This window comes from Molothrus aeneus, chromosome 1, assembly GCF_037042795.1.
Source record: "Molothrus aeneus isolate 106 chromosome 1, BPBGC_Maene_1.0, whole genome shotgun sequence".
Taxonomy (NCBI): domain Eukaryota; kingdom Metazoa; phylum Chordata; class Aves; order Passeriformes; family Icteridae; genus Molothrus; species Molothrus aeneus.
In genome coordinates, this window is record NC_089646.1 from 106,313,913 (window position 1) to 106,370,414 (window position 56,502).

The window sequence follows — 56,502 nt, forward strand, 5'->3', positions numbered from 1 at the left end:
ACTGCCCTCAGTAAAACAAAGACAAAAGGCATGGCAGAGATTTTTGCTTCACAACCTGGAGCCAGTCCTGGATTTCAATTCGCCTCTATTTGATTTGATTTTATCAGAAGTAGTTCTTATGCTGACAAAAAGAAATGAAAAATGTATAAAGACTTGAGTAAATATAAGATATATTGATCAGGAAGTATTAATTCCAATACAATACTACTTTTGCACAGCAAAAAAAAAAAATAGAAAAGTATCTTTGGTTTTAAGGTTCTTTGTGGTTGTTTGGTTGGGTTTTTTGCCCGCAATTTTTTCAATTATATTGCTTCCACAGAGTCAGGCTGTCATACATTGTTGGGGCAATGAATAAAAGCCAACTAGAGTTTCAGGTTCTGTACTTTCAGAGGTAAATCTATATCAGGCTGAGGAACATTTAGTAAAAAGCTTTTTCACAGAATATTTTGAGTTGGAAGGAACCCTCAAGGATCATCAAGTCCAGTTGATGATTTTAACATGAGAAAAGAAGTTGTTATGTTTCAATTGATGAAGAATTTTTATTATTAAAGAAATTGGTGTTATGGGGTTTTTTAATTGTTAGGAGTAGTAGTTCCAAGACTTGCATCATCATCAGTGTTGCCATTTCACAATAACTTGCATGAATTATTTGCCTGTTTTGGCTGTAGCATTTCAGGTGTGCCCCCAAAACTAGCAATTCCCATGTTAGAATAAAATACACAGCAGAGGCTTTCCCTGTAACATTTTATTCTATAGTCATTTTGCTAATCAAATACCATGCTCAGTACACTGAGAGCACATGGCTAAAAAGCACACACTCTTTAACAGTGTTAGAGTTCTTCTGAATCCCAAATTAATTAGAGAAGGAGGGCAGATTTCCACTCTACACTAAACCACATTGGTATTGTTAGCATCAAATCTCTCTCTTGTCCATATAAGTATCAAGGGCAAAGGATTCTCATCCAGTTAATTTGGATTAGATTTAATAGGATCATGTTATCTGAGGTGGATGACACCAAGGTCTGTGAGTTTCCATTTATTGTAACTACAGCTAGATTATTGGCAGCTGAAAGACAGAAAGCCTAACACTGAGAACTGAGAGCAAATAAAATGAACTAGATCACAGGGCACTGTAGAAGGAAATACACATTCATTGTAGAAAAAAAAAGCTGGTATATATATAAAAAAGGAAAACATACTGCCTTTTCACTGCTTATAAATTACTGTAACTTAAGCTTCTAATAACAAAAGCTTCCAACTAAAACTTTTAGCATTCTTTCTGTACTTGAGCTAAGGTTTTGTGCTTTTGTTTCTGTGGAGCTTTCATTTAAAACACAGAGCCATTGACTTTTCACACTGTCGCCAGCAAGATGAATTGTGCAAGCTAACTTTCTGTGGTTTTGTAACCACTTCTTTGAGTCACCTGTGAGCCAATTCATTTTAGCTTTCCATCCTCTTTGCCTCTTTATAAGTTCTCCATGGATATTTTTCATATACTTTTTTTTATTATTATTATTATTATTTGGGGTATTTTCTCCCTTCTCCTTCCTTTCTGCCCTTCATAAAATAGCCTTGAAAATGCAGTCATAGTGAAAACACTTATAAATGTGTTATGGTTTTGTAATGGACTCTTCCCATGCTTTTTGCCTATTACCATTCTCTTTGTGGTTTCCTCATTTAAAAAAACCAAAAACCTTCTGCATCTTTCTCTAATGATGTAAGGAAGTTTAGGACACAACCTTCTGTAAATCTGTCTGCATTTTCTAAAAATACATTAAATGGACATCCCTGGCAAAAGGGATGTTAAAGGGGATGGTGCTATAATACAATATTATAGCTTCACTGGAGACATTATGGCTGCAAGGCAGAAACATAAACATCCTTTGTGCAGGCTGGCCCAGACATCTTAAAATTGCAAGAGGCTGATCATTGCCTGAACTGCAATGAAGCATCCTCTGAGTATAAAGAATTGCAAGCAAAATAACCAATGAGGTTTTATGTTCTGTCAGTTTAGGGGATCCTCTGTAGCAATAAAACCAAACTGTGACCTGTTGGTCATGTTGTACTGTGTATCCTGCTTTGCAGCTGACAGCATAAGATCTTTTTTAAACACACTCCTACCATTACTTTACACTTCAGCCAGTTACTATGTTTCCTACAGGTTGTTCCAAATGTGAAGCACATGTGAAATGTTCCATGAGAAACAGTTTCTTTGTTAAGGTGTCATTCACTCGTTGAGAAAGATGGAACACTGCTGCATTGTGACACACAATAAAAAGAAAGCTAGTTGGCATCATGGCCTTTTGTCTCTGTTCAGTTATATTTAAATTGGGACAAGAGATTTCTCCATTGTGTGGGAGCCTGTGTCTAAGAGTTCTGTCACAGGATGACTATGCACTGGTAAGAATGAATAATTACATTTATAGTTGTGTCAGTAATTTATAAAATAATATGTATCATGGTTTAGGAATGGTGCTTCACAGTTCAGTGCACCTACTGAGACTCTCCCAAACCACACTGACACTTGCCCACTCCTCCTTTCCCCTGCCCCTTCCTGGTCCAGCAGAGGAAACTGAGAATTAGGGCACAAAAGGTGAAGATCACAGGTTGAGAAAAGAACAATTTACTGGAAACAACAGATAAGTAAATGAACAGTAATAGCAACAATATGAATAATGACAGTATTATTCAAATAATTCAAAGAGAGGGTGATTCATGTACAAAGATACTCACCAGAGACCCCTAAGACAATGAGCCATGGCAGACAATGCTGCCATGGTTTTTTTAACCAGAAGCCCTGTCCTCTCCCACAGAAGCCAGAGTCCCTTACCCCTGCTCCTGGAAATGACCTGAGGTGGTATGGAATAACTTCCTGCCATGCCCCTTGAGCCATGCTCCCTCAGCTACTGCTAAAAATTAACTTTGTCCTAGCCAAAACTGAGACAATATGGAAAAGAACTATTAGAGTTTCAATCCAGAAAGAATTGTTCAGATCATTTTTTGATGCCTGAAGACATAATAAAAAAAAAACATTTTAAAGGATAGAGAAATAAATGATTTTGTGGCCAGCCAGCTCTTGCTGACACAGTTTTAATTAACAAGGTTAATTATTAGTATAATAAGCCAAAATCTATCAGCATGAGCTGTTACTTAATAGAGGAGTTGTATAGTTGGGCAACAGCACCTACCATAAATCTTAATTCTGGATCCTGATTTCTTTCTGATCAGAATTGCTGTCCTAATACTACAAACCTAGAGAACCAGTAATATGCCCAGGCACTGACTCCTGCAGTGAGGTCAAGGGCTTCAGCTAATAAAATTTACCTGAGAACAAGGTGTGAGATCAGTAATAAAGTCCTAACTTTCCCTTTTCTGCACACATTTAAATCAAAGGTAATGACATGTCCCCAGGGCCATTAACCTAAGCAGTAAAGAAGCTAAAAACATTCTGAGCAATTCTCCAGGGAAACACATAGGCATAATCCAAAGTTCAGGGGCTTAGTGGAAAGATTGAACCAGTTCACAGGACTTTGGTTCATACACCTTATTAAAACATGCAGTAAATCTTACCTACTGGTCATAAAAAAATGTATTCTAAAATATTGCCTAGGTTTATAGAGAATTGTTACTGCAGATTAAATCTGTTTGTTATGTAATAAAGGGCAGGACATGGTCTCCATAAAACCTAAGATAATCCATCTAATGCAAATATACATAAATGGAAACTTTACACAAACGCAAAGGGTATTTGCATCAGCAAGAAGAGTGGCAGCAAGGACACCAGGCAGATAAACCATGCTCCCTGAGGAGTGTCAGTGGTGAAGGCAGTGCTGGGAGGTCTCAGAATGCCTGCTGTGAGCCATTCAACCTGGATGCCAAAGACCCCACTGTGGCTCAGCTGTTTCCTATGCTGCTCAAAATCAAAAGTAGCTGCAGTCATCCTACTATGCCTTTACCAGGCCAAAAGGAAAGAAAACTCCTCCAGCAATTTCATTATTCCTGCATGCATAAGAATAGTACCAAATTTTGGACTGATCATTGTATTTAGTGAGACTCTTGTAACTTGATATTGGCATGGTAAAGGAAGGTAATGTTCCCAAAGCAGAGCCACTTAAGAGGACATTTGATCCCTGAATCTATGTATATTGCATTTATCATAAAAGATGAAACGAATCAACATGACAAATATGCTCAGCACAAATTTAATTTGAAACAGACACCACGAAACCACTACTGGTCATTACTGTTATTTAATTAAAATGGAATGAAAAGGTTAAATTTTTCAAAGAGACACTGCATGCCATCAAACAGAATAAAGGCCAGGTGCCTGAGCAGAATAAATCAACATTACTCTATTGTTCCTGGATTTAAGCAGATAGAAGAAGAGGGTCTAGTTGTGTTTGTGTAGCTTTGTGTGTTCTAAATGTTGGGGACACAACTCAGAGACCTTGTAAAAAGGACTTTGCTGCAAAGAGTTAAAACTAGGAATGTTACAGCTCTCTTTCTCTGAAAAAATAGGGGTTTTTTATCAGTGCAAAAAAAAAGCTTAAAAACAAGATACAAGCCTAGAGGATGGATAGAAAGATCTTATAGTTGAAGAAGAAAAGTAATGCAGGAAAAAGCAAGCCTTGCTCAGAGAGTACTAACCCCTGCCAAGGGAAGTGTCTACAGCAGAGAAGCTGTTAGAAACTGTTGTTAATTTGACTGGACAATTTTATTGTGGTTTAGTGTGGACAATTTATGTGGTTACAACAAGGAACACAGGCCCTGACCCCTTGAACCCCAGACTCAATACTGCCCTTCTGGGCTGCTCCTGTGCGGCATCCAGGGTGTCCCAACCTCTTCTCAGCCCAGGGGAGGGCTGTGGGGCTGAGTGGCTGCCTGCACCCCTTCCCTAGGGCTGAGGGGAGAGGTTTTTCTCAGGCTTCCTCTCTTTCCTGACCAGATGCTCAGTCTGTGAGCTTACAAATCTCTGTCTGCGATGGGGAGCTCAGGAAAATGGTCAGCCAGGCCAAGTATATGCCAGGAGGGAAAACATCACGAAGCTGCCACTCCTGGCCCTTTTTATTTTGCTCTCTGACCCTTTTTCTTTTGTTTGTTGTACTCAGTATAATGGAAGGGAACATCTGGAGGATAGTAACAGCAACCAAATTTGCATGCATATAGCAGATAATTAAGCACGTGTCTATCTGCAGCTGCAAACAGCAATTAGTCTTAAGATAGCTTTGCACACCCCTTCCTGCCTATTCTTCTGTTCCCTCAGAGGGCCCTCTCACGTGTGCATCTCTGAGAGGCACTGAGTGCTGGCCTCCTTTTTATTTGTGAAGACAGTCGTGCAGCTGAGCTTAAACCCTTCAATGTAACTTTGAATAGGATGAACTTCCTCTGATCTATCAATTTCCAGTAGAAACGGCTTTCTGCATAAGACATGATGCGGTGACCCAAATCAAAACATCCGTGCTTACATCCCAGCGTTGCTGAGACTATAAGCAGATTTCATTCCTAGTTTCTCCTCTTAGATCTGAGGAAACTGAGCTCTAGAGAGTCACTTCTGACTGCTGATGTTTTGTGTGGTTGACTCTTGCCTCTCTGCAGTTGCCCAAGGCAAATACTGCTTCCCTGCTTGCTGCAGCTAGGAAGAAGTTTACATTTGCCCTATAGCCTCCACCCCAGGGCCATGAAGGGCATTTTATAACATCTTATCCTACCAAGTAAATACATTTATCCTATGCCTGTCTTTTCAGTTATAGATTCCCCTGGCAATGAAACCAGAGATAGCATTTTGTTGCCTCGAACAGGTGTCCTCATTTCTCCTGTGATAGAGTCAAATTTTCTAGACAGGTAAAATAGAAGCTGCTGAGTGCTGCAACTAGGAGACACACTTCAGAGTAATTTACAGAGCAATTTTCTAATTTTTTGAAAACCAAAGGCTGCATTGCAAATTCCTAAATTTCAGGCTCTGGTATCATATCTTTTAATTTATCTATATGCTAAAATGGAGTGTAGTAATAGTGTGGGCTTCAGCTGGGACAGGCTGAAGTTGAAGAAAGGGCTGGAGTGTGATCAAAGAGACCCCTGTGCCTCAAGCAGGGATTAGATTCAATGGAATGGCTTCACAATCTGGACAACAGTGATTATTCCATGTGGCTCTTTGCATTTGCTCATTGTATGACCCAGCTGCCTGATCAAGGCTTTTGTTGAGGTAAGAGCCTATGTCATTCTCTCTGCTGGGGAATTCCTGTGCATGTTTGAATTCTTGGGTATAATATGCCATGTTTCCATTGGATTTACTTCTGTGTAAATAAAATGTAGGCATTCCCAGCTATAACAAATTTGCAAAAATTGCAGAAAGTGTTTGCATCAAGTAGTAATTTGAAAACAAAACTGCAGTTTCAGAAACATATTAAGGCATAGAGATCTGTTGGAAAACAAAATTTTGCTTCTATATGGAGAACATGAATCTCCCGTGTTTCAGTGGGCAACACCAATGAGGTTTTTTGTGAATGCCCTCTAACAGCAATGAACAAAACAACCTTGGTTAGCACCATAAAGCACTATAACACTGTCATATGCATCTGCATTTCATGCATAGCTGTGCTTACAGGAGCACATTCCACCACCAAATCCAGACAAAAATGTTAAGGCTTTTACAATAAGGATAGGTGAACTCATTATTTTTCATTTGGGAACCCACAGAAAGTTACAAAATACATGGACCTATTTGATTTTAAGCAAATGGAATGGCTTGACAGACTTGGGTGCATACAAAATTAGCCAGTAGCACTGGTAGTATCCACTTGACTTGAGTAAGACCCATAGCATTTGTGGAGCAGTGTGGTTACTCATCTCACAGCTTCAGGTGGACAAAAATTGGTTGTATACTCTAGGCTATCTTTCTGTAATCAGTGGAGGAGGGTTAGTCATCCTCAAACAAAATTTGAGGATACCATCTCAAACATATGCTGTAAATGCACATGGCAGCAGCCAACCTAGCTCTGGGCTCCAAGCAAGAAACCCCTGAGGATGGATGCAGCACTTTATTATACTTTAGTCCTTAGGAATACTCAGCCCACCTTATGACCCAACTATAAAAACATCATTGTGTGGTATTGTCAGCAGGCCACAGAGAAGAAAAGAACAAGCCACAGGAAATTATCTCCTGCTTCCAATTACAGGGAAAATTTGACATTATAAATGCTTTTGTCACTCATCCTTTTCAATACTGAGTCACCCAGACATAGCATCGTTATCTTCTGGCATCTCCATATGATGAACTACTTTTTTCTGTGCTTTGTATGATTTGAAGCTTGAGAATCTAAGAAGAAAACGTAGGTTGAACCCAAATGAAAGGCACATAAAGTAAAGAGATGTGAGATAGAAGGCGTATTTATATGTGCTTGTATACGTACAACCCCTCTAAAAATAGGTGAGTGCAAGAGTGCAAAATGAAAGGAGTGAGTGCAAAATGAAAGGAATGGAAAGGAAACCAGAGGAATGCTTGCTGGATGAATTGCAGTAGAAAATAGCATTTGAGAAAAAAATGCTAATGAAGTGAAAAATGGGGAAGTGTACTGAAAAAATAGAAGATTGTTTCTCCTTTTGCTGTGCCTGGTAAATGAGCTCTGAAGAAATGGCCTGCAGTAAAAGCACAGCTTTTCACACTGTATTATCCTGGTTATTGCCATGCATTGCTCATAATGGCTAAAATTCTGCAACTCAGTTTAAGGTACTTGCCTTGTACGTAGCCCTCAGCCTCATGAAATGTGTTTGTAGAACAATTAACTGTGAGTCAGTACGGGATAAGTCACCCAATGTATGGTTTTAAAAGGCACTGTGCTTTCAGAAAGGCAGGAGTGCTTTCAGAATCCAAATACACTTCTAAAAAGAGGAGGGTTATTAAATTTGATATTAAAATGTTACTTTAATAAAAATCTTGTTGCAAGTTAAGATTTGTAAATTACTCCTGTGGTTACCATTACACACACTCAGAATCTTGACTTTGATGTCTCCCTTTATCTGCAATGCAGTTTTGCTTGCAGAGCTGCCACTTCCTGTAGTGGGAACAGATTCTGGTAGTCACTACTTCGAGGAATCTATAATTGTCAAGAGTCTTTCCCAACTCACATACCTTGATTAACAAGTGCCCAAATAGGAACATATTATAAATTAATTTGTAAAGAATATGTATATCAAATAAATGGCCCGAATTTCCAGAAGTAAGTGGAAGAATGGAAAACCTAATGGTAAGCAAAAAGAGAAATCACTTCATATTGTAGTGAATAGGAACTCAGCTGCATGCTGCTTATTTCATTAAGTACCAGGAGGTAACACATGCATTCCTGGGTTGCTCATTTCATTACAGAACTGTCAGCACAAAGTCTAGTTGGTCAAGCAACAGCTCACAGTCTCTTAAATTCTCTTTAAATGTTGGCTACAAAAAATAATCTCACCAAATGACAAGAGACTTTACAGTGTAAAACTGTAAAGCAGACTTTTTACGTCTTCACATCAAAATGTGAAGAATCCTCCATTCATATAAACTGGCATCTCATTCACTTAAATTAATGTTCATGACTATAGAACAACCACAATTAAGGCAAAGACTAGAATGAAGATTATTTAAGCATGTGGCTTTATTTAGCTGTTGTGTCCAGATAATGCTGTAACCTGAATGTATCTAAATAAACATACTGCCTGAGTACACCCTTAAAAGAAGATGAGTCCTTCACTTCAGGTTTATACAAATAGACACTATGGCTTTTCTTGCAAATTAAATTCTCTAAATTAAATGGTACAGCTAGTTATTTTCTTGAGTGAGCAGCAAAAGCTGTCAGACCAAAACACATTTCGCAGATGAAAAGCTAGTATCCAGAAATAAAAACTTTGATATCTGAGGTAGCATCTGTCTCTCAATATGGTTTCTAGGTTTTTTTCTGACTTTTGATATATGCTGCAGATCATACTGTTTCTTTTAAAAGCCAATTGCCACCTCTATGTGTGCAAGCCTCAGAGAAGAGTTTTGTAAAGAACAGAGCAGTGTGCTCCAGAAGACATGATTAAACTCCCAAAACATAAGGAAGTGAAATAATTTGGGACAAAGGCATCAGTAGCTAAGTAGGTGTAAATGCAAGGGAAGGGGCTCACCATCTTTATAGGTATGTACACTGCTGACAGAGCTGCTCCAATGAACATGTCCTGCTTGGTCTATTCCAGTGACAGATAGTCAAAATGCTTTGGTGTGAGGCCGTTGTAGGTCACCAAACATCTTGATGTAGCATAGCCACTAATGTTGATGCATGAAATTATTGGGTATTACAATCCCATCAACAGATATGAGAACCAATGCATGGACAATTTAAGCAGCTTGCTGAAAGGCACTGGTGAAGCAAATTCCTTCGTATGTGACTGACATATGGCTGTCAGGAGACAGTGGTTTCTTAGACCATGAAGTAGTACTCCCATCTAAAAATGTACAGAAGATGTGAAAACAGGCCAAAAGGGACATCTGCACAAGAATTCGTTGTTTGCAGTTTTTACTAATGCCAGGAGTGGGAGATTCACAACTCTGCCACGGCTGCTTCATAACCTCCTGCTGAGTTCTCGTCTGCCTTCATGGGTTGTACCAACCATCAGCCCACCAGGCCTTTGTTTCTCATGCCCTCCTTTCTGTTTACCTCAACTACTGGGCATTGCAGTTGTGATGATCTTTCAAAGCAAGGAGAGTAAAGCTAGGTCTTAGTCTCCTCTAAATGATTACCTGGACAATCTGGCTACATAAACTTGTGTTTCACGTTAGGAAGAAACCTGTCACCAGAGGGGTCTGCTGACATTTTTGTCACTAGAATTTTAAACAAGAGATTCCCCACTCTAGGAACAAAAAGAGGGGAAAGAAATGTAGATTTCAAAACTGAAACACAAAAGTGATGCCTAACATCCAAAATAAAGCCTCTGCAGCTCAATTCTGCAGAATGGCCTTTCCATTTCTGTGGCAAAGGACTACAGAAAGAAGAAAGTGAAAATTGTTGAAATGCTAACTATAGAACACATATAAAGCCAAATGTCCCAAATGGAAGTAGAAAAGTACAAAATGTTGCTGACAAGTGTTCTTTAAATAGTCTCACTTCAAATCACATTAGGCATCAAGCTGCTTGACACCTGTGAGAAAATATTTACTGCTAAAATTGTGAAAGAAAAATATGCCTTAGAAACATGTTATCTTTATTATGTTCCAAACAATTCAAAATATGTTTTACAAGAGGTTTTGATTACTGTAAGTGACAAGGACTGGGGAGAGCAGTAACACAAAGGGTGTTTATTGAGGCTGATATCTTTGCCACAGGTTATCCATGGCCTTGCTGATTACTTGCTTCTCACCACAAGCTTGAAAGTACAAAGGAACTTCCTCACTATCTGGATAAATGATTTGTTGACAATATAGCTAGATATATGTGCATGTATATAGAGGAACAAATAGAAAAAAATCCTTCACAAATGCAATTGGTCTGTAAAGTGGCTTCATGCAGAAATAAACAATGCAGGAAAACTGCAGGGCCCCTCCAAAGTAGATCAGCAAAAATGATTAGAGGTTTTAAATGTATGACCTGCTTGTGAAAGGTCAAAGCTGCTATTTGTTGTAAAAATTGAAAGACTAACTGGGCCTCAATCAAGAGCCCATAATGTAGAAACAAGGGACAAATAATGTTTATATGCACCAGTTTGGGCAAGACATCCTATCTCACCTTCCATACACAAAACCATTAAGCTCACCTGTTTTAATTTGCCACTAACCCCTTGCTTCTATAAGAAAGGTTCATATAATTGTTTTCTTTGTACATTGGAGCAAGAACATGAGGGAAATAATCTACAGGCTCTCCGTACTCAAAGTATTTCAACGACATTCAGAAAAAGATTTTTCTTTACCATTTAAATGAATTTGTTCTGACTCTCCGGAAAGGACTGGGCTAGAACTGGTGGATTTCTGGTGATCCCTTTGGCCTTTGAATTTCCTGCTGTGTGGCAATACAGAGCAGGTATTTTTATAACCAAATGTAGATCTGAACTCTGTAGGAAGTCATTCCTCTGAAAGTAAAACATTTTGAATTGGCTCTTAAAAATTCAAGTGGCATGATTATTTTGAGTGGAAGTCTTTCCAATTAATTTTTATAAAACAGGACAGCATGTGTCTGCTGCCTGAACAGAGCAGCTGTTAGTATTTAATACTTGTGTATTCCTTTGTTTTCTCCGGAACTGTGTGCATATGTTTGGCCATTAGCACATTCTGGGATAAAAAATTCCAACACTAAAAAGCTCTGTTATTTAGCATTCTTTATATAGCAAAAATTATACACCTTTATATGCTTCAGTAAAAATAACTCTGTGTGACTGAACATCAGTTTATCCCAACATATGACTGATTATACATTGGGTCCAGAGCACCAATGTGTGGATAAAAATAAACATTATCCAATACAACAAATATGAAAAAAAAAATTGCCCTTACTTGCCCTGTCTCATCTTTCATTCTCCTTTTTGAACTTCCAAGAACTTTACCTGCTCTGACCCAGCCATCTCTGTCATTGCTCCGTGCAGAAGTGACACAGCACAGTCTGTGTTACAGACTAAATGAGAGCAGTCACAAATCATTGCTCAAGAGACCAGGACTAAAGGATCAGTCACCTTCTATCTGATAGCTCACCCTACACAAAAGGCTTCTTGAAAAAAAAAAAAAAGGCAGAGACAACAGAAAGCTTGTGAGAGGAAGGAGTAGTTGATTCTGAAGTAAGGTCCACTGCAAAAAAATATTGGTTATTCTTATTATTACAGTAATTAGTTATTGCAGAGTTACAGTTATTACAGTAACTCTCTTTAATTAAAAAAAAAGGGTCAAAGGACTAATTTTCAGTATTCCTGGAGTACTTTGGATGAAGAGACTCATTGAGCCTGTTCTGTTTCAGCAGGGTATGTATGCATATTCCTTGTCTATTGACAGAACAGACAAATCGTTTCATGTGTGTGTCCTCAGGCAGGGTTTAGCCCTCAGAAGGACAGTGCATGTTAATCAGGAAATGTCAAGAGCCAGCTCTGAAGATTAGCTTGGCTTTGTAGTATTGCTTAGTTGCTGTGCTGTATGGAAAATGCATGATGATAACCGATGCAGAGCTCACCACTCATAAATATTTAAGTGACCAGACACAATAGACAGGCATCTTTATTGTTCAAGATCAGAGGTACAGTGTGAGGCACAAAGCACAAGAGTAAGTGACTTTAGCCACTTTAAAAGTACATTTCCTTAGAAATGTACTTGTGAACTTATTTTTTTTTTCTTCCTATATTCAGAAAGGGAAGATCCTCCCATTTATACATTCACTAGCCATTACTGGCAGTCACTGACACAGATAAGCCCCCTCTGATGGTTTGGAGAAGATGACTGTACTCTGGATTGCAACACCCCTTCATAGCCAACAATGGGACTGCATCTGATATTGCACTAGAACAGCAAATCCTCAAAAAGGAGCTCAAAATTACAGAAGCAGATTCTCCAGGTTTGTGTCTGAGATTCAAAAAGTGTGGGAGATGTCTTTATGACTTTAGTAATTATTTCCAGCATGTTACATTCATACACAGTCACATTTTCTGAAAAAAAAAAAAAAGTTAATTCCATCCTGAAGGATTTTTCTTTTCTCTACTGAAATGAGCAGTGATTCAAACTTAAATGCTGACTGTCAAGTATTCTAAATCAACTGCTGAAATTTCATCACCATCTTAAAAACTGCAAATTGTACAGGCTTATTGAGGTATTCCAGGACAGAGGTAGAGTTTTGGAACAATATAGGTAAAGGGAAACCCAGCAAAATCAGATTTAGGGCACTCTGAGACAGAAACAAGGGGTTAGGTTGCTGCATCCAGACACAGTGGAGAAGAGCCCTGAAATACGTGGGACCTAAATTACAGACTATGAAAATTATATTAAAGAAAATATGTATATAGGCCTGCCCTTGGTTTTAACTCTTTTCTCTTTGGGCTTTGGATAAATCAATATGTGTTTCTGTAATAATTTTTTTCCTGCTACTTTAACTTCTGCTATCCTCTGTTGTTTATGAGTACGGCTAAATTCCAGTTAGACTGTGGAGGAAAAACATCAATAGTTTTTACTCAGGGACCAGTGTGTGATGACTAACCAGACTTCTCCCTGTCAGAAGCTCAAAGACAGGGCAGAAACTTGGAAAGCTTGTCAAAGGGAAGAGCAGTTGAGTATTCAAAGGTACAGGCTATCCTGAACTACAACAGCAGTGTTGTGCAAAGGGGTTGTAACACCACCACAGTTATGTAGGGGTTATGAATATTGTAACCACTTCCATTATCTAGCAGCTTCTGGGAAGCTAGAGTAAAGGTCTTGGAAATTTCAGGCCAGTTAATTTATTGAAAGTACAATTCTTGCTCACCAGTAACTTCACTGTCCTTGAATAATTACAAATCAGTTGCCTCAACCTTTTTTCATGAGAGGTAACCGGCCACAGCAGCACAGTTATTCAGCACTGCCCTGCAGGGAGCTCTGAGGTGAGGGGAAAGCTAGCCACCGACTGACCCCTCTGCTGAAATTGTTGATGATGACTGCCCTATTTTGCTGATGATAGCATGCTACCAGGAATTTAAAAAACAAACAAACACAAAAAACCTCAAGAAAGATGCTTAGAGCATTGTTAGACTGCAAAGTCAATGTAAGCTTTGATTGGCACATACAAATCATCCATGTAGTCCTGTTCACTGTGGTTTTCTTGCTCCCTTGGCCATTTTTAGCAGGATGAATCAGTCATATCGCATCCTCCATGTGAATCAAACTAATTGTAACCCATCACAAGACCTCATCTGCTGTTACATAGCAGGGAGACCTACAGCTCTGCTGACTTCCAATCCAATTCCACAGGAAAACAAAGTTACAGTGCAGATCACAACAACATGGGCACTATAAAACTGCTGCTGCTCAGCTGATGAAGTCAAATTGCACGTGTCAACTTCTTCATTAAGGAAAGTGTGTTCCACATGTTACTTGTCTACTTGAACAGCTAAAGGGCAGTTTCATTCTGACGTTTGTTTTTTTTTTCCTGTACACTTATAACTGTGTTTCTGTTGATTCAGCTATTCACATCTTGAGTTTGAAAATTAATAGCTAGCCACTGGGTGGTTATAAAAGCATTTGTTAGGGAAGAGAAATTATCAGTGCCAGCCCTCAGCAAGGTGTGGAGCAACTGGGTACTAGAAAGAAGATCTCAGAAGAATTCTAGCTTCTTGTGCATGGGACCCAAACCTGCAGGAAGCACACAGCCCTGCCATGCTATTACTCAAACAGAGGGGCAAGGAAATAAGAGTGTAGCATTGGAGAAATGGAGTAGGTGTTGCAAAAAGGACTTGGCTCTTTGCTGCTCCTCAGAAATAGTATGTGGAGGTAGGAGTTAGCCTATGACAAGTTTTCAGGGAATCCACAAGAAGATTCATTGCCTCTTGATTGATTACATCTGACAAAGGGGAAGGATATAATAAACTGCTCCACCATGAACCCCTGCGCATGAATCCTGCTTGGCAGATAATATTGCAGGAGTAATTGTTTTCATTTGGAATGCAGTGTCTTGAAACACTGCAACCTGTGAGAATAAGGAATAAGGGCAATGCAAGTGCAACCTGAAATTTCCTTTTATTGAGGCTGCTTGCATTTCTGGAGTCCAAATTTCACAAATAACCTGCAAACACACTGGAGAGCACGCTGTTCCCTAGTCATGCTGTGCTGACTTTTTAGCCCTTTAGGATTTCTAGGCTGTGCAGATCATGCTGTTTTGGAGCTGTGCACTGTAACTAAAGATGTGTCCTCTTTAAACACCCCCTGAATGTCCAGCCCTGCTGGACAGAGAGGAGTGTTTAACAGAGAGGCTGACAATCAGCCAAAGGATGCGATTCACACCTGACAGATTGCAGAAGCCTCCTGGCATTAGGCAATCCACACCTTCCAAGAACTGTTATTTCAAGAAGTTATTGGTACAAAGTATTTCCCGAGGGGGTGGTAGCAATTCCGACAAGGCATGTACGGAAATATGGCAACTTGATTCACAGGAAGACAGACGTTTTTCTTGACAGGGAAAAGGGGTTGCTAAAAGTAGTGTTTGGTACCATTCTTTTGTATGCTACCAAGGGGAGGTGGGCGAAGGCTGAGTCCTAAATTTTTCTCAAGAGCAGCTGTAGCACTCTTCTAGCCGTCAGGAAGCAAGACCAGGTTGTTGGTATTAGCCTTCTATGCACCTAAATTTAAGCACAGCAAAGAAAGCCTCTTCTTGAAAAGAAGGATGGAAACAACATGGGTGTATTTTCAGTGTCCAGGTACCTGGCCATTCTGGGTTGGAATGGATATATTTACACAAGTGTACTTTCTCACCCATCCTGTGCTTGGAAATGCCTGCCAGACTAGCTTGTATCTGAACCAAACTCACAAATGCTGATTTTTGCTGTCAGCATGACACGTAAGTTCACATTGCTAATCATGAAGGTATGTGTCAAGAGACAGGAAGCAAATTCCTAGAAACCTTTGTTTCCCAGACTTGCACTGGGGAGGTCACAAAGTCACCATTGTATGAAAGAGAAACGTTTACTCTCTGTTCTAGTGACTGCAGTCACTGAATAAAACCACTAATAAAATAAAAGAAAAAAGAAAAATCAATTCTCTGGAAATGGAAAGCCACGTTATTTGTCAGAGGAGGACTTTGGACTTCTTCACACTCTAGGGCTGGCTGCAGCCCCAGCTGCTACAACCCATCCATTAAAAACCACAGTGGATTTTGCAAGAAGCCACAGGACTGTGGAGGGCAGGAGGATGGGTAGCAGCCATCTTGGCCTGTGTGGCGCCTGATAGCAAAGCAAGGTGAGGTGTGAGGATGGGGAGGGAAGGGTGGCACAGGGAGGCAGGGGCAGCAGTGCCCTGGCAGCCAGGAGGGCCAGCCACGTCCTGGGGGCATCGGGCACAGCATTGCCAGCCAGGCAAGGGAGGGGATTGTCCTGCTCTGCTCTGCATTGGGGCAGCCTCACCTTGAGTGTTGGGGGCCGTTTTGGGTGCCACAATGTAAGAAAGACATTAAGCTATTAGAGAGTGTTGGAAGGAGGGCAATGAAGATGGTGAAGGGTCTGAAGGAGAAACCATATGAAGAGCAGCTGAAATCACTTCGCTTGTTTAGCCTGGAGGAGACTCAGGGGTGGCCTCATTGCAGTCTTGTACATCCTCGTGAAGGGAAGCAGAGGGGCAGATAATGAATGATCTCTTTCTCTGTGGTGACCAGTGACAGGACTCGAGGGAATGAACCTGTATCAGGGGAGGTTTAGGTTGGATATTATAATGAAAAATTCTTCACTGAAAGAGTGATTGGGCACTGGAACCCTCTGCCCAGGGAGGTGAGGGAGTCACCGCCGTCCTTGGATTTGTTTAAAAAAAGACTGGACACAGCGCTATAGTTTAATTTATGAGGTGTTGGATCATAGGTTGGACTTGATGATCTCAAAGGTCTTTTCCAGCCTAGTTCATTCTGTGATTTTGTGAAAAGGTTCTTCACCCAGAATGTGTGTTTGAGTACTGGAACAGGCTCTCCAAGGAAGCGGTCACAGCACCAAGCCTGCCACAGTTCAAGAAGCCTTTGGACAATGCCCTCAAGCGCATAGTGAGATTTCTGGGATGGCTATGCAGGGATAGGAGATGAACTCGAAGACCCCCGTGGATCCCTCCCAAACCAAGACAGCCTGTGATTCCGCGGAATGCGGCTGAACGCTCCGCGGGCAGGGCCGTCAGCCCAGCCCCGCCACAGGAGGAGCCCCACGGCGGCCGCTGCGCCCCCGGCCCCTCACGCGGCGCCGGTCCCGCGCCTGCGCGGCCTCGTGGCGGCGCCTGCGCGCTGGGGCGCGGGGCAGACGCCGCCGCTTTCGGCGCGGTTGCGGATGCGGAGCGGCTGCGGCAGCGGCACCCTGAGTTCGCGCCTCCGCGAGCACCGGGCGCTCCCGGCTCGTCCCGCAGGCACGCCTTGGCGGCACCGGGCTGCTCGGGAAGGGGTGGGCGGGTAGGCACTTGGGTACGTAGGTAGGTACGTAGGTAGTAAGGTAGGGGAGAGTCGGCTGGGTCCCGCTGCCTCCTCATCGTCATGGCCGGCTCGGAGCAGCGGGAGGACGGGGAAGCGCCGTTGCCCATCGAGGATTCGGAGCTGGCGCTGGCCGGCATTAACATGCTGCTGAACAACGGCTTCCGCGAGTCCGACCAGCTCTTCAAGAAATACAGGTCAGTCCCGGCCGCCCCTCCGCCGCCCGCTCGCCGGGCCCCTTGCCGCGGCGCGGCCCCTCCGCCCCCGCGGGCGGGCGGTGAGCGGGCGGCGGGGCCGGGGGGCGCGCAGGGGGCCCTGGAGCGGGCAGCCTCGCCCTGCCCGGCCCCTCAGAGCGGGAAGGGTCGGTGCTGCTGGTCACTGCCTCGGTCAGCGCTCTCATGGGGAAGGGACACGCGTGTTTCACAGAATCACAGAGTGGGTCAGGTTGGAAGGGGCCGCAGTGGGTCCAACCACCCAGCTCAAACAGGGTCATCTTAGAGCACATGTCACAAGATTGTCCTCAGATCGTTCTTGAATATCTCCAATGAGAGAGACTCGACAAGCTCTCAGAGCAGTCTGTTCCCATGCAGGGTCACCCACCCACACAGTAAAAAAGCTCCGCTTCATGTTCAGGTGGAACTTCCTGTGCATCAGTTTCTGCCCATTGCCTCATGTCCTACTGCTTAGAACCACCGAGGAGAGCCTGGCTCTATCCTCTTAACACCTTCCCTTTGGATGGGTCAATTTTATACACATTGACGAGGTCCTCTCCAAGTCATCTCTTCTCAAGGCTGAAGAGGCACAACTCCCTCAGGCTGTCCTCCTAAGGGAGGTGTTCCAGTCCCCCAGTCATCCTCGTTGCCCTCTGCTGGACCCGCTTTAGGAGCTCCATAGCTCCGTTGTACTCAGAGAGCTGGAACAGGGCACTTGAGATGTGCCTTGACTTTACCAGGGCTGAGTAGAGGGGTAGGATCACATCCCTCAATCTCTGGCACTGCTCTCCCTAATGCATCCCAGAGTTCTGTTGGCCTTCTTGGCCAAAGGGGCTCGGGGATGATGTGGGGGGTGTATGGTCGTTGGAGGGGTGGAGAAGGGCTGAGCAGGGGAACCTCGGTAGTGCTGTCTGCATTTGGTTGTCGTGTATGTGTAAACACTCACGTGTGGCTGGAGATGTGTCCTGGGGGGTTTTTGCTCCGATGCTCGTGTGTGGTCTGACGTGGTCTTCAGCACACAAAATAGATAGCAACAAAAGGTCTGTGAGTGCTGCTGTGATTCTCTTCGGGCTGTAAGATTATGTTCATAATCCCCACATACATCATGTCTACGTTTCTGCATTAAGTAGGCATCTGGCAGGAGCGGCATTAGTGCAGCTGTGTAAGTCAGGCTTAAAGAAAAGGTTGCCCCTACCTGTCCTTGCTCCTTTTCTTAGGACTAATGTCTTCCACTCGAGCTTGAGCTGCTGTAATTGTGCATACGTTCTAAATAATTAATATGCACTATGCTGTTGTCTGTATGATTAAAAAAGACTTTGGTTGACTTAAAATAGAACTTCATAGTGATGATGTACTTATGTATTTAAATCTTGTTTACAGAAAGGATGGTTGGAAGTGGAGTGCAGGGATTGAGACACAGTAAGAACATTTTGCTTAAAAACAGCAACAACGGAATAACACTTTGTGTACCTGCAACAGGTTAATATTAAATGTGTCATTTTTGTCTCCAGTATATACTACTATGTTACACAAAATGCTGTTGTGTAGGACTAACTGGAATATTGCAGGTGACAAGCAAGGTCCAATTCTGCATTCCTCACATGCGTAGGCATGAAGTCCACCTCTTGAGCCCGCACTGCCAAGAACACCACTAAACCCTGTCTGTAATTGCCATGTCTATGTCATGCGAAGTTGCACCCTATGAGTTACTTCTTGAGTATTTTTCTTTTGAAGCCCTCAGTTGTTCTGTGTATCTAAGGAACCTGTTGGTTTTGGTTGCCTGCTTTTGTGTTGTGTAATTTTTTTAAGGTGCCAGTTAAGGAACACTCAGTGTGGTTTCCTCTCCTACTTTCGCTTCTGCTCTGCCATTGCTTTCTCTCAGTAGTCTGAATCTGGAAGTAGTCTGGGGATTCTAGGTATGTGATGCTTCTTACACTTTAAAGGAGTTCTAGGGAGTAAGATTCCTGTTCTCAAAATGCAGTTTAATCCTCCCTTGACAGGGTGAATAATGATTTCTTCTGCAAACTTCTCTTGGTTATCTAGAAGGTTTTATTACTAAAGATATCTTAAATGCAGAAACCTGCCAATCTTTTTTGCCAGCTGCAGGCTTTTCTTTGTTTGATTTTATCAAGAAATGCCTTTTGAGTTCAGTGTACTTTCTGATTGTGGCTTTTAAACACTCCCTGCAAGGAGTAGATATGAATCCCTTCGTAAGATTAATAGTTCATGGTTCATAAATTGATAATTGCTCTCTTGGGCTGAAGATTTTTAGAGTAATTTAAAAACTTTGTCCTTCATCCCAAAATTTGTAGCAGCTTTCCTCTTGCTGTGAACTAATAAACCCTTACTGAATTGCAGATTAACTGTATGAAAATTTGGATTTCATACAGGGGAGAAGATGCAGCAAGTTAAGCTCAACTTCCTATAAACCTGAATTCTGGAGACATTTGCAGTGAGGACCACTTGTTTTTCCCAAGAGTTTTTGGTTCTGTGCTTGTCTTGAATGTGTTCTTTTTGCAAGGACTTAATCAGTGCTATATATGTTTGCTTGCACGCATTCTTAATGAATATGTTTTTGGAATTAGGTGTCTGCTTGGAATGATGCAATAGAACCCATTCTGATGGGGCTGGTAAGCCAAACGAGGAGCGTTTGGAAGCTCTCCATAATGTAATATCAGTGTTTGTAATTAGTGGTACTAGATGTCAAACATGTCTGATGGCATGCAGCTTTTTAAACTAGATATGGGTGTGTGTTGTCTGTATTTCAGGTGACCTTTCTTGTAGAAAGTGTTAATTCTAAACTACTGCCTATGCAGGTAGTTTAGCTCCTTTCAGAAGTTACTAATGAATTGTAGAAGTGAAGAATGGAGGTACTCAGCAAAACTTCCATTTCAGTAGCCACATCACTTAAGCTACCTAAAACCGTTTCTTAGAAACTGCTGGTTTTGATTCTGCTTTTTTTTACTTAAATTTTAAATTAATTTGCCACCTGAAAGGTCTTGTGAAGAATTCAAATTAATGCCTTTGTCTTTATGGGACAATAGGCAACCTTGTCTCTAAAACAGGCAGTATGTATTTTTCTTTGCTCTTCTGCATTTTTGCATCTTCCAGAAAGTATTGAGTATTGAACCGGAGTGTCCTTTTTCCTCTTGTAGCTTTGAGGATTTCTAAGCATATAAGAAAGAAACTGTCAAAAGAAAGCCGTCTGCTGAGCCTAAAGTCAGTTACATTTGAAAGCTGATCATAACGCAGTCCTTGAGTAAACCGGGCTTGGAATTGCAGCTGTGTTTCATATGCATATCCACACCAGTAAAGTCTTGCCTATTAAAAGTGGTGGTACTTTGAAGTTATGTGCTGCAGAATCATGATTTCTGTGTTGGACTTGGGAGAGTGGTGTTTTGTCTTCCAGTGGTTACAGCTCATGTACACATCTATAGAGGATCTGAAGAAGACGAATATTCAGTTGTGTGCCAGATACAACATGTAGTTGGAGCTGCATTGACTATCACACTAAAGCACTTAATGATTTGTCAGGTGTTGTTTGGGAGTATTGTTGTTTTAAATTATACTTGAGGGAAGATAGTAGGGTTTGAAAAATCATCTACATGTAGCATGTATATCTGCATATGCTTTTTCACGAGTTTATTTTTTTTCTAAGTCCAGATCCTTTACCTGCTGGTGGTGATGACGTTCTGATCATGAATCAAATACCAGTGGATGTGGTATTTTTGTAGATCTTTACTAGACAGCACCACTGTCCTTAGTGCTTGTAGCCATACTAGGTTCCTTCAGTGCTAACTCATATTTGAAACTGTCAGATATCCATCTTTGTATTCAGCTTGAACAGTGCTGACTCTGGCCTAGTTCTCATCAGTTTAAACTTTTGAGTGTCTATGGAAACTGTAAGAGGTATGGAGGTTAACCAAGGACATAGACAATGAAGATGGAGCCCTCAAGCATCAGGATAGTACTGGTTTGCTGAACCACCCTGATGCTAGAAGGAATGCTGAGCTGGAATATTCTTTTTCCCCTTGTAGCTTTGTGGATTTCTAGACATATAAGAAGGAAAGAAACTGTCAAAAGAACTTATTTTTTTGCTGATTCTTCACTTCTTAAGAGCATTTGCAATTCAAAAATTATTAAAAAACTTCCTCCAGCTAAGAGAAGACTGTGTTAAATAAAGCCAGGAGTTTTTTCACTGAATGTTGACTCACAATGTAAATTGTCAAATCATAGAGTATCCTGAGTTAGAAGGGACTCATCAGGATCAATGAGTTGAACTCCAGGCCCTGCAGAGGACGACTCCAAGAATTACCCTATGTGCCTGTGATCATTGTCCAAAAAGAATTTTTGAACTCTGTCAGGCTTGGTGCTGTGACCCTTTCCCTGAGGAGCCTGTTTCAGTGCTCGAGCACCCTCTGGGTGAAAAACCTTTTCCTATACCTAACCTAAACCTCCCCTGATGCAGCTTTGTGCCATTCCCTTGAGGCCTGTTGCTGGTCTTGAGGGAGAAGAGATCAGTGTCTGCCCCTCCTCTTCCCCTCAAGTTGTAGGCTGCAGTGAGGTCTTCTCTCTGTCTACTCCAGTCTGCAGAAGCCAAGTGACCTCAGCCACTCTGATAGGACTTCCCCTCAATGCCCTTCACCGCCACCTTTGTGGCCCCCCTTTGGATGCTCTCTGATGGCCTTGTGCCTTACTTACACTGTGGCACCTAAAACTGCACAGAACCTGAGCTGAGGCTGCCCCAGGGCAGAGCAGGCAATTACTTTCTTTGACTGGATGACAACTCTGTGCCTGATACACCCCAGGACACATGGTTGGCCCTCCTGGCTGCCAGGGCATAAATCATAAGATCAGGGCTATTATCTCACGAGAAATCCAACAATCTTCTGTCTCCTACCCAAGAGAAATTTGACTCTGTGTGAATGATTTTAACATCTGAGAAGGCTGGAAAAATTTCCTAATGGAAAGATAAATGGTACAAAATGACAAGTAAAATGTATACAGTAAGGTCATATCCACAGCAAAAATTGAAGATTATATAGAGAAATGTGATTATAAGACAAAATGTGTAAAGGTTTAAAGAATGGGGCTAGTATAGAAAGACATCATGTTCAGCCTGCCAGGGTAAAGCAGAATGTGGAGAACTGGAAGCTGGTGCAAATGGGGAAAAGCTTACTATGGCTGCTTAAAAAACCTGAAATTAATTTAAAGGTAATGTGCTACATCATGTATATTTACAGACACACAAACTTAGTCATGGACCAGAAGTCCATTATGAATAGGCATTTGAACCTCATATTACCAACTTAAAATGTTCTGTGGCCCAAAATACTTTTGACCCAAATGCAAGTTGAGGCAAGGTGACATTAAACCAACATTGATCAGTAGGTGGATTATGACCCATGTATGGGCTGTCTAACCACTGCTGAAATTCTTGCTTATATACCTCAGCAAAGGAACCCTAAGAGCAAAACTGAAGTGATTTAGTAGATGCTGCAGCAGCTTCTCTAAAGATAAGGGCAGCAGAGCAGGAGCTGACGTCACTTGGTTGGGCAAAGGATGATAGCATCTGGATTGGCAGTGTGAGAATAAATCGTGAGTGCCCTGCTAGCAACCCTGTGTGCTTTTGTTTGTTGCAGCCATGGGCAGAGGAGCAGCTGCTAGATGGATGTATAGAAAAGGGAGTTATTTGTAAGGGAAGTGATTTTTAATAGCAGTATTCTAAATGTGTACCCCAGTGAGACAAGATTTCATTGCTCAGTGCCAGGCAGAGTAATAGTAATAACGATGCACATCAAACCAGCATCAGTTTTCTGGCTATTTGGATAGATTAGAAATATTTTAAGTATTCTGCAGTTTAAATATTCAAGGAGCTGGGTATGAAGAAATGATCACTTTGTGGACTTCTTGACAGAGACAGGTGGTGTTGCCAGAGAAAATGGTAGAATATGAAGCAGTATCTGGTTGCTAGAAGTCCAAGGGAAGATGACAGAAAACTAAACTAAAATCTGGGTTTATAACTCAGAGGTTAGAAGTCAGGTTTGGAGATGGCAGAAGAGGTGTGATAGTAAGCAGATCTTCCTAAATTAATTCTGTGAAAAATGCAAATGCTTTAAAGACTTTTTACTCATGTTAGTGCACCCACTCATTGATCTGCTGCTTCTGGGAAAATATTTCAGGCTGTTGTGATAGGATAGATACGTTTTTGTTTTAATCTACTTCAGGATTTTCAAGGTATTAAAGAAGTTACATGATGTCAGTTAAGCTGCTGTAGTTGGTCATGGAAAGTGATTTTGGTCAGGTTGGAAAAAAAAGGTTTTGCTTAAGTCCCCAATTCTGACAGATTTAGAGAGTGCAAGTGGAGAGTTAGTACAAATCTGCTGATATAACTAGCTTGTCTGTCACCTTTGTAACTGGTTTTCAAATTAAACATACAATTGAAAATTCTTCTCCTAATCTTCAGTGTTTTGATGTTGTGTATCTAAAGTTCACAACCTGAAGTTAGAGCAAAACAATCTCCCATTAATTTGCAGGAGGACAAAACAAATCGGATAAAAACTGGATAGAGCAGGGCCACAGAATTATTTTTATATTCCTGAATTTATCTTCTGGTTGTATATTCCTAGTAAAAATAGAAATGTATGCTGAGGGTTCATTTAACAAAAGAAATTTGGGATGATTATGAAATGTAAACTAAACCTAGATCTGATATTTGCAGTTCTCAATGTGATATAATACTGTAATGCTTCCATAACACTTTTATTACCATGGTATTTCATTTACCAGTATTGGATGAGAGGTGTACATACATGTCTCTATCATGTTTGTAGTCTCACAAACAATTTCTAGAACACATTTTAAAATAATCTGTGATGGAATAATGACCAAAGGATTTGTATGTTGTTGCAGTAAATTCCTTACCTTTCTATTTACATATTTTATGCCTTGTTTTAAAATATTCAGTCCCTGCTTCTATATTTATCTGTGAACTTAGATGAATTATGCCATTTCGCTTTATTCTTTTACTTTGTGGACAGAATTAATTAGTTTTGTTTCAACCTGAGCATCACTCTCAGCATGATGGCTGGAATTCTTGATGGACTGTGGTTAAAGTAGCTATGACTAGAAAAACAGTGAGGAAGTGTTGGCAAATTAATTACATTGCTCTAAATTTAAACCTGTAGTAGTTTTAGAAGCTGATGTGAAGAAGTGAAATACTGTCTTGGAAATAGCTGTAGGGAAAAAAAAAGAAAATATTGAGAAGTAATTGATTTTTTTGTTTGTTTGTTTTTATGTGCTTCAGTTCAGATGTATTTTTTAATCATGAAACTGGGCTGTATTATGTCAGCTTTATTAAACCAAAGCTTAAAACCCCTGAATGTTATCATCATGTGTGCAAATGGGGCATAGTGGACACCTTTCTTCTGAAAGTGAGTTAATACCTTAAATATATGCTATGAAATGAGGCAAATCAGTCAGGGTTTTTTGGGAGAAGCCATGTCTTGTGTAACGCTAGTTTATATGTCTGGAAGAAAGTTCTACTTCAGTGCTCTTAAGTTTTTGATTTAAGTTTAGTTACACATGCCAACTTTATTGGACTTTTCACTGTGGTATCTTGCAGTAATGGTGTTAATAACATATTTTCTTATAAAAAAGATATTTTCTGAGTCCTAGTTTCCCAGGTGAAGTGCAAACTGTGTTTTACAAAATATGTCTGGAGACTGATTTTTTTTTCCTTTCATCTTTGAGCTAATTAAAAGTCTTGAGATTTTTCTTTACTTAAAGGAGGCTTTTGCTTTCAAAGTCATGAGGACAACTTGGGTAGTGCAGTGTCCCAGTGTTAATTTGTATTCGGTTCCATAGCTCCTGTGAGCATTGATGCAGCCCTTGGTTTGCTGTTAATATCTTCTCAAGTGCTACCTCATTTTTTTGTTTCTTAACATCTTTAGAGTTGTCTGTCAAATAGGATGAAGCTTCATGTCTGAAGCTGAAGGTCACTTACAAGGAGCTTGAGCTTTCTGTGGGATTGTGTTTTTCCCAGAAACCTACTGTCATCATTAGTCACACCTCAGTTTTTACTGGGACAGTACTGTGCCATTTGAAACTTTTCCTAGCTGTCAACGAAAAGATGACCTTAACCTGTTGAAGAGTTTATCAGTCAACATAATACTTACAAAGACTGAGCACATAACATGGTTATTATTTAAAATTGTATTTTAAGCACTGAAATTACCTTACTAAATGATCTCCCATAAAGCTGCAGTTATAATTTCTACCCAGTGACTATGTAGGAATGTGCTAGTAGTGTTCCTGATTTTCCTTAGTGATGACACAAACTCTGTGTGGGGGACTCCTACAGTAAAGCTTTGATATTTTGATTGCCAAACTTAATGGTCTCAACAGAACCATCTCCAGACACAGGATAATATTATGCATCATGTTTCCTTGCTTCAGGGTCCTTTTGTGCTGCAGCCCATATGTGCTGTAATGGCAATGCTTTTTATAGATTGAGTAAGTGAAAGTTAAAAAGAACTGATCTGTGACATTTACCTCATGTATTATAGCTACTGATAATTTCAGAATGGAATAATAAAGTGGCTCTTGATTTTTTTGTTGTTTCATCTTTGATCATGGGGGTTGAATTGGGAACAGAAGTAGCAGTGAGTGTCAAGAGTGCAAGTGTGGAAGCAGTTTTGAAAGGTCAGATGAAAAAGGTAAGTATGTACTTGGGGAAGAAACTCAGCTGTACTCAGACAAATATACATTGGAATACTTGGGCAAATTTTCATTGCTTCAGTATATTTTGCACTCTTTAAAGAACAGCTGGCTCTCAACTATAGTTAACTGTCTCAGTTTTTAACATTGATGTTTTTTAACCCCCCAGAACTGCTTGTGTTCTGTGTAAGTGGGTCTGAGGAAACACAAAAACGAAACGTTTGCTTTATTTCTGAGCTTCTTTGAAATGTGATGTAAAAGCAGCTTTGTACTTACAGACATAAAAACGATCTGTGTGGTGTTGTGCTGATCTCTTCTGCAGTTTTAGATCAGTTGGGTGTTGATAATGCAGGTGTGACCTTGGAATGTGTGGTGAAGGTTGTGCTGGGAGTATGGTGGTAAGACTGGCTGCTGGACGGTCCCACATACCTCATGGGTTGAGAAGGGGATTATGAGGGAGCCATGTGCCCTCTGGAGCAGGGGTTCATGCTGGAAGTGCCAGCTGCAGCAAGTGCAGTTTGTGTGGCTGATTGCTGCTGCCCTGTGGAACACAGCTGCTGGGAGAACACAGTCCAGGTACTGAGAAGCAGAGACATTTGCTGGCAGCTGTTCTTTGTTGCCTGCTATCAAAGGGGGAAGTACTCAACCTATTTTTACTTTGGAAAAAAGAATGGGAAAATGTGACAAGTTGTATTGGTCTTACATTTAGGTGTATATACAGAATTGAGCAGTGTGTATAAAAAGGGAAGGTTTTTCCTGTTACAACATGCTTTGCTTGTCTTCCCTGTTTTTCTTTCTCATTATTCTTGTTCATGGTCTTGCTTTTAGATATTTATGCTAAATCAAAAGTGAGAAAAGGTGTGTGTGGAGGAAACATTGCTTCTTTTAAAAAAACAAAACACCAAACAGCCAAACTACTCTTGTATTGTATAATACAGGTTCGCTACTGGAAATTTGTGTTTTAGCAATGCAATTCTTTCTCTGTGTTTTTCAAATATCTCTCCTATTTTAAAACTCTGCTTTAATATAATGCTTGTAGAATAAAGTTGAACACAAATTGGGTGCTTTACTGTAGCAGTATATGTTTCTTTAGCCCAAATTATACTTCTTAGATCCTGGAAGTCTGTTTTTATATAACCTGGCAGCCCACCACTGAACAATGTGAATCACTGAATCACTGGTGTACCACTGAGGTCCTGATGTTTTATTTTTTTTTTTTTAAGTGCCTTCTGTGTGGCATTACTGTAGCCTCATGAAATGTGTCTGATGTATCACCATGGTTTTGGTTGCCTGAATTTTTTGATCTAGCTGTGATTTCACCCTTGGGAAAAGCCCTGTGAACAGTATAGGTTGAAACATCTTACAGCTGATTCACACAGGGTAGAAAGATATGGATTCTGAGCTTGAAACAAAACAGCTACAAAACTATAAGCCTTTTAAGAACCTTGTATTACAACAACTTCATTATGTAGTAGACACATTTTTTTAGTGGATAGGTTGACTTAAATTCATAGAAACAGTTGGAAATGGGACTCTCTTAATAGAACCAGTTACCATTGGTTTTCTAGGACAAAATCGTAGTGGTGAATTACAAGAAGAGAGTAGAATTGGCAGATTTTTAATGTTTTGTAGCTTTTTCTTTTGACCTGAACTGAATGTATTTTGATGGCAGTGGTTTCTCTTAAAATATGTAATTAAAATATGCTGCATTGTAATACCGAAAAGTTATTTTTGTAAGATATATTCAGTATAGTAAGATATATGAAGCTTTTGGTTTTCTGTTTCCATTATGTTTTGCAGATATCTTTGTTACTTGATACAAAATACCCATCAAGACTTACTTACAAACGTGCAAGCTAAACCTAAGGAATTCAATATGGGTCTTTATTACAGGAAATATGTACAAATATAGTAACTATTTTTTGTTTTGTTTACAGAAACCATAGCCCATTAATGAGTTTTGGAGCCAGTTTTGTCAGTTTTTTGGTGAGTAGATGAGAGCAGAGAATATACATCTCATGGCTGTATGTGCATACATGTGTTCCTAATACTCTAATTTTTTTTCTTTTTCTGAGACTATTTTTTTCCAAATTTATAGGTTAAACATAGCTGGAGAATGAGGCATTATGCTATGTAAAGCATGTTTACCCGTGTGGTTTAAATAGAAAGTAAAGGTTCTGCTATTCAGCTTAAATGTATTAAATATTTATGTGTTCCATTAACAGAGCCATAATAAAAAGTTCTCTTAAGTGAGCAGTGGAGTTATTTATTTATTTGATTAAAATAAAACTCATGAATGCCTGTTTTTCTGGTAACTTTTGCTATTGAAGATTTCTCCATCTGTACTTCTGGGTGAAAGTTGTTAATTCAATCCATTCACGTTGCTTCCATTTTGGATAGATGAGAACTGAGAAGATAGATTTACTAAAAAGTGAACAAATTAGGTTTGTTAAATGTTCATAGTGAACATTTGTTTGTTAAATGTTCATAGTGAACAAATTAGGTTTGTTAAATGCTTTTTTTTATATTACTTACAAGGAATTATAATGCCATGTATAAAAACTGAGCAGGTGTATTAGAAAGTGTTTGGATCTTGTTTTTTAGACTGTCTTTATTCTGACTTTGCTGCTTCATCTTAGATCTCACCAGAAATTATCTATGGTAATACTATTTTGAAAAATTTACAGAATTTACTATAATATGCCAGAAATACATGATGTGTGAATGAAATAAATATTAATTCTCTCTAGTATGCAATATGGAAAAATACACTGGTTAGGAAACCTCCTGGGGCATATGCTTCCTTTTAAGTTGGTGTGGAGGAGAGGGGAAAGAGAGAATCTCTCAGGCTTGCTTATCTGAATTGATGTGCTGAACCAGTGCAGCATCAGAGGATCTTGAAAGTATCTTGCTTAGCTGCTGTTCTAAATATAGCAATAGCACTTGGTGTGCCTGTGTCATTCAGAGCTTTTGTTTAATAAGCTCCAAGAAAAGACGTTACTTGTCCTGAAATTTTTTTCAGCTGTTTCAGCAGTAGTTGCAGTCAGATGTGGTTTCTTTTTCTTCTTGCCTGTGGAGGGACTGTGGCTATTATTTTGAAGAATTTAATAGCTGCTTGTTGTTACTGACTTTGAAGGCCTGTTTTTTATGTGAATGAATAAAAACAGATACTTGCAGAGATGCAAACCATGCCTTACATAACAAAAATTAAAAATGAATGTATAGGAGTTTTTCTTCTCCTTAAAGTAATCTGATGGTGCATTCAGTTTGACTGTATATAAAGGTCTAAGATGAAGGTTTTCCCTTAGTTTGTTCTGAGTTCATTGTCTTGAAATCTTGGTAAAGATCTAAACTTTCTAGTGTGATGTTTATGTGCTAAGAAGTGTTTGCACTGATGTATGTATATTACGACTTCAGGTTAAAAAGTTTTATTGTCCGGTTTTTATGAAAATTTTTACTATCCTACAGCTTTTGTAGAAATAAAAGTATTTGTGGTTTTTATCATTCAAATGTGCTTGTTTTTTAATAGAATGCCATGATGACATTTGAAGAGGAGAAAATGCAACTGGCATGTGATGACTTAAAGGCTACAGAGAAACTTTGTGAAAGTGAAGAAGCTGGAGTTATAGAAACAATCAAGAATAAAATTAAAAAGAATGTAAGAACATAATTTGTGTATTAAATAATTTTTTCTGGAAACTTCCTTTCTGTCCTATTTGTATATTGAAAAGATGATTTTAGTTATGTGAAGAGCCATTGAGATTATTAATAAATTTGGAAATTCAGTCAAATATTTTACTTGTATTTCCTATTTGTTCTAAAATACTTAGTCTCAGGTGAGTGAAGTGTCTTCTAAAGTGTTAGGTTTTGCTGATGCTAGTAATTGTTTCCTGCACATGCAAATTTGTAACCTACTAAAATTATTTCAGGAAGCTGGTAGTCTGTCTAATTCAGGCTAACTTTAATTCATCCATGCTCTCGTAATGTTCAAAAGTTGTGATGTTGAGGCTGCAGATTGCTGTGAGCCAGGCATATTCCTAGGGAATTTTCCTTCCTTTTTTAGATTTTTCATTCTAAATAATAAAGAAAGAATAAAGCATGGAGATTCAGAACAAGTTAAAGTAGTTGTATAGAAGCATCCAGTGAGCAGGCTGCCAAGTGTGACACAGCAGAAAAAAAAGCCATTTCTCTTCAGTGTTTAGTTTGCTAGGTGAAAAGTGTTTAACCTGTCATACTTAACTCTCTCCTCTTAAGAGGCGCTGTATTTACCCTGCCACTTGTCATACACCCTTTTCTGTGCTCTTCCTGTCTAATATCTCTTAATTGCATGTCTTATGCATTTAGTAATAATTAAATAAAATTTAAATCTGTTATGCCAATTTGTAGAACCTTGGAGAAAATAAGTGGTAGTGTATGTGTAAAATTTCTCTGTTAAGTAGGATTTTGCTTGATAATCTGTCTGAGAAGTTTTAGTGTAGTTTTGAACTTCAAAATGCTGAGTTATTTTAGTAGCAATACTACCACTTGCAGTTAATTTTGGATTTTTTAAATTTCTCAGATTTAAACAAGTATTGTGTATTATCTTCATTAATATTTTACTGTGCTTTGTGTTTGTATGTTCCAAACAGGTTGATGGACGAAAATCTACTCTATCCATGATAGATCGTCTTCAAAGACAAATAATTGTAGCAGACTGTCAAGTCTACTTGGCTGTGCTCTCGTTTGTAAAACAAGAGTTATCAGGTGTGCTGTGGCTTTCATATTTAGATATATTTTAGCATGTCTTTTTTATAAAACTTGATGATAAAATAACCATATGGCTTTCAGTAAAAATAATTGTTTTATAAGCACAGTTCCATTTGAAACATTCCAAGACTGGTACACTTACAGAGGTATTCCACCTTTGTGTAGGTAGTGGTGAAAAATGAGATGGATTGCTGCAAATTAGGGCTTTTTTTCTTTTTTCATACCAATAAATATATTCAATTGGTTCTCCTTAGACAAGTTTGCTTGTTATCATAGAGGTGTTGGAGAAGTTGGGATGGAGATGGGTACATCTGTGTGCTTTGTGGCCTGCAAGATAAAAGGGGCTATTAAATCCAGGCCACTGGGAAAATCCTGATGTTCCATATGTATTCTGTTCATGACAATTCAGGGAGGTGACAAAGTGCCAATGAAAGCAATTTTAAATGAATGTGCTGAACATGGAACTGCTGAATCAGTTCTTACTCTCTGGTCACCAGAGTGCATCCTTGCATGCCATAGAGGGTAGTCGTGTCGTGTTGGATACAAACCCTTCCTTTCAACTGCAGAACTGTTTCTGATGTTTTCTTACATTCCTGCATCTCTTGCACAATCTTAAAACATGCTTCTATCTGTAAGTTTATAGAAACTTTGGTCAAGGTCATATAGTAAGTGGAAGCATATCTCAGGTTTCTACCAAATCAATGAAGACCAAGAGATGGCAGACAGACCAAACTCTGCTGATCACCTGCGAGGAAATGGCGAAATAACATTCAGATTATTTAAAATAGCACTTTAAATTTTCAGTCAAGGATATAATGCATTCTGTGATGTGCAGACTTGTTTTATTCGAAGCTATGGCATCAAGAATATGTTTGGTTCTTGTCAGCAGAAATTCAGGAGATATTTCTGTCTACTTTACGTGTTGTGCTGCAGAAGAGTTTTCTTGCTATTTTTGATGCAGTTCTGGGTTTTTGTTTGTGGTGGTTATTTTTTCCCTAGCTCTTGAAACTTTTTTTCCATTGTTTCAGTATGTATTCTGCAGCTGCATAACTGGGTTGGATGCTGTAACTGAAGGTGGTGTCTGTTCCCTTTCTCTCTTGTCTGCAGCTCAGAGAACTGAAGTGGGTAGTAGAGAATTGCAGAACATGCTGTATATTTGGGTTATTCTACTGAGCAAAAAATACACCTGTAGTCTTTAGCTAAAATTCCAAGCAGCTAAATGCTACCTCAGTGACTGCTGATTACTGACATTGCTGAGCTATTTTATCCATTATTTTGTGTTTTAAAGTATATTATCTTTCTGTTTATGTATATACATTTTTTGTTTTTATCATATTTCTGCACAGAAATAGCAACCAGATTATTGAAATGAATGTAATTTCATGGAAAAACCCCAGGAGATAAATATTTCTGGTCAGTGGATGAGAGAAAAATTCCTTCTGTTTTTCTTCCTGGAACAGTTTGACAAGTAGCATATGATGCCACGCAAGTTGGTTTCTCACATGCTTCACACATTTTATATTTTCTTTTCCACCCTCGTGGATGTATTAGAAATAGTTTCATCATAAAGTTGTTGGCAGACCAAATGACATTAGCTTCTCCTGGCAATACTGAACTACCTTCTCTTAGTATTTACCATGGCTGTCATGGGTCTGACTACTTTCAGGTTGGGAAATCAACTCAGTGATTTGGCTGGATTTAACTTTTATATCTAAAAAGTCAGAAATTCCTTGTTTTAATTTGTTAGATTATTTTATATTGGTATATCAATATAATATAAATTATGGTTATGCTGTGTTAGGGAACTGTTAATGACAGCACACCAATGGAAGCAAAGTGTAAAACTGTACTTTTTTTTCCACCATACCACATCTTTTCCATTTCATGCTTGCATTGGAATACAGTGATTAGCTCTGGGCAGAATCATTATATGTAGGATAGGTAAAATGTGGGTTTTTCTTATTACCTGTGTGCTACTCTGCTGTGCATAGTTGTGTGAGCATTCATCTTGTGGTGAACCACATAACTTTTAAGGCACTCTGTGCAGCCAAAAAGTGACCTAATTGCTTAAAATTGGAGTCATGTTTGTCTTGTAATGCAACTGAATCAAGATTGGGGGGTTCATTTTTTATTCTAATGCTTTAATACTCATCTCAAGAGAGAGGATTCATTGTTTTTTTAAATACTTCCAAGTTCATGTTGACAGAACCCTTCTGTCATAACTGAGAATTCAAATTTTACAGTCTTTTTCAGTACAGTTTTTTAAGACTATCAAACTAACTTCATGCCCTCTTTGTATAGCAAGAATCCAAAAAGAGGCAGTCTAGTCTGTGATGTTACTTTCTCTAGAAATGTTGGGCTTTTTTTGTGATTTGGGAGGGGTTTTGTCAAAGGCATCAAAGGCTTTTATAGGGTTGTTTGGTATTAATAGCATCTTGCTTTACTTTGACACACCCCACCTGTTATGGTCTAATTCTGGCATTAGTTATAACACTGATCTTTGCAAATCTGGCTATATTTGTTTAGAACACTGCTGCTTAAAACATGTTTTTGTTATATTTTTAGTTAGTCTTTGTCACTGCAGTTCCTCACTCTCAGGGCCCTGTCACAGCCAAAATGCTGGTGTCTGTTTTTACAGCTGATGTGTGCAAGGATATTCCCCATTCGTTTCATGTTTAACAATTAGCATTATTAGAGGGTGTGCTTATAACAAAGATGATTGCTGTGTAAAGCAATCTTCCTCTTTTGATGTCAGGCCTTTCTTTACCCTGCTGTAAAGATCACAGGCTGAGAATGCTGTCATTCTCAAACAAGAATGCTCAAGACCAGATTTCTAGGGAAATTCAGATATCCACATTGCTTTTGAAATTGAGGAAGTTAGGCAACTGAACTATACTTTAAAACCATGTAATTTTTGTGTGGGTTTTCTTTTCGTTAATTGTAGGGCACTGTGTTCATGCAAAGGGCACGGAAGGGACGATATTGAAAATCTTACTGTCTAACCCAAAGGAAAAGGCTTTTCTTTGTATTTTCCCATCAACTGTGTTTTAACACAATTTGGGCTTAAGAGAGGTGGTGTAATCTCTTCTGAGTTGTGCTTCTCTCTGTTTGCTAGGCAGCTGTTTCATCTGCACCCTGCAGTGGAGCAAAATCCAGCATGAAGTTCTTTGATTGCTTTCTTTCTCTCTGACAGCTGTATTGCCGCGTCGCTGACCGGAGCTGCCTCTGTGTTGTGTGCTGCTGTAAAGTCTGTGGTTGTACACACTGAACTTCATAATGCCCACTGTGCAAGACCTCTCTGAGGGAGCAGTAGCTATTACAAAATCCTGTATACACTAAGTTGTTGCAAATAGAGAGAGCGTCTTGGGCTTGGAAAATAGAATTTATTTCTTAGGATGTTCCACTTCTGAAATATGTCCTGAAAGTATTTCTTTCTTTCTTTCTTTCTTTCTTCCTTGGTTTTTTTTTTTTTTTTTTTTTAGCATACATAAAAGGTGGGTGGATACTCCGAAAAGCCTGGAAAATTTACAATAAGTGCTATACGGACATTAATACACTTCAGGAAATATATCAGAAGAAAACAACTCAGGAATCCTTGACTTCTGATGCTGCAAATGATAATCATATTGCTGCAGAAGGTGTAACGGAGGATTCGCTAAACAGACTGAAAGGTGCTGTTAGCTTTGGATATGGACTTTTTCATCTTTGCATATCCATGGTGCCCCCAAACCTGCTCAAAATCATCAACCTGCTGGGTTTTCCTGGAGACCGCCTACAGGGGCTTTCCTCACTGATGTATGCAAGTGAAAGTAAGGACATGAAGGCCCCTTTAGCTACGTGAGTAGCTATATTGAAATGCTTTGGTAGATAACTTAGTACTAAAAGTAAGTAACTGGGAAAAAGTCAAAACCAAAAAGTCATGTTGCTTTAAAGGAAACAACAGCAGGTAAAATAAACTGGTAGTTTGTTGTTTAACATACCATGGTTTAGTAAATTCATCACTCACTAATGTATGAGATCTCTGCTGTTAATTATTTACATGTATTTGGGGTTTGGGTCAGTATTTTGCCGTATTCTTCAGTACCTGCAGTTCTAATGTCCTGTAATTTAAATGCCAGCAGAGTAAACAAAAGCTCCTCCTGAAGGCTCTGTGAATTTATCTCAGTTACATTCTCTGCTGTGGAGAGCATACTACTTAGTATGAGTCACTGGTCTCATTTAGCCATTTTTCCTTACTACTAACACAAAACATTTTCAGTTGTTTTAATTTTTTTTTTTTGTTTCAGTAAAATGAGATGTTCATTATAGTATTTTTAAGGGAGTGTTTTTTGTGTATTCTTTTTCCCAAGACTTCATACTATGCTCACGTCTTTTCAAGAGCTGAAGGATTGGCCAGACCTAATTTAAACTGCCCTCATAAATGGCTTTGTTATTCCATTATCTAAAAATTAATGCTTTTATTACTGGACTACTGCAGGTACCATCAGGTGTCAATTTTGAAACATGACAGTAGAGCTGAAGTCTCTTCTACTTCAGGAGAAAAATTGGGATTCTGTTTGTTTCAGAAAGCTTAGGATTAAATATTCCTGTTGATCTTTCTCCTTTCTGGAGGAGAAAAATGATATATTTGGGGAATGTTTCCTCCTTCAGATAGTCAGAAATCTTTGTGCTCTGCCTTTGTTTCCAGGAGTGATGTAGGTCATGTAAATATCTACCCTTCTGAACACAGGATGTATTTCTTTTTCACATTGATTTCAGGAGTATCTGCTGATGTGTGTTCAGGGTTTTTTGTTGATTTTTGTCAGGGCTTTTTTGGTTGTTTGGTTTTGGGGTTGTTTGCTTTGGGATTTTTTTGTTTGGCTTTTTTGTTTCCCTCTCTAGTAAAGAATTAGTTTTCAAAGTATTAATGTGGGTTTTTCTTTTTTAAAATCTACAGAGATCTAAAGGCTCAACTGCTTTCATGCTATGAGCTCAGTTGTTTCTTTGCCTTTGTGTAATGTGCTCTGAATTGTATGTTCAGGTGCAGTTTAGGAGTACATTGATGTATGGCAGTAGTATTGTGTTTAAAGCATAAAGCCAGATTTTATAATACAAGATTCATATCTATCTTTGTCTTCCAGAATAATTTAAAAGTTTGTCTGTGTAGAATGTTATCCTTAAATTTCTGTTTACAAGCTGTAATCCTTTTTACTCTTACATTTCTTTTAGATTAGCTCTGTTGTGGTACCACACAGTTGTTCGTCCCTTTTTTGCCCTTGATGGAAGCGATAACAAGGCAGGATTGAAGGAGGCAAAAGAAATTCTTGCCAAAAAAGAATCTGCATATCCAAATTCTTCTCTGTTCATGTTCTTCAAGGGAAGGATACAGCGATTAGAGGTATTGCACATTTTCATCCTTTAGACTGATTTTTCCTCCTGATTGTTCCTTACGTTTTTCTGATGTGAATGAACTGTGCAAGCTTCAGCAGATTGTGACTAAAGATGCAGGTACATGGGAAGATAAGAAAGATTGGATTAAGTTCTTCCTAGTTTCAAGTTCACATGCAGACCTTGCTCTCCCACTGCATCTATCTGAATTAAGGACATTTTGAAATTATTTTTCAGCTACTTGATACTTCTGCAACTCTGTGCTAAAGGAAGTGCATTTGGCCACTCAGATTTCTTGAGCTATTTCAGTTTTGCTTGTCAAGCTAAAATTGAGTATTATCTGCTGAGTACATAGTATTTATCTTCCTCTCTGTTTTATGCATTGTTCATATACAGCTAATTCTCTGCAGTAGTTTCCCTTAAATAACTACTTTGCTTTTCAGAGGTCACACCAGGATGTTTTCTGTTACTAAGGGTGAACTTTGACCTGAGCAGAAATGTATTCACTGAAAATGTGTTTGTGAATGCTATTGCAAAGCATTATTCAAATACTGCAGCAGCCTTGTGGATTTTGGCTGAATTATTCTCTAAGAATCTGTTTGAGGTACTACTCAACTCCTAGCCACTGCTTTTATCAGATCAGAATATTTTCTGACCAATTACATGAACCAGAAAACCTAACACAAAAGCAGAAGCCCAGAATGTTCAAACCCTTCATGTCAACATTATAATTACAAGAGCTAATTGAGATGTTGATATTGGTGTTCATTCTTTGCTAGATTTTCAGCTAAGTCTTTCAGATGTACTCAGTATTTCCAGAGAGGTAGTAACAGAGCAGAGGAACAGGCTTCAGTGCCCTTTCAGATTTGCAGGCATATTCCTACATGGGATTTGAATGTTGTTTTTCTTTTTTTTTTTTTTTTTTTTTTTTTGCTGTCTTTTTGAAAGCAGTGGTGCATTTTGGGAACTATATTCTCACAGGCAAGTTGTCGCTCTTGGGAAAGTATTGCTGTTGCCTGAGAGACCTTAGTGGGTTTTATTCATTTATATGCCTATTCCATTCTTATGGTAAAAATCAAATTTTTTGGGGATAACTACACAATGAATGCAGGTTATAACTTTGCATTTTAATGTAATGAGGAATAAAATTCAGATAATTCTTCTGACTTTCAGGGCAAATTACAGCAAAAGTCTAAACATAAGTTGTTAATAAATTGAGTGTATGTGTAAAGAAAGAGGATGTATTTGGGATAAGTGTCAGTTTTGTGTGGTCAGTCCCTTTCTGGAGAACTGTAATATTTCAAATGAGAGTTGTTAAAATGTAATCTTACTGCATTATTTAATGCAGTCTATGATACTGCACTGCATTAATGCACTGTATAATACACTCCAGATACTGTATGGGGATGGTGAAGTTTATCCCCAAGTGAGTGGAGACAGCGTGGCCATGTTAAATAAGTTAGTTAACTCAGGCAGGCAGAATGCAGTGCATTATGCTATGTAGCCATGCCCTTAGTCAGCAGAAAGCTTTTTCATTGCTGACAGGAATTAAAATGTCCCTTTGCTATTCATGTGTGTGTTTTCATGAGTGCTTTTCCATTCAGCAGCCTCTTCCCCCTTCCCCCATCATTTCTTTGGTCCAAGTCGTGCTCAGTCACAGAGGTTTTGCTGTGTCCGAATGTTCCAGTTTAAGTTTCTTGGGCTCTTCTGGATTTTAGTAGGACTTTTCCAGCTTAATTTGCTTAGATGCTGTTGGCATAATCGCGAAGGAAGGAATGTGACTGGTGGCAATGGTATGGGGAGCTGCACTGGGTTCTGCACAACACATTTGTGCTTATATGTGTGCTGAATCTGGTCTTACAAGCATCCACAGCATATTAGTGTGTTCAGCAGGGTCAGTGACTGTGTCCTCTGTCTGGGGGCACTGGTGAGGCCTCACCTCAAGTACTGTCCAGTCCTGGGCCCCTCAATTCAAGGCAGATATTGAAGTTGTTGGTGTGTCCAAAGAAGGGCAGCACAAGTAGTGAAGGGTCTGGAGCAAGTCTTTGGGGGGAGCTGGGAGCTGGGATTGTTTAGTCTGGAGTAGGGGAGGCTCAGGGGTGACCTTATCACTCTCTACCGCTGCCTGAAAGGAGGGTGTAGCCAGCTGGGGATTTATCCCTTTTCCCAGGCAGTGAGCAATAGGATGAAGGGACATGGCCTCAAGTGAGCTAGGAGAGGTTCAAGTGGGAGATCAGGAGTAATTTATTCACAGAAGGGGTTGTTTAGCATTGGAACAAACTGTGCAGAGAGGTGGTGGGATCACTGTCCGAAGGTATTCAAGAAATGACTGGATGTGGTTTTTAGTGCTGTGGTTTAGTTGACAAGGTGGTGATTGGTCAAAGGTTGGGCTGATCTTGGAGGTCTCTTTAAACCTAAACAATTCTGTGATTCTGAACCAGAAGTGCACAGAAACTCTGACATTACAGGCTAATATGCTGAGTTGTAATTTCCTCCTCATTTCTAAGGTGGGTGAGGAGAGCTCCTGCAAAGCCTAGGAAATTGTTTGGCCTTCCTTGAAACTGTTAGTGCAGTTAGGTTTAAATTCTTTCCAGTGGGCATGGGATATTATTCCAGGTGGCTTACCAGAATTGTATTTTAACCTATATGCACTTAAAAGTATACCTTGAACTGAAGCTTATATATAGAATCCTTCTTTTACATCTTTTAACAGTTCTGTGACACAGTATTATAGTACGGATGAATAAAAGGCCCCTTCTGATGTTACTCAGAAGACCTTGTGTGTTTCATTTGTGGTTGTAGGGTTTATATTTAGGGCCTGCTAGTACTCAGTCCATCAAATGTTTTTCTTGTGATCCTGCATACATTTTTTGTAGCCTTCAGCTGATGGTATATTCAGCTTCCATTAGGAAGCCTTCATACTGTATGTATGTGTCTTTTCTTTTCTATGGAAAAAAGCAGTAAGGAGCACAGTTCAGCCCATGGACCCTTGGAGACAGGGAAACTGTTCAAAAGGCAGGAGCAGTAATTCAGGACTGGACAGTGAGACACAAATCTGACAAAGGAGAAAATTGCCAAGGAAGGCAGTCAAGGAGAAAGCACTGTCTCTGTGAAACCTTCGTGTCTATAAAAGACAAATGAACAGCATGGGACTGAATAATGCTTTGTGCCCCAAAAAGCAGGAATGGATATTAGTCAGTAAAACCCTTAGCGGACTTCAGTTTTTGAAGAAGTAGCCTTACAGGTGTGATAAATGTGGAGCAGATTATCTATCAGCTTTTTTTTCCCAGATTCACATTTTCAAGAGAAAAGTCTGAAAGCATTTGGAGACTTTTGAATTGGGCAAGTTAAGGGAAAGGAAAGGAAGATCCTGGAAAGACTGGAATGAAAGTGCACCAGAAAGTTAAAGGTTGCATTCCTAGGTTGATCAAATGTCTTTTTTCTTTCCAAGGAGTAGGTTAAGAGACTGTGTATTAAAAATAGTATTTTTACTGACTTTTGCATAATTTACTAAGGCTACTTTTATGGACATTTCTGTGCTTGATTTGTGATTATGTGGCACATATTCCAGCCTCAAAATATATGTAATATATAAACAACAGGAAATCTCTGGCTGCAAAACTGCAAAGAAACCCCTCAGGTTCTGAGGCTTGATTCACATTTTCCATTGGGGTAGGTGCAGGTAAATAGTCTGAAGGAAAAAGTACCAAATACTCCACGTGACAGGCAGAGCACCAGTGGTACTTTCAGGTGTGCTGAAGAAGTTTGGTTGATGAGCAGGCTGCAGAAAATGTGTAGTGGTAACATGTGCTTAAATGTAATGCCTACAAGCACCTCTTGCTTGTTAGTTACCTTTTGTAGGTGTTATGGTATCAGCACCATCATTCTTATTTAGGGGTGAGAGGGTATGGTACAGAAAAGCAGACTGAGGACAAGAGTAATAACAAGCATTGAGAAGTCCTAAATGAACTTTCTGGAAGAAAATCACAGTAGTGTCTAAAGTAAAAAAAAATTGCAGAGCATGCATAATATCAAGGTTTATTTTCAGGAATTGTGCCGACTTTTCTAGTTACTTGTTCCTATAAAATACAAATGTCCTAATTTTATTCTAGTTTGATTTTGTGACTCGTCTAAGGAAAAATAGGTTTTAGTGTGTTAAGGAATAGAAAATACAGGCTTTGGAACATCCATATAACATCCTCTGGTGTAAATTATTAGCTTTTAGAAGTTGATTTTTAATTTTTCCCTATTTCTGAGCATGACTTCTTAAAAGCTTTATGAATTCAGAGTGGTGATTGAGAATAGAGAAGGAAAGGGTCCTGAGATTTCAGAACAGCTCTGGGAAATAAATGCATGCTGTCTTGCGAAGCCAAATTGTCTTGGTAAGCTCTATTGATGCTTAGTTGTTGGGTTGGGGTGCTTTTAGTTTTAATCTGAAGTCCAGAAATGTAAGACTAGGCTTCTTCTCACATTAGATTTATTAATCCTCTTTATGGTCTTGTAGTTCTGTATACTACATATTTTATAGGTTGGTCTTTTTTTGTCTTTGTATTATGTCCAAAAGAGATGTCAGTGATACCTACTGAAAGAATTACAAGTGTGTGTATATGTATTTATAAATCTCAAGAGCATCAATTTCAGGTGCAGCCAGGATGTTACACTTGCCGACTCTTAGGATGTTGTAATTATTTTTGTTTGCTCTTTTAAGCAGTAAACAGAAAGTAATTAATTTAAGAATTAACACCAAGAGTAGTAATTCATATTCCAGGATGTTGCTGCAATCCCTGGAGATGATTGAAACTTTAATTATTAATGAATGTCTCTGAAACATACTTAAATAAGCTCGATGCTGAAGGAGAACTTAGGCAGATGTCAAAACATGTGAGAGATTCAGAGTTAGAGAGGTGGGTTATAGAAGATTTGAATATCCAACAAACTGGACTTGAATATTGCAAGGTGGTTGGTATTTCCTGTGCTGCTCCAGGCAGGTGTACAGCATTGCAGACAATGAGTTGATTGCCAGTAGTCATTGTATGGAATAAGTGATTTCCATTTCAGAATGGTTAGGGGTTTAGGAGGTAGTGTATCTTTGAAGAGAACTAAGTATTTACATTTTTTTTCTTTTTTGTTATTTTCCTCAGAAGTGTTGAAGACATAGATTCAGAAGCAAAGCTTTTGAGTTCCTAGCACAGAAATAAAGTTCTAAAGTGATGTTCTTTTATTTTATCTTTTCTCTAAGACTGGGCCCATAGCAGTTACTTTCTGGGAAGGTGTGTTGGGGTGATGCAGTGTCAGTGGAGTCATGTGTAGTGGAGAGAATGTGCTGGTACAGGAGTGAGCAAAGTGCATCTGGCTCAGGCTCCCTAACAATTCTGAGAGCACAAATAACTCACCTGTCTTTCTGTGTTGTATATTTGTCTGCCTTGCCAACAAGCATCCTATTTCAATCACTGTTATACTTTCCAAGTGTACAGTGTTTGTATTGATACAGCTGTGGCTCCCTGTGCAGGCAGTTGTGTTGTCTTGATGCAATGTGTATTATTTTCAGTTAAATCATTCCTTAGCAACTAAACCAGTTTTCCCTGATGAGACAAAGGAGAAAACCTAATACAATAATTTCAGAGCTCTGTGTGTGCCTGGTCTTAAGCTACCATGCTGTAGATTTTTGTAGGAATTTTTTAATTCAGTTATGTTGGCATAGATGGTGAGTTTGCATTTTCAAGGGTTTCATTTGCTCACATGCTTAGTCAGCAGAGTGGGGCTTAAAAATTCTTCTGTTGTATAAAGTATAATAAATGTATGTGATAAATACAGGAACAGTATTAAGGCTGGTATAGGCTATATTGGAATATATAGTATGTTTAATTAAATAGTGATTTTTTGTTCCCCCCCATAATGATTGATAGGGAGAAGTCCCATTCCAGACTGGGAAAACCAGGTAGTCAAAAGAGCTGTCATTCTAGTTCTTAGGAAAATGTCAGCTCTTTTTACTAAGCTGTTGTTAGCCAATGATTTTATCAAAATGCTTTTTCTCTCATATGCTTTTTTATCTTCTTATGTATCATACAGCATTTATGAATTCTCTATTAATTGTTGCTTGAAGGGGTTTCTGAGGTGTATGGGAAGAGGTGAAAAGTTCAAAATAAATGAAATCAAACACTAAAGGTATCCTCTTGTGCAGAAAGCCAAACTTCATTAGCAGATGTTAAAAATATGATTTTTAAAGATGGATTGACTAGTAAAAGTAGAAGTGAGGTTACTTAAAAGGTTACTGCACAAACCCAATGAATTTTGGACTTAATAGCACATAGGAGGAATATAGTCACTGATTTTAAAGGTTGAAGGTGGAGGCATGATCTGACCTGGCTGCTATTACACTATTAAACTCCTCTACTCTAGTTTTTATTAACTTCCTATTAGAAGAAATACAAATTTTTCTTTATCAATATTAAATTATCCAACTCATTTTAAATTTCAGGTGTCTGATTTTTTTTCTTTTTCTTTCACCTTTGTTAGTGTCAAATTAATAGTGCCTTGACCTCATTTCATACTGCTTTGGAACTTGCAACAGACCAAAGGGAGATTCAACATGTCTGCTTATATGAAATAGGTATGTTGGATGTGTTTACACCATAAATAGCTCACATTCAAGTTTTCATTGGCAGCTTCAGTAAACAAACTGGAGACTTCTTACTAGGATTTTTAAAAAAGGTTTTAGATTACTGGCCTTTGTCTTGGGTAAATTATGGTTTACTGAATTCTACTTGTTTAGACAAGTAGAATTCAGCACTTTTTCATTGTAAAATTATCTGCAAGTACAAGGTGATGCAAAATCAGAGAGTAGACTGTGGAAACAAGGGCAAACTGTTAGCCTACTGAGTTTGATTTAAAATTAGAAATAAATTCATCTGACTTGTCTATGGATTCATCATTTCTGTGCCAAAAACTAATCAGTTTTGAGGCTTCAGAGTTCACAGTGTCTGTATTTCTTGTTTATTTCCTTCTGTCAATAGCAGGATATGATATATGGTATTAATTTGCATACAAGTCTTTATAGTGGAGAAGATAGGTTGCTTCAAGCTTTAAATGGGATCTTGTCATAGTAGAAAATACTAATGGAAAAAGTAGTAGCTGTCTAAGTTTCATCATTCTACAAAATGTAGTATTTAAATTTTAAAACTGAGAGGTTTTGGTATATGTTTTTGTTCCTGCTCTGAGACGTGGATTAATTATTTCCTATGGAATCTTCTAATTCAAAATGTCCCAGTAAATTTAAATCAGATTTTAAATGTATGTCATTTGTTTTTGTTTTTAATTTTCCAGTTACTTTTATAGTTGTTAAACGTGCTCCAGCTCTCATAACAAAACAAACACAACAGAACTGTGTGTTTCAATCATGTTGACACCAAGTTTGAATTACTGTACTTCCCCTGAAGTTAAATCAGTGTTGCTTTTAGGTTGGTGCAGCATGATAGAGATGAACTTCAAAGACGCCTTTGAATCCTTCGAAAGGCTTAAAAATGAATCCAGGTGGTCCCAGTGCTACTATGCTTATTTAACAGCAGGTGAGTAAATCCAGGCTGTTGGGGAAATGGTAAGTCAGTGATGTGGTAAGGTTTTGGCACTGTTTTCTCTTGGGAAACTTGCTGGTGCATGTAGTGCCTTCCACACTGCCTGCTGCACATGCAGCTTTGTGCCAGGCTTGACTTGGACAATTGTGTTTGTTTCCATAATCAACACTTGCATGCTCATACATGTACCTGCCTGTCTGTACACCCCTCTCCATGCTGATAGAATTATTACCACTTCACAAGCTTGGTGGCATTACTTCCTTTAATGGATGTAAAAAATAGTACTGACTTTTTAATGAACACAGAGGGTACCTGGGGGAGTTGAGATTACCATGCTGGTCAAATCTTCAGTCTAGATAACTTTCTGGAAGTGAGTGTGTGGAGTGTTCTCTCTGACCATATGATAGCTCATCCTAATTTTTCCTGTTTCATATCCCAGTACTGTTAATGTATTTTTGTTTCTGTTAATGTATTTTTGTTTCTGACACTCCTTGCAGTGTGTCAGGGAGCCACTGGTGATGTTAATGGTGCTCAGAATGTGTTCAAGGAAGTTCAGAAGCTTTTCAAGAGAAAAAACAATCAGATTGAACAATTTTCAGTGAAAAAGGTTAGTTTTTGCATAGGCTGACTTGTTTTAGTACACTGATGACAGTTCAGTATTTAGTTCAGTATTTTCTTTAGCAGCATGCATCTCTTTTCTGCTGTCCTGCTTCTGTAGAATTTATGGGAAGGAACAGTGTGGAAAAATAATAGTATCATTTGAAGGACCTAACAAAGGAAGTGTGAATTAGCTATTCACTCTACAAGCAAAGTAATTATTACAGATAAAAATACATGATAATGTAGTTGCTTTGGTAATTTTCCTTCTGGCTTTGCCTTTCTTACTCCTTTTTATCTTGTCTTGTTTTGTGATAGCCTTAGTTGTTTTTTGAGAGCTAGGAGTTGTCTAGGAAATAGCTCTCAACTGGTTATCTTGCAGATGGTACTGTCTCAGCATCCAGTCAGTTTGTGTTGGGACTGTGAAATACAGTAAAACCCAGTCAGGCTGCATACAAGGAGGTTTTAATTTTGATGAATATGTAAGCTCTTAAATTAGTTGCAAGATTTTAATTTTTAGTCATAAAATCTTTAGGCAAAGTTACCACTGACTTTATTTCATAAAATTGTTGTGTGACTGTTTAAAACAGTTAAAATTAGTGTTTGTGATATATTGTTTGTAAATATCATGTTCCCTCTAAAGAAAAAAAAATTATGAATCTCCCTTCCTTCTTTCTTGCACTTTGCAGGCAGATAGATTTAGGAAACAAATACCAACCAAAGAGCTCTGTGTCCTGGCATCCATTGAAGTGTTATACTTATGGAAAGCCCTTCCAAACTGTTCCCTCTCGAACTTACAGCATATGAGTCAAGGTATGTACGGCTCCTTGATTTATTTATTTACATTTTAAAATGAGATGTATGATTTTGTGCTGTTATGTGGAGTAGCTAATTGCAGTAGCATGGACATTTTAACTTGTGTGCATGTGTCATAGCAAAATACAGGTGAGTAACAAAAGAATAGTGACCCATTATGATTCTGCCTAATGCTTCATTTTTACAGGTTTTTGGGAGAAGTTGTAACTGCCTGCTGCATATAGCTGTTTGCTAGTCATTGTTTAAAATGAAACAGTAGCATGATAGTTACTGTTCCAAGTCACTAAGCAAAATGTAACTCATTTAAACCTAGCAACAAAATAGAAAAAAAATTAAAACAATGTATTCATTCCTGCATGTCAATTTTCTTCTAAGAGGAAATAGTTAGCTTGTGAGGTTATCTATGACGTGATAGGTGTTCTCTTTGTCCTGGGACCCTCTTAGTGGTGAGTGGTTGCCTCTTCCTTAGTCTCCAGCTGACTTTGGGTGTCTGTCATGTGAAGCTTCTTGTAGCAGTGTGTATTATGAAGTGTTCAGTGCTTCTTACTCCATCCAGCAATCACTCTTGTTGGCATTCTGCAAACAGTTTCAAGCTGGTTGAAGAGAAGCTCAACCTAACCTGCATTGGCAGCCCATTGGCTGCATCAGAAGGACTGTGGCCAGCAGGTCCAGGAAGGTGGTTCTGCCCCTCTGCTCTGCTCTGGTGAGATCCCACCTGGAGTGCTGTGTCCAGATCTGGGGTGCTCCAGCCCTCTGATAATCTGTGTGTCCTTCCTCTGGACCCGCTCCACCATGGACTTGTTGGAGTGGGTCCAGAGGAGGGACACACAGATTATCAGAGGGCTGGAGTACCTCTCCTATGAGGTCAGGCTGAGAGGGTTTAGGATGTTCAAGCTGGAGAAGAGCAGCCTTCAGGCAGTCCTTAGAGAACCTTTCAGTTCTTAAAGGGGACCTGCAAGAGAGCTGGGGAGGGACTTTTTGTAAGGGCAGGAGTGACAGGACACAAGGGAATAGATTTAAACAGAAGGAAGGCAGATTTAGATTAGATATTAAGAAGAAATTACTGTGAGGGTGGTGAGGCACTGGAGCAGATTGCCCAGGGAAGCTGTGAATGTCCCATCTCTGGGAGTGTTCCAGGCTGGACAAGGCTCTGTGTAACCTGGTCCAGTGAAAGGTATTCCTGCCTATGGCAGGGGGCTGGAACTAGATGGTTTTTAAGGTACCTTCCAACCCAAACCATTCTAAAATCCTCTGATTATTACTTGCTCATTTAGAAAATAAAACTAAAATTGTCTGCCACGGGTTGCCCTTTTTTTTTTTTTTTAATTGTGGAATTTTGGGGATTATACACAATTTTCACGTTATGCTAGAAAACTCCAGTCTCGAAGTCAAGAGTCAGGACTAGTTGGGGTGTTTGTTCCAGTTTTAATTTGAGATAACTCGTCCATTTAAATTGCATGATTGCTGTGGATTATAGTCAGATTCCTAGTTGTCTAGTCACAAAGGTAATGGTAGGCTTTAAAATCAGATTTACTTACATCAAAATAAATTTGAGGGCTTTTTTTTTGCTGTCATTTGCCTTCAGAATGGTCAGCTTTAGAGGGTGTAAGGAGTTTGTATTCTCTCCTGCACACTCAGTGGCAGTGTAGGTCTCCCTTGTGTAAGCTTCCAGTCAGTGGTTCACATTTTAATGTGAAATAGCAGTATGGCTTCAAATTCAGACATACATTGCTTGTGAGTTTGACACTGACAAATATATCTGCATCAGCCATCCCTGGTTGAAAGTTTTCTGTACAGTGAATGTTATTTCTGCACCTTATGTGTATTCTAAAAACATGAATAACAGGTTTTTTCCCACATTTGTTTTCTCTTGTCATGAACAATTGGATTGTAATTTGTTGGGGTGAATTTCCAGGCTTTTCCTCAGGGCTAGAATTCAAAGGAATTAATTTGTATCCACTTGTATCTCTCTAAGTAAAATGCCAAATAACTTGAGACTTGTAATCCACACAAGAACTGACAATGCAAATACTCCATGAAGCCACTTTATAGTTATCTATCCATAGGTGGCTTCTTAGGATTGTGGATTATTTGTGTTGTGAATAGAGAGCTGGTTAAGATCTGGCAGGGTTTATACTTTGAGGCAAAATGTTTTAAGGAGCTGCACTGCTCCAGACACAGCAGTTATGAGATGAATAGCCCTGTACTCTCCTTCCTGGAGGTGCTGGTGTGGACAAGGGCAAATGGCTCCTCGTGGAGCTCACCTTGATTTAGCAGAGCTGGCACTGATAAGCTTGATCAAAATGGAGTCTGATTCATTTAGAAAGGGTTCCATGCATTGTGATTCAGTTTTTCCTGGAAACAGAGCACACTACTCAGCTGAGACACAGTCTGTCCCCAGATTGTGGACCAGCTAAGGTCTGGCAAATTACCTTATCCTCCCATCATCACTGAGAATTGTGGTGCCAAAACACTCTAGACTGGGTTCCTGAGTCCAGTACAAATTTTTGTGCATCTGTCACTTGGCTTCAGTTTAGAAAAACTCAGGTTTGTTTGAATTGCTTGCCCTGTGTTCCTTCTAACTTGGACTGTGTATTTTTCTTTCAATATGTGGGACTAACCAGTGTCCTGTAACACCAGAATGAGATGATTTTTTTTTTAAGTATACCTTTTAGTGGATATTTCAAAGACCAGTAGAGATCAATCCTCTTCTTGAGAAGAACACACCAACTGCCTTTGACTTCAACCCATTCATTCCTGTTAGAACTGCTCTCAGGAGTGATAAATTTCTTGATGAGGTTCATACAGAATGGGTTGTATTTAAAAGAAAACAACTTACTTGTCTTTCTATTAATGTTACTAGCATCTGCTTTTTCTGGCAAAATTTAAATATCAGACTAAAAGGCAATGTAAATCACAGTTCTTGTCTAAAAAAGTATTTCAATCCACCTTGTTTACTGGAATCTTTTCATTAAGCTTGTCATGATGTGGATGATTCATCAGCTGCTGGTTTGAGGAATTTGCTTCTTGGTGCCATACACAAATGTTTAGGAAATTCTGAAGATGCTGTTCAGGTAAGTAGCTAAATGATGATTTCCTCCATTATTCCTATTTTATAAACAGTTCTTTTAAAAATAGTGAATACTTTTCAGTAGGAGTGTTCAGCAAGTCATTAGTTTTTCAGTGCCACTGATCATTCTGGTTTGTGAATTCGAACAGAATTTCTTTTAAAATTTTCTGATTTAACATGTCTTCATTATATTCTGTGCTGTGAAAGTAATTGGCTTTGTTGAATGAACATGGCAGTAAAGTGGTTTGTAGTAACAAGAGTTAAGGGGAAGCTGGGAAGAATAAAAGTTTTTTCTCTGCTAGATGTACTTTGTCCATCAAAGAAAATTAATTTTTTTTAAAGTGTCTTAGAGATTGACCTTTTGAAGGCACAGATTTGCTGCTTCTTCTCTGGACATGTTAGAGAGAGGAGTTTGATTATTATCACATACCAAAGAATAATTTTGCCACCACTCCAGGTTTTGAACTGTAGTTACAACTCTCCTTTTTCCTCCCCAAAATAGAATGTTATTCATATAAGTAGCAAGATGCTGGCTTTAAACCCTCCTTCCCCCTGCCCCATTTCTCTCTCACATACCTTAAATAATCTGGGTACTTCATCTTTGATGTCACAGTTTCTTGTTAGAGCTAATATTTTTTTAAATGTTAAGTTGGAAAACCTCTTGAATCAGTCACTATAATACTTGGTAAAAATCCAAACTAATAGTTTTGTCTTGATACAGTAGTATTGGTAAAAACATCTAGGAATTTACACCATTGTAAATTTTTAATATATTCTCATTTTAGTTTTGGCTAATTTCTACAGATTGAAGTTGAATGGTGCTACTGCATTGTTTGGAAGTAATGGCCAGTCAATTTTAATGTACCTCTGCCACCTTTGTTTTCTTTTTTTCTTTTCATTTTTACAGTACTTTCAGCGAGCTGCTAAAGATGAACTCTGCCGTCAAAGCAACTTGTATGTCCAGCCATATGCTTGCTATGAACTTGGCTGTATCCTGTTGGACAATCCAGAGGTAATAGCATGACCTATTTTTACACTTACAAAAGTAGTGGAAGGAGTCAGCATACCAGTATGCAAAGAATGAAACAAAGTTTGTAGGTGACTGTGCATATGAAGTTTTAAAAATATGTTTTATACCTACCATAAAGAAACCTACAACTTTGTGGGGGATGGGGATTCAGTCCAAGAAATGCAATGAGTTTTATGTCACAGTGTCTTAGTTTTGTACTATTGAGAGTGTTCCTGATGCTGGTGGCAACAAAGGCCTCACCAGAATGCCTTGGGTAGGCAGGGATTTCTTGTCTGCAGGTGGTATTTAGTGTGGTAGATGCCTAGGGTCCTTTTCTTACCTATTTAATATCCTGTTGGATGCCATTCAAAGTTCACCTGTACTTATCCTCTCCAAACAGAATTTGATGCCTTCCTGAAATAGCAAGTGGCTTTTTAGTCATTTAAATTCCATTAAAGCTGTTTGTGTGGGCATTTTGACTTCCACCCTGAGTAGTGAGGGTTTTGTTCTTCAGGATGTGGAAGAAAATAATCCACCTCCCTTTCAGATTACCCAAATGGCTTGGCTGACAGTACATTTAATTGTTCAGGTCTTTGCACATACCCTACCTCAGAGAATCTTAAACCAGAGCAGCTTGTGCAGCACTCTTGGTGCCATTTCTCTCCTCAAATGTGTAACCCCAGTCCTTGGAGTTTATGCCACCTTCTGTTGTTAATCAGATGGCAGGTTAGGGGGGAAGTGGTCACAGGGTAGTCACTTGAACCTCCCCTTCACTGTATGTGGTCTATGAAGTAGTGAGCTGAAAGTATTTCATATTCTTAAGATTCTGTTTTCAGTTGGTTTTGCTGTTGTCACATTTAGTTAGGGTTGAGCCTTCTCCTTAAAGGGAGAAGGAGAGGAAAAACTTTCAATAAAGAAAATTATCATGACAAAGGACAGAACTATAAAATGCTTTTTAAACTAATTTTCTTTTTGAAAACCCTTCTGCCCTAAGACTTAGAGCTGGGCTTTGGAGCCTGGAAGGAAGGTCTGAGTTCCATAACAGTTCCTGCTGCCTTTCTTTCTTTCCGCGTTCATGTTTAAATTTGATCACCTCAAGTGTCTCTAAAAGAAACCTCAAAAATGTGGGTAGTGAAGGCATGTTAAGACTTGAAGAACATGAGAGCAGTCCTTCCTTCCTCCTGCTTTACATGCAGTGTGTGCACACAGTAGCTGAATGTGCCCCATGTAGGGTGTTTGAGGGCTGAACCAGCCTCAGCTGGAGGAGCTGTGGTAGTGTTTAGTGTATGAAGGATGTGGAGGAGACTCCCTCTCGTGGCACTCAGAAAATGAGGAGGGAAATGATGCTTGACTTCAACAAAGTGGGATGGGGTGGGGGAAAGCAAGAGCTGGAACTAGAGGTGAGTGACTCCTGTTTATACAAAATTTCATTTAGTAGCTGGGGTGTTGTGCTAGAGCTCCATAATGGTTAAGAAAGAGAAGGGAATAGGACTTTGTAGTTTCTTTAATTTCACCTTTTCTGTAGACGACTAGAAATACATAAAAGTGCTTCTCCTGGGTGCCTCATTAGTATTTCCAATTTCCTAATTTGAGAGGGTTTTGTCTGCTCAGTACCTTTTTCAAAGGTAGAGATGCTACTCCATCTCACCAGCTCATTTACTTAAAGTATATTCTGTAACATTTGTGATGTGTTTCCAATGCAATGTTTGTCTTTTTGTAGACTGTGCCAAGAGGCAAAACCTTACTCCTCCAAGCCAAGGTAAAAACTAAGGCATTTTCTAGTTTAATTGTCTAAAATGAAAGGGCATTTGGGAGGTTGTGTTTCCAGGGGTTTGGGGAAGGGGGAGTGGATGTTAAGTGGTGGTGTCCCTCATCTGTAATCTACAACTCCTGTCACGTGGATGTGCATTAATGTGCACGGTACACATTTATGTGTACTCCATAGGTTTGTGCTGCTAGGTCAGCCATCACACAGAGCCCACATCACTGACAGCTCCTGCAAGTGTTAGAACCTTGATAAGTTTTTCAAGCAACAATTGGCTACAGAAATTTTGAAAATTACAATTCTCCATTCCTTGTGTGTTCCATCTGGTTCCTGCCTTGGGCCTGTTGGGATTTTCTGGAGCTTTTGGATTAGTAGAACCCCTCAGGTGCTCTTCAACTATATGAGTTTCAATCTGCCCTCTTTACCAACTTAGAATTTCTGTAATAATTCCCTTGCTGTGGGTAATATGAGGATATTGCAACATGCAGTCGCCAGCTCACCTCTTTTCTTTGGACACTTTTGTAACATGATTTTAATAGCAAAATTATCTGCATATCCTGAAGTGAAGGAGGCTAATAGGTGTATGTTTGGGGTTTTTTCCTTGTTTTTTTCCCCCAGGAGGAATTTACTGGCTATGACTTTGAGAACAGATTGCACGTCCGCATACACGCAGCCTTAGCCTCTCTAAGGGAAGTGGTTCCACAGTGACCATCAGGAAGGCTTGCTATCCTTTCCCACAGTTCCTGCACTTTAGGATGAAGCAGAAGAAAGAGCTGTTGGGAAGTCCAGCTTTTCTTCTGAAAACCACTTGTGCCAGAGACACTTTCCTAGTATGGCTGAGTAAAAACATTACAATTTTAACTAAAGGTAAATCAACCAGGAAGAAGGTTAAGTGACCTTGTGTTTTTAACTCTTCATTTTTTATTTTGTTCAAACCAAGCTGAACACAATTACTTGTAATTCTGTGGGTGAGCCTAAATAAGCACATTATTTACTTCAACAACATTGGCAAGGTTGATTTTTACCTTTTAAAACAGGTCTTCATGTAAAATTTGCCAGGAGGAACACTTTTGGTTTAATTAGAATAATGCAACATAAGTAGTTGGTATAAATGTTGAGGTTGGAAGTGGTCAGAATATTCCTTTTTCTCCAGGTATTAGCCAGCACATTGGAAGAGGAGGAAAACTGTTCAGCCACAAAAAGCAAATCTTACTTTTTAGTGGCTTTTGCCAGTTATCTCATGATGGCTAATGGTGAATTTTAAACTTTTCACCCCCTTTTGTTCTTTATCCCTTTCCTACCAACCCAGCTCATATTTGTGATATCAATGATGTCAATATTTAAGTTCTTTGCTTCTGGTACATTCCAGACAAATCCTTTGACATGCAGCTACTGCTTGGGCAGTTCTTATTTCGGCTCTTACATTCTGAATATCATATTAAGATTTTACATGTTTTTCATTCAAGCTGCTGGATCCTTACAGCAGTGACCTTTAAAGGTATTTAAAAAATCCACAACCAAAAAAAATGCCAACCCACAAAACTGCTTTGGCAGTTACACCAATATTACAATACCTTCAGTCTCTGTGCAGTATTTCAAGCCTGTGATGTCAAGTTATTGAAATACCTCAGAGAGCCTAAAGCTTTTGTCATGACCATATAATTTCTAATACTTGGCCATCAGTGTGCTTATCTGTAGCTTTTTTTTACTTTTGTCCTTAATGTGTAGTATTTCCTTATGTTTTATATTCAGCTAATATTATATTCTAGGAAGGTAAATATTTTTTTAAAGAAGCAGAAGCTTATGAATGGAAATCTGACCATAAAGTTAGTTGAATTGTGTTACTTTGCAAAGCTAAGAAAACTGGATATCCTTGGAAATAGTTATCCAAAAGCCTTATCTTTACTTTGGTCAGGTTGCCTTAAACAGTTCCTTAGCTTAAGCTTTTTTTGTTTCTTCTTACCTTTTTGTAGAGCATGTTGCCAAAGTTCTAGACTTTGCCCACACCTAACCTTCATTGATTTGCTTTTGAGGTTACATCTAAAGCAAGACTGATGTGGAGGAGAGAAGTAATGTCCTGTTTGGTAGGCCAAATGAAATGGTTGAGACACTTTTATTTCTCTCTAGAAAGACATAGTTCTGCTATGAAAGGCATTCCTAGAGCAGTTTAACACTTCTGTTGCAGTTCCTGAAGGAGAGGAGGAACTCTTTATAAAGCAGTTTTATTTTTGTATAATCTAGGTGTGTTACAGGTAGTACACTGGGATTTTTTTATTCCACTTTGACAGTAATACTGAGTCATAAATGGGTGTTCAACCTTATTTGGTCAATCCAAATAAATATTGACTAGAAAATGATATATTGTATATGTATATAGTGACTGCTTAGAGTTCAAATAATTATTTTAAAAATGGGCTTTAATGTACTTGAAATCTTATTTTGTCCTATCTGACTTTTAATGTTTTTCAATCAGACAGTCTGTTCTGGGTAAATAGCTGGGAATGGTGCAGCTACTGGCAAAATTCTTTTTAAATACACTCCTTAAATATGATGTGAGACTTGGCTGTTCAGGACACAAAGCACCTGCATGCAATTTTTGTTGGGATATTTAGAGTCTGCATACTTGGAGGTAGCTAGAAAATTGTAGTAAATTTATTAAAAGGTCTGTTCTCACCAGGCCAGGAGTGGGTATAGAAAGACATTATATGTTCATGTAACAGTTCAATAACTCTGTGCAAAGTGCAGCTTTCCTGTGGGCTTAGCAAATCATCACAACTGTATGTTTCTGTATTAGTTACTTTTTCCCTCCCCCCTCCTTGTAGGAGACCCTCCTACACTGTATATGGCAAAATTATTTTTTATGTTAGATTGTGCCTGTGATGAGAAAAAAAAAATCAATGGTCTTTTGTGTAAACTAGTAAGTTTTTATACTGTGGAACTCGGAGGCATGGTCTAATAGCAATAAGGGAATATGCATCTTGCTAAGGAATATATTAAGGCCATCTTTACTGGGACAGGTATTTTTTGTTGATGTTGATGCAGTTTTTATCTCAGTACAACTCATTTCAGATAAATAACTAGAATTTTTAGATGTCACCAGGTGGCATATTTATTGTGATGTACTGTAAATGTTGTTAATTTACAGAACTTGCACTTTTATATTTCTGAGTAAAATTAAAAGAAATGTGGACATGAATTTTGTTCCTTTGCTTCTTGAGTTTGATTTCTAATTAGTGGCCTCCTGAACAAGATGATACCAAGTACTGGGAAAACTTTTGGGATGTTAAGTGACTCTGTAACAAAGTTTTCTAGTCAGCAATTACCTCCAGCCTTTTTTCTTCCACTATAATTACAGTCTCCTGGATTAGCAAGTGAGTTACTTCATGTTGAGCTCAACCATAGAGTGAATGAAGTTTAAGGTACATTTTTAAGATATCAAATTCACTTGTTCATTACTGAAGAAAAAGTACCACACACAGTTGTATTTGTTGCATTCCTACACCTTTGAAAAGTGTTTCTAATTTACTCTAAAGCAAGCACAAAATTTCTTCTCTGACTTTGAATGCTTGTTTCATATTCTAGTTATGCTTTATTCCTAAATAAAATTCCCCAGATGCTGTACTGAATTGCTTTTCAGTTTGCAACAATGTGATTGCCTTTCTAACAATTGATTGTACTTGTGTTTAAGAGCTGCTCCGTACCTGCTGAAGTCTGAGCAGGTGTTAGGTTGATGTAGGCCTGATCAAACCTTGCAGTGGGGTGGAAGCAGAGTACAGCACTCAACTTCCCTTTCCAGCAATCATTATGAAACACCAACAGTGGTAGAAAACACTTTCATTAGAAGTTATGCAACCCCAAACAAACATTGTAAAGCTAATCTTGAGTAAATTTATGCTTATCTTTTTATTTTAAGTTGGGAAGCCAGTGGCATCTGTCAGAAACTTTGCAGGCAGCCTAGAGCGCAAGGGAAAATGAAATTTAGGAGTAATAGACTTGAACAAGTCACAAAAGTGTGCAATTGTTAGGAGATGGTGAAGAGTGTTTCTGCTCACCTGGCCTCTTCCCCACCCATTTCCTACCACAGAAATTGAACTTGAGGCAACCTTTCCAGAATTAAATGCTGAATTATTTTTATATCTGATTACTTTTTTGATGTGTGTTTGGACCCCACAGCTGGACTCACCACAGGTTATCAGGGTAGGTGCATGTTAGTTGCACCTACTATAATTCTTCCCTGCCTCTGCTCAGAACCCCTTTACACAATAGCCCAAGATCTCCACAATCTACTGAACTCCCTGTGTTTTAACCACCAGTGAGAGTCAGCCATGGGGACTTCATGTGCAGCTGTCTTACTGTTAGCCCTAATTTTTCCATTGCTGGTTTTTCCAAAATGCTGCTTGTCTTTTGATGTCACCTGTTCCATGATGGTGTTCCAGTCAAGTAATCTGTTAAGCTCAGCAAGACTGGCTGTTGGTCAGTGTTCTTCAGGCATTTCTGGCAAGCTGTGCTTATCTAGAGGACATGCCCAGGTGGGAGAAGGGAAGAGATTAAAAGGAAAAAAATGACTTGTTTGACTTGAGGATTTGAGAAGGAAGGGAGAAAGAGATTGTCAGAATTTGCTAAGCAGAATAATTTTTGTAATAACGACCTCCCAGTCTTTCACTAAAAGCAGTATGTTTATTATATTGAGAAAAGATAGTTGTACTGCTGGGACATAGACTTCTTCTCAGTTAATGAATGACCTGATCCCTTTTCTGGTAGAAAAATAAACCTTATCTGGGACCTTGATTTGCTGAACTTCTGCTCAGGCTCTTAGATTTCAACATTGTCTGGAAGCTGTTACTTTTGCAAAGGGGTAAAAGGTGGTAGGACAAGGCAATGACCTCAGCTGGGCAGGCTGCTCATGGGCTGACAGGCCCTTCCCTATGGGGCCAAAGGGTGATGTGTGTTGGTAAAGTACCTGGTAGGTTGCTCTTGATGGATTCCAAAACCAGCATTTAAGTCCCAGCACAGTGAATTAGTTTCCAGACATATTTTTTCCTATAGCTGCTCTTTAGTTTCAGACACACACAATTTTATCTTAGGTCCTGCAGCCTTTCAAATATTTATGGAGGTTTATGCTTCAGTTCTGTCACTTCTGGTAATACATTTTTCTGTGGTTTATGACATCTGTACTTAAGCATCTTTGAAGCTTTTGCTGTGCAGAGCTTTGCAAACCTAGAGTTCTGAAAGTTTTCCAGAGAAGCAAATGTGCAAGTTCTCCTCTGCTCTGTATTTACTGAGGATGATTACAAAGTAATCATGGCTACCTTTGCACTCAGGTGTGTGTAATACCTTTATCAAGGTGTGTGCTTCCATGTGTTCTCAGTACAGAAATCTAGACTTTGGATTGCTCTCCCTACTCCAAAAATGATGCATTTTTTACTTCTCATATATATATTCTGGAAAGATTCTTTCTATAGGAAGCTCTTCTTCCTAGTTTCACAAGTCATAAAATACGAATATTTAGCATTTTAAATATTATCATCT

At 39.0% G+C, this 56,502-nt stretch overlaps 1 protein-coding gene across 1 annotated transcript; it reads left to right on the plus strand.

The window, feature by feature from the left end:
• Window positions 1-17,122: 17,122 nt before the first annotated feature.
• Window positions 17,123-54,169, plus strand: TTC39C (tetratricopeptide repeat domain 39C). The gene is made up of 14 exons (XM_066546459.1): window positions 17,123-17,299; window positions 27,970-28,018; window positions 29,562-29,690; window positions 30,661-30,775; window positions 34,261-34,615; window positions 35,987-36,155; window positions 42,662-42,755; window positions 43,603-43,710; window positions 44,214-44,323; window positions 45,003-45,126; window positions 48,106-48,203; window positions 49,107-49,211; window positions 50,929-50,967; window positions 51,592-54,169. Exons 1-14 carry the CDS (start codon window positions 17,166-17,168, stop codon window positions 51,679-51,681), a joined length of 1,719 nt encoding a protein of 572 aa, XP_066402556.1. The 5' UTR covers window positions 17,123-17,165; the 3' UTR covers window positions 51,682-54,169.
• Window positions 54,170-56,502: the final 2,333 nt, after the last annotated feature.

What these genes read in the sequence shown, in the direction of transcription:
- TTC39C (XM_066546459.1), top strand. Translation starts at nt 17,166, where the DNA reads ATGGCCGGCTCGGAGCAGCGGGAGGACGGGGAAGCGCCGTTGCCCATC. An exon ending in AGAATAAAATTAAAAAGAAT is followed by an intron (nt 29,691 to 30,660) that starts GTAAGAACATAA and finishes TGTTCCAAACAG; the next exon opens with GTTGATGGACGAAAATCTAC. An exon ending in CCTTACTCCTCCAAGCCAAG is followed by an intron (nt 50,968 to 51,591) that starts GTAAAAACTAAG and finishes TTTTTCCCCCAG; the next exon opens with GAGGAATTTACTGGCTATGA.